The sequence below is a fragment of the Cucumis melo genome, chromosome 1 (genome assembly GCF_025177605.1).
Source record: "Cucumis melo cultivar AY chromosome 1, USDA_Cmelo_AY_1.0, whole genome shotgun sequence".
NCBI classification, from domain to species: Eukaryota; Viridiplantae; Streptophyta; class Magnoliopsida; order Cucurbitales; family Cucurbitaceae; genus Cucumis; species Cucumis melo.
The window spans coordinates 23,126,130-23,187,077 of record NC_066857.1 but is presented as its reverse complement, the minus strand read 5'-3'; the positions used below and the strand labels follow the sequence as shown (position 1 = coordinate 23,187,077).

The 60,948-nt window shown below is 41.4% G+C and overlaps 1 non-coding gene and 1 pseudogene across 1 annotated transcript; one reads left to right on the top strand and one right to left on the bottom strand.

The window, feature by feature from the left end:
- Positions 1-511: 511 nt before the first annotated feature.
- Positions 512-3,743, bottom strand: LOC127144313 (28S ribosomal RNA). The gene has a single exon (XR_007815965.1). It is a non-coding gene; the product is annotated as a 28S ribosomal RNA (ribosomal RNA).
- A 3,552-nt stretch (positions 3,744-7,295) lies between these two features.
- On the top strand, positions 7,296-44,644 carry LOC127148489 (uncharacterized; annotated as a pseudogene).
- The last annotated feature ends 16,304 nt before the right edge of the window (positions 44,645-60,948 follow it).

Genomic DNA, 60,948 nt, shown 5'->3' with positions numbered 1-60,948 from the left:
CTCGTGCTACATTGGTGCGCATGTTGCATGCTGGGTGAGTATGAGGGAATGCATGGTGGGGCACGGGAGAGGGCCAATAACCTCTATAGAGGTTTTTTCCATTCATGGTAGACATTGAGTGGTCATGGAATACGCATGGCCAAGCGAAAAGGCAAGCATGCGCATCCCTCGAACGCATGGCGCGTGAGCCCATGTCCATGCTGCATTGGTGTGCATGAGGGCGTGCATGGTGCATGCTAAGTGGGCATGGGGCATGCATGGCAGTGGGCACAAAAGAGTGTCAATAACCTCTAAAGTATTTTTACCATGCACCATAGGCATCTGTGTGCAAGCCTTGGGGATGGGCCTTCACTTGTACATGAGCACCCTAACATGTACTTGGGTATTCGAAGATGGTTTGGTTCAACTTGTTTTCTGGTCCAAAGCCAACCCTTCACTAACACTTATGTTTTTCGTTCTTTTACATGAGACAACCACCATAGCAATTGGAAGAAATAAATGAGTTTTGTGTTGGGAGGGTCGAAGGGTTGAATCTCAGTGAATCATGGCAGCAAGGCCACTTGCCACTTATAATACCATGTTGGGTATTTAAGTTGTCTTTCAAAGATTCTACCAATCGCTCGGTGGGAATTACGTTACAAGGCAGCCTCTGCGACTCATTCGTCATGAAGGCTTAACCAATGACACGTGCCTTTGGGGGTCGAAAGGTCTCTACACCTTGTTGACAATCGAGTGATAGGCGCATGCGTCACTTCTAGTCTGGATTCTGACTTAGAGGCGTTCAATCGTAATCAAGCACACGGTAGCTTTGCGCCACTAGCTTTTCAACCAAACGCAATGACCAATTGTGCGAATCAACGATTCCTCTCGTACTAGGTTGAATTACTATTGCGACACCATCATCAGTAGGATAAAACTAACTTGTCTCACAATGGCCTAAACCCAGCTCACGTTCCCTATTGGTGGGTGAACAATCTAACACTTGGTGAATTCTGCTTCACAATGATTGGAAGAGCCGACATTGAAGGATAAAAAAGCAACGTTGCTATGAACGCTTACCTGCCACAAGCCAGTTATCCTTGTGGTAACTTTTCTGATGCCTCTAGCTTCGAATTTCGAAGGTCAAAAGGATCAATACGTTATGCTTTCACAGTTCGTATTAGTATTGGAAATCAGAATCAAACGAGCTTTTACCCTTTTGGTCCACACGAGATTTATGTTCTCGTTGAGCTCATCTTAGGACACCTGCATTATATTTTAACAGATGTGTCGCCCCAGCCAAACTCCCCACCTGACAATTTCTTTCGCCCGGATCAGCCTGCCGAAGCAAGCCTTATGTCCAGAAAGAGGGGTAGTGCCTCGCTTTCGTTTCATGGAATAAGTAAAATAACGTTAAAAGTAGTGGTATTTCACTTTGGCTTTTCGACTCCCACTTATCCTACACCTCTCAAGTCATTTCACAAAGTTGAACTATAGTTAAGCTCAACAGGTCTTCTTTTCCCGCTGATTCTGCCAAGCTCGTTCCCTTGGCTATGGTTTCACTGGATTGTAGACAAGGACAATGGAAATCTTGTTAATCCATTCATGCACGTCACTAATTAGATGACAAGACATTGGTCTATCTTAAGAGAGTCATAGTTAGTCCCACCGTTTACACGTGTTTGGTTGAATTTCTTCACTTAGACATTCAGAGCACTGGGCAAAAATCACGTTGCATTAACATCCGTAGGGACCATCACAATGCTTTTTTTAATTAAACAGTCAGATTCCCCTTGTCCGCACCAGTCTTGAGTTGACTGTTCGACGCCCGGAGAAGGAGCCGTTCCCAGTCCGTCCTCTGATCGGCACATGGTGACCCGCTCTCGTTGTGAAAGTAGCTCGAGTAATCCATCAATAATCGATGTGTTCGGGACTAGGACCCCGTGCCCAACTCTCAAAGCCAATCCTCTTCCCGAGGTTACGGTTTCATTTTTCTAACTTCCCTTGCCTACATTGTTCCATTGACTAGGGGCTGTTCACCTTGAAGGCCTGATGCAGTTATAAGTACGATTGGGCGTGAGATGTACTCGTCTAAATTTTTGAGGGTCGTAGGGGGCGCACTGAACACCATACAACGTGCAGTGCACTTCTAGCCACTGAACCCTACCTCCGGCTGAGCCGTTTCCATGGTGGGCAGACTGTGAAACAAAAAAGATAACTCTTCTCAAAGCCCTCGCCGACGTCTTGGAATCCCTTACGCTGTCGTCAACCGTCACGTCCTAGTTTAGGAATTTTAACTTGATTCCCATTCAAAGTTCGTGTTGTCGCGCTATCAAATGGGTTTCCCCGTCTCTTAGGGTCGACTAAACCATATGCAAGTGTCGTTCACATAGAACCTTTCCCCTCTTCGGCCTTCAAAGTTCTCATTTAAATATTTGCTACTATTACAAAGATCTCTACCGATGGACGCTCTACTCGAGCTCACGCTCAAGGTTTTGTAGTGATCGTCTTACCCTCCTACTCATCGGGGCCTGGCTCTTGCCCTAATGATCGGGTATAGGTCGCGTGCTTTAATGCCATCCATTTTCGGGGGCTAGTTTATTCGGCAGATGAGTTGTTACAAACTCCTTAGTGGATTTCGACTTCCATGACCACCGTCCTGTTGTCTTAATCGACCAAGACCCTTTGTGCCCTTTATGGGATCTAGGTTAGCGTGCAGATAGGCACCATAACCCAGCTTTTTGTTCAACTTGCATCACTAGTTCTGCTGACTAAAAATGGCCTACTTGGAGCTCTCGATTTTGTGGTGTGGCTCTATAAAGCAGTCTTGTTGACCTACCTAGTTAAAGTTTGAGAATAGGTCAAGGGCATTGCACCCCTGATGCCTCTAATCATTGGCTTTACCCTATAGAACTTGCTCGCGGGCTCAAGCTATCTTGAGGAAAACTTCGAAAGAAACTAGCTACTATACGATTCAATTAGTCTTTCGCCCCTATACCCAAGTCAGATGTCTGATTTGCACTTTAGTATCGCTACGAGCATCCATCAGAGTTTCATCTGACTTTGCCTCACTAAGGTATAATTCACCATCTTTTGGGTCCCGATAGACATGCTCACAATCGAACCCTTCTCTGAAGACCATGGTTGGTCGGTGGTGCAACCCACTAAGGGATACACCAGCTAGGTTCCATGCGTCTTACGAGATTACTCACCTGTTAACTCACACACATGCCAGACTCCTTAGTCCGTGTTTCAAGACGGGTCGAATGGGGAGCCCACAGGCTGATGCCAAGAGTGCGCAGATGTCAAAGCCTGCCATAAGGCACACGCTGCCAGCCATGATCTGGACGACGACATCTCCACAGGCGTAACAAAGGTCTGAGCATAGGCTACCGTCTCAATTCGCATCGGTCCATGCTCTAAGTTGATTGGCGGACCGACTCGTCACCGTTCCACATCCGACTGGGGTACATCACCGGCTACCATCCACTTACCTCTTGACAATTTCAAGCACTATTTAATTATCTTTTAAAGTCATTTTCATCTTTCCCTTGCGGTACTTGTTTGCTATCGGTTTCTTGCCCATATTTAGCATTGGATAGAATTTACCACCCGATTGGGATTGCATTCCCAAACAACCCAACTTGTTGATAGTTTGTTTTTAAACGCGTTCGTATGATCCTTCCATAGGTGCACCTATGAAAACCTTGTTACAACTTCTCCTTCCTTTAAATGATAAGGTTTACCTACGGAAACAATTGCAATGATCTATCCCCATCACGATGAAATTTTAAAGATTACCTGGGCCTGTCGGTCAAGGCTATAGACTCATTGTATACATCAGTGTAGCGCACGTGCGGCCCATAACATCTAAGGGCATCACAGACATGTTATTGCCTCAAACTTCCTTAGCCTAAGCGGCCATAATCCCTCTAAGAAGCTAGCTGCGGAAGGGTACCTCTGCATAGCTAGTTAGCAAGTTGAGGTCTCGTTTGTTAATGGAATTAACCAGACAAATCGCTCCACCAACTAAGAACAGCCATGCATCACTACTCATAGAATTAAGAAAGAGCTCTAAACCTGTCAATCCTTACTACGTCTGGACCTGGTAAGTTTCCCTCTGTTGAGTCAAATTAAGTCGCAGGCTCCACGCCTGGTGGTGCCCTTCCGTCAATTCCTTTAAGTTTCAGCCTTGCGACCATACTCCCTCCGGAATCCAAAGACTTTGATATCTCATAAAGTGTTGGCAAAGTCCTTAAAGCAACATCCGGCAATCCCTGGTCGATATTGTTTACGGGTTGGACTAGGACTGTATCTGATCGTCTTTGTGCCCCCAACTTTCATTCTTGATTAATGAAAACATCCTTGGCAATTGTTTTCGTGGTTGTTCGTCTTTCATAAATCCAAGAATTTCACGTCTGACTATGAAATACGAATGCCTCCGTCTGTCGCTATTAATCTTTACTTCGATCCCAATGGTCAACAGAATAAGATCGAAATCCTATGATGTTTTCCCATGCGAATGTATACAGAGTGTAGTGTCACGTCGTTATTTTTGTCACCTAACCAATGTGCGGCACAAAGGTTAGAAAGCACCAATGTAAGCCTTAGAAGTTTTTGGGAGAATTGCTAGAAGTGGAAAAGGGCTTAAGAGAAGGGCAAAGTAGGCAAAGAGTAGAGAAAGCTTGAAAGAATTGAGAAAACAAGTGTATTATTGTGAATTCCTAAGGATTTCCAAGGATGCCTACAAATGGAACCCTTAAGGGGTATTTATACAAGTGGGTGACCGACTTTGGGCCCCTATACCGACTTAAAAGGTCAGTAAAATCATTCTAGATGGTTTTTGGGTTTTCGTGATGGACATTCATCGACATGGTACTGTTCCTGACCGAGATAGAAGCTTCTAGAGGTGACTGGGCATGGCCGGAGGGGCCTGGAGCGCGTGCACGGGTCTCCGTCACGGGTGTTAGGTGTCGCGTTCTGCTTGTTGCCATGTGGAACGTTCGTCATCAAAAGTTCTAGAAACTTCTAGAGGCGTCTCGAGTTTTCTAGGCTCACGCCATCGGAAGGGTGCGCGTCTGCCATGCGTGCTGTTTGTTGCGCGAGCGCGGATACCGCACGCATCTTTCTGTCCCCCGTTGATGCACACGCGGTGCCGCGTGTCAAGGGCATACTTGTCCAAGGTATTATTTACCTATGGCCGTATGTCCGAATACCCCTAAATCGCTTTATATAAGTTTTGAAAGTAGTTTAGGTTAATTCTTTCGTTTTTGTGTCGCTGAGTCACAGTGTGACATTTCGGCTTTTTCATATGCAAGCCTGCCAAGGCCAAAAATCTCAATATATACTGTAGGGGGTACCTGAGTAGTCCAACCCCCGCCCAAACCTTGTCGCACTCTTTGCAAGCTAAGCTATTTTCTTTGCAATTGATAGTCTTCAATGCTTTTTTTATGATGTTTTCAACTATTTACTTTCTCTCTCCCATTTTATAAAAAAAATTTCTCGAGAACGTGGAGGGAGGCTACATCATACCATGAGTTTGTCTGCGAATTTCGAATATTGAATGACTAACTTGTTGATCGAGCAGAACAAGTGTCGCACAATCGTGTTTGAAAGGTTACGATTGTAACAAGTGGTATCAGAGCCAAATCGGCTAATTGACGATAAGATCGAAACATGTCGTCTACGAATCCATCGGGCAAGGCCCAAAAAGACGAACTAGTAGAGCTAGAAAAGCATATGCTCTACCTAGTCGAAGTTCCTGACTTCATCCGCTACTTGGAGTCTCGTCTCGATGAAATTTCTGAGAAAACTGATACAATCGATGCTGTAGCTGGCCATGTCGAAGGATTACCGATACAGGAGTTGTTGGTAAGAGTCGACACTCTAGAAGTGAATGTTGGAAGAACTGATAATTACAAATATGGAGACAGTTTATCGGGCTTTGTTGCCCACATGGAGGGACGTGTCAACGAGCTAGATAGCTTTCAGAAGACACTCTTAGAGATGATAAACAACATGTCGGAGGATTTTCGAGCCACCTTCGATGTCGTCAGTAATGAAATCGCGGATGTGAACGCGAGGTTGAATCTCATGATGCGAGCAATGTCAAACCAAGCTTCAGCTGGAGGAGCAATTCCAGTTAGCAGAGTAAAGATCTCGGAACCAAAGCCCTTCTGTGGGGAAAGAGATGCAAAGGCCCTAGAGATGCATATTTTTGACCTTGAACAGTACTTCAAGGCTACAAACACCGTCACCGAGGAAGTCAAAGTGACATTGACAACGATGCATCTTTCTGAGGATGTCAACTTGTGGTGGAGGTCCCGATACGTGGACATACAGGAAGGGCGTTGCACAATAGATACTTGGGACGTCATGAAGAAAGAACTCCGCTCGTAATTCTTCCCCGAGAATGTGGAAATCCTTGCTTGGTGAAAATTGCACGATCTAAAACACACTGGCATGATTCGAGAGTACGTGAAACACTGGCATAAGTTTTCTGTTTTGTCGTAGGGCTGAAATTGTGGGCAAAGGCCAAGTTGTATAAATAAAGGGTTCAAGACCTCCTGTCAGTGTATGCAGCAGCCGAACGATTGTTCGATTTGACAAGTGACTCTCAAGATGTGAGACGTCACCAAAGTTCCTCACCTGGAAGGAACATGAATAGTCGTCCGAGTTCTCCCAAAGCTGTCGGGGGAGACGAATGTCCTGGTAAGAACCGCAGACCTCACCAATCAAACACAGAGAACACATGGCAAAGGTCACTAATCGAAGTCCACCCAAGCGTCCCCTCAGTTATTTCATATGTGGGAGGCCATATTTGGCAAGAGAATGTCCGAATAAAATCGACTTCCATGCTTTTCAGGCCTCATTAATCCTGGATTCAGATGATAAGTCGAATCAAACCGACGGTGGAGTGGACCAGATAGAAGGGGGAGAGAAGACTCGAATAGGGGCCATAAAATACTTGTCGTCTCTCCAGAAAAAGTCAGGGGAGAGAAACGTACCAGTGGAAAGGGGCTTATTGTATGTTGACACCTGGATCAACCAAAAGCAGACTAAGAGCACTATGATTGATTCCGATGCAACCCACAACTTCATAACAGAGGCAGAAGCCAGACGTCTAAGGCTCCGTTGGGAGAAGGATTCAGAAAGAATGAAGGCCGTGAATTTCGTTGCCCTACCTATTGTCGGACTAGTGAAACGAACGACGATAAAGTTGGGAGGATGGAAAGGCCCTGTAGACTTTGTGGTTGTAAAGATGGACGACTTCGATGTAGTACTGAAAATGGGTCCTTGAACATCAAGTCATACCAATGCCCTCAGCCAAATGTCTAGCGATTACTGGATCTTTCCCCACGGTAGTACAAGTAGATATTCGTCAGCCTAACGAGTTTAAAATGATATCGGCCATGCTACTAGACGATAGTCCTGCCCAAGAGGAACTACCATCCACGGCGATCCTGCTTGGGGCGTTGGGAAAACTGGGGGAGACAGTCCCCAAAGACACTCTTTGTGTCCTAGGGAACTGCCATGATGTGATGCCAAATAGTTGGCCCAAATCCTTGTCGATTCGAAGGACGATCGACCATGGAATAGAATTGCTGCCAGAGGTAAAAGCGTCTGCGAAGAATGCTTATCACATGGCATCGCTGGAGTTAACCAAACTTCGGAAACCATCGAAGATGTTATTGAATACAAGATTTAGTAGACCTGTACAAGCTCTGTATGGAGTCCTTGTCCTTTCCCTGCAGAAGAAGGACAGAAACCCACAACAGTGTATTGACCGTCGTATCTAGAGTAAGCTCACAGTTTGCCAAAAATATCCACTCCCTACACTCACCAGGTGGTCTGACCCTCCACATGGAGTGAAGTATTTCCCAAAGTCAGACATCCGATCGAGGTACCGTCGAGTAAGAGCAATGAAGGCAGAGGGACTCGAGACAACTTGTGTCACTGGACTTGGAGCATATGAGTTCCCCATGGTGCCATTTAATCTCACCGATGCCAAGGAAGGAAAGTGCTGTTCTGTGTAGAGCAAGATAAACGTGCTGAGTCATGTGGTGAAGCGCCACCAAATTGAATTGTTGAGAGAAGAAGACACTCATTGGAGTTGGAACCTAGAGTGTCAGGCCACCTTCAATGGTCTGAAGCAAGTCATGAGAGAGGGGCCAAGTCTTGGAGTCGTCGATGCAACCAAGTCTTCCAAAGTTGAAGTCGAGCAATTCAACTGTGTGCTTAGAGAATATCTGCATCGTTTTGTTGATGGCAGACAAAAGGATTGGGTTCAGCTGCCGAATGTAACCCAATTTGGTCGCAGTGCTCAGCAGATTCACTGATCAAGAGAAGTCCGTTTGAGATTAAAGATAATGGGCATTTTGTATTGCTGACGATCAATGATGATCGTTATGTAGGGAACAACCCTCAAGTTCACAGGGTTGAAGATGAATGGGAACAGATGGCTGACATCGCTCGAGTGTGCCTAGAAGAAGCTTCAAGGTCGATGAAGGAGAGGGTGGATCATAAGCGATGCCCCCTTAAGTTCAAGTGGATGACCAAGCTATCGATCCAAGGCGCAACAACGCCGTACGACTATCTATCAACCTGGAACAGAAAGAAGATAGAGAAGTCAAGGAAGTCCTTGCTGATAGAATAAGGACAGATAGAAGGCCCATGAGGGAGATACCTAAATTCCTAGTGGAGTGGAAGAACCCCATCGTGGAGGTAACAAACAGAGAACGTGTCGAAGATCTTAAAGCATGGAAGTAGAAGATCGAAGAGCTCCAGCTTCACTAGTTGACGAGGATGTCAATCGTTTAGGTGGGGGAGAATGTCAAGGGCATACTTATCCAAGGTATTATTTACCTATGGTCGTATGCCTGAATACCCCTAAATCGCTTTATCTTTATGTCTTGAAAGTAGTCTAGGTTAATTCTTTCATTTTCGTGTCGCCGAGTCATAGTGTGTTATTTTGGCTTTTTCATATGCAAGCCTGTGAAGGCCAAAAATCCCAATATGTACTATAGAGGGTATGTGAGTAGTCCAACCCCCGCCCAAGCCTTGTCGCACTCTTTGCAAGCTAAACTATTTTCTTTGCAATTGATAGTCTTCAATGCTTTCTTTTATGATATTTTTAACTATTTACTTTCTCTCTCCTATTTTATAAAAATATTTTTCCGAGAACTTAGAGGGAGGCTACATCATACCGCAAGTTTGTCTGCAGATTTCGAATATTGAACAGTTGACTTGTGGATCGAGCAAAACAAGTGTCGCACAATTGTGTTTGAAAGGTTACAATTGTGACATCGCGTGCACCCATGCCATGCTAGGGCCATGCGCGCTTGGTCGATGCTCATGCGTCCATGGGCTCTAATGGCCATGTCACAACCTTTGTGCGTCCTTGCCTGATTTCCTTAGGTCTTTGGACTGTGTGGGACTTGATTGGCTCCCCTTGGGCAATGCTAAGGAGCCTTTATTTCGAAAAAAATTTGTGGGTCTATTTTTGGGGCATGAAACCCTCCCCCACACGATTTTGCAACGTCCCCATTGTGTCTTCTTTGAATTTGTTAATTTCTTCTTTGAATTACCAAAGCATGTCTTCACGTTCTAGCTGGCTTCAGATTCTGGCAATCCCTCCCACACAATCAGATATTCTGTGTAGTTTGGAACTCCTCTTTTTCTTATCTTCCTCTTGGCTAAGATCTCCCTAATCTTTCTGTCAAACTCTATTACTACTCTCGTGGGTGCTCGAAAGGTTTCGCTTCTGCTTGGATCCTCCTGGTCTTCATGAAAGGGCTTTCGCATACTTATATAGAAGAAATTATGGTTCTTTAACTTTCGAGGTAGTTCCAATGTGTAGGCGGCTTTACCCACTCTTTCCATGATTGAGAATGGGCGTTCATATTGTCAGACTAGTCCTTTGTGAACTTTCCAAGGGGACTTAAATTTATTTGGTAGTAGTTTTATACTCTTTTCCCTTATACCTTATACCTTTTACCTTTTCCCCAGACTAGTCCAACCTCAGACTAGTCCCTTATACCTTTTCCCCAACTTCATACTCTTTCGACCTTCTTCTTTCATCAGCCCACTTCTTCATTTGTCGGGCCACATTTTCGAGACATGCCTTTGATATGTCTTGTTCCTCGTGCCATTGCTTTGCAAACTTAAGCGCGGAAGGGTTAGGTCCTTCGTATGGGACAATTAAGGTACTGGGTGTGGTGGGCTGTTGATTCATGATTATTTCAAAAGGGCTCTTGCCCGTCGATTCGCTTCGTTGAAGATTGTAAAAGATCTTGGCAATATCTAAGAGGGTTTCCCAATCCTTTTGATGTGCACCAACATAATGCCTTAGGTAGAGCTCCAATAAGGCATTTATCCTTTTCGTTTGGCCATCACTCTGGGGGTGGAAGCTTGTGGAGAAATTTAAGTCCGTCCCCACCAATTTGAATAACTCTTACCAAAAGTTTCTAGTAAAACATGGGTCTCGATCATTGGTGATGACTTTTGGTATTGCCCCCAGTTTTACCACGTTCTTGAAGAATAGTCTTCTGTTTCATCTACTTTTACATCTGGTGGACATGGTATAAAGGTTGTGTATTTGCTGAATCTATCCACAACCACCATGATGGCATCGAAGCCATGGGATTTGGGTAGTGCAACAATGAAGTCCATGGTAACACTATCCCATGGTTTCTCGGTAACTGGCAAGGGCTCAAGTAATCCAGCAGGGAGTTGTTGTTCCCCCTTATCTTGTTGACATAGCCTTTAATGTCATCTTGCATTTTTGGCCAGTAATATCTATCGTGTACTAGGGCATGCATATGATTCATACCTGGGTGTCCGACCCATAAGGAATAGTGACATTCTTTTAAGACATCCTTTCGTAGAGATCCCCATTTTGGCACGAATAGGCGATTGCCAACTGTAACAGGCGAGGTATGTCCTTCTTCAGTAGACATTTTACTAACAAGAACACAAAGGCACTTCGGTTTGAACCTTGGCTCTGATACCACCTGTCCGGTAGTTATTTTTGTCACCTAACCAACGTGCGGCACATAGGTGTTAGAAAGCACCAATGTAAGTCTTAGAAGTTTTTGGGAGACTTGCTAGACGTGGAAAATGGTTTAAGAGAAGGGCAAAGTAGGCAAAGAGTAGAGAAAGCTAAAGAGAATTGAGAAAACAAGTGTATTATTGTGAATTGCCAACGATTTCCAAGAATGCCTACAAATGGGACACCTAAGGGGTATTTATCATGTGGGTGATCGACTTTGGGCCCCCTAAGCCGACTTAAAAGGTCGATAAAATCGTTCTAGACAGTTCTCGGGTTTTCTTGACGGACATGCACCGACGTCGTACTGTTTCTGACCGACATAGAAGCTTTTAGAGGCGTTTGAGCGTGTCTGGAGGGGCCTAGAGTGCGCACGCGTTTCGCTCGTTGCCATGCTGAACGTCTATAATCGAAAGTTCTAGAAACTTCTAGAGGCATCTCGGGTTTTCTAAGCACGCACCGTGGGGAGCGAACGCGTCTGCCATGCGCGCTATCCGTTCGTGCGTGTGGATGTCGCGTGCATCTGCCATCCCTCGTGCACGCGCGCCTGCCTGTGTCACGCGCCGCCCATGCCAAGCCAGGGCCGCACGCGCTTGGCTGATGCTCATGCGTCCGTGGGCTCCAATGGCCGTGTCACAACCTTTGCGCGTCCTTGCCTGATTCCTTTGGGTCTTTGGACTGTGTGGGACTTGATTGGCTCCTCTTGGGAAATGCTAAGGAGCCTTTATTTTGAAAAATTTATGGGTCTATTTTTGGGGCGTGACAGTAGGCTTGCTTTGAGCACTCTAATTTCTTCAAAGTAACAGCGCTAGAGGTATTACCCGACTAGTTATAGCCAGGAGCGCATCACCAACAGAAGGGACGAGCTTTTTAATTGCAACAACTTAAATATACACTATTGGAGTTGGAATTATCGTGGCTGCTGGCACCAGACTTTCCCTTAAATTGATCCTTGTTAAGGGATTTAGATTGTACTCATTCCAATTACAAGACTCGAAGAGCCTAGTATTGTTATTTATTTTCACTACCTCCCCGTGTCTAGATTGGGTAATTTGCGCGCCTGTTGCCTTCCTTGGATGTGGTAGCCGTTTTTCAGGCTCCCTTTTTAAAATCAAATTCTAATTCTCCGTCATCTTTTATCACCATAGGAGGCCACTATCCTACCAACAAAAGTTGATAGGATAGAAATTTGAATGATGCATCGCTGACATGATGGCCGTGCGATCCGTCGAGTTATCATGAATCATCAGAGCAACAGGCAGAGCCCACGTCGACCTTTTATCTAATAAATGCATCACTTCAAGAAGTCAGGGTTTGTTGCACATATTAGCTCTAGAATTACTACGGTTATCCAAGTAGCATATACCATCAAACAAACTATAACTGATTTAATGAGCCTTTCGCAGTTTCACAGTCTGAATTAGTTCATAGTTACACATGCATGGCTTAATCTTTGAGACAAGCTCTGGCATGATCAACTAGGTAGCATTCCTACACGACTTTGCTACCTGCATGCAAGCCAACGCTGTACGGTGTTTGAGCAACGAGGGGAGCGAGTGTCATTCGTTCGAGCAATGAGCAAAGGTATCACGTTTTGAGGGACTTTTCGAGCATATCATGCCATAAATGCACTTCATTAGAGAGAGCAAACGTCGACGACACGACCTAACATCTATTGAAGATGTCGAGGTGGAACACGATGCTGGCTAAGGGGTTCGTCGTCTACCCGAAGACGGGTGCCGACAGAAAGGGTCAACGAGACGCGATGCTTCCATTGCATGAGGTATCGATGTAAGAACCAATCATTTTTGACTGCTCGAACTTAGAGTTTGTTCGGGAACGTCCATAAAGAGGAGTCGATGGCGATAATTCGATGCTCAAGGAATGAGTTTGCCAACCCAAATTACCGAATCACCACTCATGCGCTGTACGCATCGAGCCCGTGCAATGCTTGGCTGTCCGTACCCCTATGCTACATCAAAGCAAGCAAGGCCGTAGAGTCACCATGCGAGGTCAAGCACGGAATGTTGTGTGTGCTCAATCTGAGAATTGTGGAACCGACATGAACATTGCACCTGAAACACCTTCATTATTATGGGGCAAGCTCTTCTGCCAAACGAGGATCACTAGTAGCACATCCAGTCTTGACAAAGGCAAGCACGCGGGGAACACACCTGCAACAAGGTGCAAGCATTATCCAAGCAAGCCCATCCCCTACCTCGACCACACATCCCGTTTTCTATCCCCATCCGACATAGGGGCGTTAGGGGCACTGACTAAACTAGTCCACCAAGTAAGAAGCAATCGCAAGACATCTCGTATCGTCACTGACAAGTACGCCTAGACTACGCAAACAATGAGGTACAAGCATTATTCAAGCAAATCCATCCGAGTACATCAACTCGATATACCGCTCTCACTCCCTTCAACGTACAAGTCCTTCATTCTGGCCAAACCCCTCTATTGAGCACTAAGCAATCGCAAGTCGTATCGTCATGTCATGAACAAGCACACCTGGACTACATGAACAACTAGGTGCAAGCATTATCCAAGCAAGCCTATCCGAGTACATCAACTCGACATCTAGCTCTCACTCCCCGTCAAACAGCTGGAGGTGGCACTCCAACGAGGTGTCAACACCCCAAGCATATGTGCCCATGATGGATGTAATGTGCTTGAAGGGTTGACACCGCGACATAGGAGTAACCCCACCCCACCCCGCCCATGTAGGCAGATTGCCCTCTATATAGTACATTCTAACAATTTTGGGTCTAGCAGGCTTATATATGAAAAATTCGAAATGTCACACCATCAAGAAAAACTTGATGTTCTTATTATTATGACTGAGACATGATTGTGTTATCTTTTAGACATTCGAGTGAGTGTGCAAAACAAGTTTCATAATTTTTTAACCAACCAATAATGTTTTATGAATTTTTATTATTAAATTATTAAACAAATATAAAAAATAGTAAAATGTTTAAAAAAAATTCTAATTTTTGGACGACATCATTACTTTACATTGGTTAACTCCCAAATTTTTTTTCTATAATAATCCAAGAACTAGAAGATAAATTTGACATCTCATTTGTGTGTTGAGTGGCCATGGGGGCCATAGGTGAGCATGTGGCATGCACGGTGGCATTGGGTGGGCATGATGGGGGTGCATGGTGCGCATCCATTGGGTACAAGATAGTGCCAATAATCTCTATGGTAGGCACCTTGCGCGTGCCCCACAAACTCCTGCAGACACATGGCTCACGTGGTGTCACGGGCATACTTGTCCAAGGCATTGTTTGCCTATGGCCGTATGCCCGAATACCTTAAAATCGCTTTATCTTTATGTCTTGTAAGTAGTTTAGTCTACTGCTTTCATTTTCATGTCGTCGAGCTATAGTGTAAAATTTTGGTATTTTCATATGCAAGCCTGTCAAGGCCAAAAATGCATATACTATAGGGGAGGCATAGTAGTTGTGAATCCCCGACCAAGCCTTGTCGCACTCTTTGCAAGCTTAGCTTTTCTTTGCAATTTACAGTCTTCACTGCTTTCATTTATAACGTTTTCAATGATTTCCTTTATCTCTCATGTTATATAAAACAATTTTCTCAAGAAAGTGAAGGGAGGCTACATCATATCGCGAGTTTGTCCGCAACTTTTGGATTTTATACAGCTGACTTGTTAACGAAGAAGAACAAGTGTTGTACAATCCTGTTTGAAAGGCTATGATTGTGACAAGTGGTATCAGAGCCAAATTGGCTAATTGACAATTAAGATCAAAACATGTTGACGACGACCCAATCGGGCAAGGCCCAAAAAGATCGACTAGTAGAGATAGAAAAGCAGATGCTCTACCTAGTCGAAGTTCTCGACTCCATCCATTTCTTGGAGTTCTGTCTCGAAGAAATTTCCAAGAAAGCTGATACAATTGGTGCGGTGGCTGGTCGTGTCGAAGGATTACCGATATAAAAGTTGTTGGCAAGAGTCGACACTCTAGAAGTGAATGTTGGAAGAACTGGTAACTACAATCGTGGGGACAGTTTGCTGGGCTTTGTTGCCTACATAGAGGAGTGTGTAAATGAGCTAGATAGCTCTCAGAAGACACTCTTAGAGATGTTAAATGGCATGTCAGGGGATTTTCGAGCTACCCTCGATGTCGTTAGGAACGAAGTCGTAGATGTGAACACGAGATTGAATTTCACAATGCGAGCAATGGCAAACCAAGCTCCGATCGGAGGGGCAATTCCCTTTAGTAAGGTAAAGTTTCTGAAACCTAAGTTGTTCTATGGGGCAAGGGATTCAAAGGCCTTAGAGAACTTCATATTTGATCTCGAGTAGTACTTCAAGGCCACAAACATAGTCACTTAGGAAGCCAAAGTAACATTCGCTACGATGCATCCGTTTGAGGATGCCAAATTATGGTGAAGGTCCCGATACATTGACATACAGGAGGGGCATTGCATAATAGATACTTGGGACGCTTTGAAGAAAGAACTTTGCTTGTAGTTCTTCCCCGGGAATGTGGAAATCCTGGCTTGGTGAAAACTGCGTGAACTGACACACACTAACAACATTTAGGAGTACGTAAAGCAGTTTGTTGGGCTGATGTTAGACATACGTGATATGTCAGAGAAAGATAAAGTTTTCTATTTTATCGAAGGGCTAACACCGTGGGCAAGGGCCAAATTATACAAGTAAAGGGTCCAAGACCTCACGTCAGCATATGCAGCAGCCGAATGGTTGTTTGATCTGACTAGTGACTTCTAAGATGTGAGACGTCACCAAAGTTCCTCTCCTAGAAGGAACATGAATAGTCACCCGAGTTCTCTCATAGGGATTGGGGGAGACAAATGTCCTACTAGAGACCGCAAGCCTCACCAATCCAATACGGGGAACACATTGCGAAAGCCTAATAATCAGGACTCACCCAATTGTACCATCGGTTGTTTCATATGTAAGGGGCCACATGTGGCAAGAGAATGCCCAAATAAAATCGTCTTCTATGCTTTTCAAGCCTCTTTAACCACAAATTCAGAGGATAGATCGAGTCAAGCAGAAGGTGAAGTGGGTCAGATAAAAGAAGGTGAGAACACAAGATAAAGGCCTTGAAATTCCTATCATCTCTCTAGAAAAAGGTAGGGGAGACAAGTGTGCCAGTGGAAAAGGGTTTAATGTATGTGGACATCTGGATCAACCAAAAATCGACCAAGAGTACTATGGTTGATTTCGATTCAACCCATAATTTTATAACAGAAACAGAAGCCAGACGTCTATGACTCCGTTGAGAGAGGGATTCAGGAAGAACGAAGGCTGTGAATTCCATTGCTCTACCTATCGTCGGACAAGTGAAACAAACGATGATGAAGTTGGGAGGATGAAGAGGCCCCGTAGACTTTGTGGTTGTAAATATAGATGACTTTGATGTGGTACTGAGATTGGAATTCCTCCTTGAACATCAGGTCATATCAATGCCCTCAGCCAAATGTCTAGTGATTACTGGATCTTTCCCTACCGTCGTGCGAGCAGACATTCGTCAGCCTAACGTGTTCAAAAGGATATCAGCCATGCAACTAGATAAGAACCCCACCCCAGAGGAACCAACATCTGAAGTCATCCTACTTGAGGCGTTGGGAAAATCAGGGAAGAAAGTCCCTAAAGACACTCTGTGTGTCCCAGAGAAGTGCCTTGGTGTGATGCCAAATAGTTGGCCCAAATCTTTGCCACCGTGAAGGATAACCGACCATGAGATAGAATGCTGCAAGAGGCAAAAGCACAGACAAAGAATACTTATCGTATGGCATCGCTGAAGTTACTCGAACTTCGAGAACAGTCGAAGAAGTTATTGAATACAAGATTTAATAGACCAGTACAATGCCCTGGTCCTTTCCATGAAAAAGAAGGATAGAAGCTTACGGTGGTATGTTGGCCGCCGTACCCTGAACAAGCTCGTAGTTCGCTGTAAACATCCATTTCCCATAATCACTAACCTATATGACCGCTCACATGTGGCGAAGTATTTTATGAAGTCAGATACCCGATTGGGATACTGTCGAGTAAGAACGACAGAGGGAGAGGGACCTAAGACGACTTGTGTCACAGGACATTAAGCGTTTGAGTTCCCCATAGTATCATTTAGTCTTACCGATGCCATTGCAACCTTTTATGTACCGATGAACCAGGTCTTTCAAGACTACCCTGACAATTCTACTGTGGTCTACTTTGATGAAATAGTGACCCATAACTTCACGAGGAGAGAGCTCGCAGACCACCTTCAAAAGGTTTTCTAGAAACTGGAAGAAAACCAATCGGATGCCAAGAGAGGAAAGTGTTGCTTTGTGCAAGTACAGATAAACGTATTGGGTCATGTGGTGGAGTTTTACCAAATTGATGTGGGAAAAAGGAAGATTGTCGCAACGTGCGATTGAAGAATACTAAAATCAGTCATGGAGTTTTGCTCATGTCCTGGATTGGCTAATCACAGTAGGCAATTCGTGGAAGGATTTTTAATAAGAGCAAGCTCACTGATTGAGTTGTTGGAAGAAGACATTCATTGGGGTGGGAACCCCGAGCTTCAATGGTCTGAAGTAAGCCATGATGAGGAGCCAATTCTTGGGGTCGCTGATGCTAGAAAGCCTTTCAAAGTTGAGACCGAACGATTTAACTGTATGCTCGAAGAATATCTGCATCATTTTTTTGATGCAGACAAATAAATTGGGTTCAGCTGTCGGATGTAGCCCAGTTCGGTCACAATGCTTAGACAGACTCGCCGACCAAAAGAAGTCAGTTTAAGATTGATGGTAGTAAGCATTTTGTATTGTCGTCGCTTGTTGATCGCCTTTATGTAGGGAACAACCCTCAAGTTCACAGATTTGCAAAGTAATGGGAACAAATGGCTGACATCGTTCGAGCGTGACTAGAAAAACTTAGAGGCAGATGGAGAAGAGGGCAGATCAGAAGCAATGCCCCTTTGAGTTTCGAGCGAATGATCAATTCTCCAATCAATGGGGCAACAATGTCGTATGGTTATCTATCGACCGAAAACAAGAAGAAGATAGAGAAGTTAAAGAAATCCTTGCTGACAGAGTAAGGAAAGGTCTAAGACCCACCATAGAGATGCATAAATTCCTAGTGTAGTGGAAGAACCTCCCTGTAGAGGTAACAAACAGAGAACGTGTCAAAGATCCTGAAGCGTGGAAATAGAAGATTGAAGAGTTTCAGCTTCGTCAGTTGACAAGGACGTTAATCGTTTAGGTAGGGGAGAATGTCATGGGCATACTTGTCCAAGGCATTGTTTGTCTATGGCCGTATGCCTGAATACCTCGAAATTGCTTTATCTTTATGTCTTGTAAGTAGTTTAGTCTATTGCTTTCATTTTCATGTCGCCGAGCTATAGTATGAAATTTTGGCATTTTCCTACGCAAGCCTACCAAGGCCAAAAATGCTAAAATATACTATAGGGGAGGCATAATAGTTGTGAATCCCTGACCAAGCCTTGTCGCACTCTTTGCAAGCTTAACTTTTCTTTGCAATTGAAAGTCTTCAAAGCTTTCATTTATAATGTTTTCAATGATTTCCTTTCTCTCTCACATTTTATTAAACAATTTTCTCAAGAAAGTGAAGGGAGGCTACATCATATCACGAGTTCGTCCGTGACTTTTGGATTTTATACGGTTGACTTGTTGACGAACAAGAACAAGTGTCGCACAATCGTGTTTGAAAGACTACGATTGTGACACTCGGTACCCTACACGCACGCCCTACACATGTTCGCAGATGCATGGCATAAACGGCATCTTGAAACCACGCCCCATGCAGACACATGAGCATGCGACGCACGCCCCACACACGGCTGTAGATGCATGGCGCACGAAACCCTACGCGGGCGCCTCATGAAGACAGATGGGTGCAGTGTGTCACAATAGTAACCCTTCAAACACGATTGTGCAACACTTGTTCTGCTCGATCAACAAGTCAACCGTTCAAAATTCAGAATCCGTGGACAAACTCACTGTATGATGTAGTCTCCCTTCACGTTCTTGAGAAAATTGTTTTATAAAATGTGAGAGAGAAAATAAATTGTTGTAAACATCATAAAAGTGAGCATTGAAGACTGTCAGTTGCAAAGAAAGGGCTTAGTTTGCAAAGAGTGCAACAAGTCTCGGCGAGGGTTGGACTACTCAGGTACACCCTATTGTACATATTGAGATTTTTGGCCTTGACAGACTTGCATATGAAAAAGCCGAAATGTCATATTGTAACTCGGCGACATGAAAACGAAAGAATTAAACCAAACTACTTTCAAGACATAAAGATAAAGCGATTTAGGGGTATTCGGGCATACAACCATAGGTAAACAACACCTTGGACAAGTATGCCCTTGACATTCTCCTCCACTTAAACGATTGACGTCCCTATCAACTAACGAAGCTTGAATTCTTCTATCTTCTGCATCCAGGCTTCTAGATCTTTGACACGTTCCCAACTTGTTTCCTACACAGGAAGGTTTTTCCACTTTACCAGATACTCGTGGATCCTTCGTGTGGGTCTTCTGCCCTTTCTTACTCGCTCGGCCAGAATTTCTTCAACATCTTTGTTTTCTTTTTGACTAAGGTCGATAATTGGGTGAATTACAACATTCCGCTGCAGGTCTTCGGTGTCGTGATGGTAGGGTTTCAGGTTACTCACATGAATTACTGGGTAGATTTTCATCCATGTGGGTAACGCTACTCTGTAAGAAGTATTCCCTACCTTTTTCAGCACTTCTACTGGTCCTTCGTACTTCCTTATGAGACGCTGGTCTTTGCATCCTCGAAACCTGATTTTTTCTGGTCGTAGTTTGATGAGTAACTGGTCTCCCACCCAAAACTCAAGAGGTCGTCGCTTCTTATCTGCCCACTTCTTCATTTGCTTCGACGCCTTTTCTAAGTACGCTCGGGTAATGTCGTTTGTCTGTTTCCACTCCTTCGTGAAATTGAGGGCTTGGGGGTTCTTCCCTACATAGGGATGATCAACAAGGTGTGGCAATACCGGGTGCCTCCCAGAAACAATCTCAAACGGGCTTCTCCCAGTAGATGAAGTTGTCTGAGCGTTGAAATAGAATTGGGCTACGTCCAACAGCTAGACCCAATTCTTTTGCCTTGCATTTACAAAATGGCACAAGTAATCCTCGAGCATGCAGTTGAATCGCTCAATCTGGCCGTCAGTCTAGGGGTGGTAGCTTGAGGATATGTTCAGACTTGTCCCCAAGAAGGAAAATAACTCCGTCTAGAAGGAGCCAATGAATCTACCATCCCTGTCACTTACTATACTTGTTGGGACTTCCCACAACTTAACAACATGCTTAAAGAACAACTGAGCTATTATTTCGGCCGAACACTGCTTGGTGGTGGGGATGAAAGTGGCGTACTTTGAAAAACGGTCAATGATAACCAAGATGGCCTTAAAGTCGCCTACCTTGAGAAGATAAGTGATAAAGTCCATAGAAACACTCTTCCAAGTTCTTGTTGGAACTGGTAGAGGGTCAAGAAGTCCAGCAACCTGAACTTTCTCTACTTTATCTTGTTGGCATATGGGACACGTCTTTGTGTACTGCACGACATCATCTCTTATATTCGACCAAAAGTAGCCCTTCTTCAGCAAGGCGTACGTCCGCTACCATCCGAGATGGCCAGCCCATAGAGTGTCGTGACACTCATACAACAATTTCTTCCTTAAGTCCCCTACACTAGGAACATATAGCCGATTGCCCTTTGTCACTAACAAGTCTTCCTCGACACAAAGCTGTCATTTTTTGCCCGCCTTCACTAATTTCATGACATTCTAAGCGACATGATCTTTCTGTAGGAACACTCTTAAGGTGTCTCTAACTGACCCGCCAATCTCGTTCACTCGGAGGTGAGCTAAAAGGGGTATAGCTGCATGTTCTTGTTTTTGACTTAGAGCATCAGCAGCCTGGTTGCTCGACCCCTTCTTATGTTTGAATTCAAAGTCGAACTTGGCCCGAAATTCCTGCCATCTTGCTTGCTTCGAAGTCAACTTTGGTTGGGTGAAGAAGTGGCAAGTTGCATTGTTGTCCGTCTTCACTACAAATGACAAACCTAGTAGGTATTGTCTCCAGGCCCTCAAACAATGTACTACTGCAAGCATTTCTTTTTCGGACACGGTATATCTCCTTTCGACTGCATTCAGCTTTCGACTTTCGTATGTGATCGAGTGCCCATTCTGTAGGAGCACACCCCCCAACGCGTAATCAGACGCATCTATCTCAACCTGGAAAGGTTTGGTCACATCCGTAATCCCTAAAAGTGGTCCCTCCATCATGGCTTGTTTCAGGCCGTCAAAGGCGACTTGACACTCGGGGTCTCAACTCCAGTGAGCATCTTTTTTCAGTAGTTCGGTCAGTGGGCTTGCTCATTTAGAGAATCACTCGACAAATCGACGGTAGTAATTTTCTAACCCGAGGAAGGAGTGTAATTCTGAGACTGATTTCGGTACTGTCCAGTCGCGTATTGCAGCAATCTTCCCTTCTTCCATCCCAATTTGGCCACACTCTATCACATGGCCCAAGAAGTTTATCTGCTCTTGTGCAAAGGAACATTTTTCTCTTTTGACATACAGTTAGTTCTCTTTCAATTTTTGAAAAACCTTTTGCAGGTGGTCTCTATGTTCCTCTATGATCGTACTATAGACCAGTATATCATCCGGGTAAACCACTACGAATTTGTCGAGATATTCATGGAAGACCTGGTTCAATCAACGTACAAAAGGTTACAAGGGCATTGGTAAGACCAAATGGCATTACGAGGAACTAAAAACGCACCATATCGGGTGACACAGATTGTCTTCGGCTTATCTCCCTCTGCAATTCTCACTTGGTAGTATCCCGATCGCAAGTCCAACTTCGAAAAATACTTCGCCCCATGTAAGCGATCAAATAAGTCAGTAATTATGGGAAGTGGCTACTTGTTGCGAACAGTGAACTTATTCAAGGCACAATAATCGATGCACAATCGTAAACTCCCATCCTTTTTCTTTTGGAAAAGAACTAGGGCCCCATATGGAGCTTTTGCAGGCCTCATGAACCTTGCATTCAATAACTCATCTAACTGTTTCCGAAGTTCAACTAACTCCGGAGGTGCCATATGATAAGCATTCTTCGTAGGCGATTTTGCCCCTAGCACTAACTCGATCTCATGATCAATCATTCTTGGAGGTGGCAAAGACTTGGGCAAACTGTCAGGCATCAAATCACGATACTTCTCTAACACGTACATAATCTCCTTAGGGACTGTCTCCCCTGAATTCTCCAACAAATTGAGTGGGATGGCCATAAACGTTGGTTCATCTCGAGAGAGACCCTTCTTTAATTGCATAGCCGAAATCATTTTTAACCCATCTGGCTGGCGAAGGTCGGTCTGTACAACAGGGGGGTAGATCTAGTGATCACCACCAAGCATTTGGCCAAAGGTATTGGAATCACCTGATGTTCGAGTAGAAACTCCATTCGCAGCACCACATCAAAGTCATCCATTTTTACCACCACAAAATCTATGACGCCACTCCATCCTCCCAACTTTATCATCATTCGTTTTACTAGTTCGATGATAGGTAGGGCAACAAAATTCACGGCTTTCATTCTTTCTGCATCCTTCTTCCAATGGAGATTCAAATGCTTAGCTTATGCTTCCGTTATGACATTGAGGGTGGCACTGAAATCAACCATAGTGCTATTGGTTGGCTTCTGATTGATCCAGGTGTCAACGTACATTAGGCCCCTTTCCACTGGTGTGTTTGTCTCCCCCACCTTCTTCTGGAGAGAGGACAAAAATTTCAAGGCCCCCATTCGAGGGTTATCAACTTCTTCCGTCTGGTCTACTTCCCTCTCGATTTGACCTAGTCCGTCATTTGAATCTGAGGCTAAAGATGCCTGGAATGCATTGAAAGCAGTTTTGTTCGGGCATTCTCAGGCCAAGTGTGGTTCCTTACATATGAAATAACTGAGAGGATGATTGGACACATTCTGGTTACCCAGTCCTCACCAGCTGTTTCCAGTATTCGATTGGTAGGGTCTACGAGATCTCTATTAAAGCGTTTGTCCCCTCCCGCAGTTTTGGGAGAACTTGGGTGGTTGTTCTTATTTCCCTCAGACGAGGAACTTGGATGACGTCTCACATCTTGAGAATGTTAGCCAGCTCAAACAGCCGCACGGCCGCAGCGTACACTGATGTGAGGTCTTGAACTCTTTGTTCATATAACTTTGTCTTTGCTCACGGCTTCAACCCTTCGGCAAAACAGAAAACTTTGTGTTTCTTGGACATGTCGTGTATGTCTAACATCAACCCCGCAAATTGTTTCACATACTTTCGAATGCTACTGGTGTGTTTCAACTCGCGTAACTTTCATCGAGCCAAGATCTCAACATTTTCGGGGAAGAACTGTGAGCGGAGTTCTCCCTTCAAAAGTGTCCCAAGTACCTGTCGTACAACGTCCCTCTTGCATGTCAACATACCAGGACCTCCACCATAACTTGGCATCCTCAGATAGATGCATCGTCGCCAACGTAACTTTGGCTTCCTCTGTAACCGTGTTCGTGGCCCTGAAGTATTGCTTAAGGTCAAAAATATAAATTTCCAGGGCCTTTGCATCTCCTGCCCCACAGAAGAGCTTTGGTTCTGGAATCTTCACTCTACTAACTAGAATTGCTCCTCCAGCTGGAGCTTGGTTTGCCATTGCTTGCATTGTGAGGTTCAGTCTCGCATTCACATCTGCAATTTTGTTTCTGATGACGTCAAGGGTAGCTCGAAAATCCTTTGACATGCCATTTTATCATCTCCAAAAGTGTCTTTTGAGAGCTATCTAGCTCCTGGACACGCTTCTCAATGTGGACAACAGAGCCCATCGAACTGTCCCCACGTTTGTAGCTACCAGTTCTTCCAACGTTTCCTTCTAGAGTGTCGGCTCTTGCCAACAACTCTTGTATCAGTAATCCTTCGACACGGCCAGCTACCGCATCGATCATGTAAGTTTTCTCAACAATCTCTTCGAGACGGGACTTCAAGAAGCGAATAGAGTCGGGAACTTCAACTAACTAAAGCATCTGCTCTTCTAGCTCCACTAGTTGGTCCCTCTGGGCCTTGCCCGATGGATTCACCGACGACATACTTCGATCTTACTGTTAATTAGCTGATTTGGCTTTGATACCACATGTCACAATCGTAACCATTCAAACACGATTGTGCGGCACTTGTTCTGCTCGATCAACAAGTCAACCGTTCAAAATTCAGAATCCATGGACAAACTCGCGGTATGATGTAGCCTCCCTTCACGTTCTTGAGAAAATTGTTTTATAAAATGTGAGAGAGAAAATAAATTGTTGAAAACATCATAAAAGTGAGCATTGAAGACTATCAGTTGCAAAGAAAAGGCTTAGTTTGCAAAGAGTGCGACAAGGCTCGGCGGGGGTTGGACTACTTAGGTACCCTTAGAGTACATATTGAGATTTTTGGCCTTGGCAGCTTGCATATGAAAAAGACGAAATGTCACACTGTGGCTTGGCGACACGAAAACGAAAGAATTAAACTAAACTACTTTCAAAACATAAAGATAAAGCAATTTAGGGGTATTCGGGCATATGACCATAGATAAACAACACAGCGCGAACCTTACACACGCCTGCAGACGCGTGGCACGTGTGCCCATGGTCATGCTGCATTGGTGCACACAAAGGTGCGCATGGTGCATGCTGGGTGGGCATGGGGGCATGCATGGTAGGGGTATGAGAGAGGGCCAATAACCTAAATAAAGGTTTTTTCCATGCATGGTAGATGTATGGTGGTCATGGAATGCACATGGCCAAGCGGAGAAGCAAGCACGCATGCCCATCAGACGAATCTCCATGCTCGTACAAGCATGGCGTGTGCAACACCCTATACGCATGCCCCACGTAGATGAATGGGAATGCGGCACGTGCCCCATACACGGTTGTAGATGCTTGGTAAGCGCGTCCATGCCCATGCTACATTGGTGCGTATGGGGGTCTCGCATGGTGCATGTTAAATGGGCATGGGGCATGCATGGTGGTGGGAGCAAAAGAGTGAATGTAACCTCTAAAGTACTTTTTCCATGTACTATAGGCGTCTGTGTGCAAACCTCGTCCATGGGCCTTCACTTACACACGAGCACCCTATCATGTACTTGGGCATTCAAAGATGGTTTGCTTCAACTTGTTTTCTGGTCTGAGGCTAACCCTTTACTAACATTTATGTTTTTCGTCTTTACATATGGCATAACCTCCATGCAATTGGAAGAAATAAATGAGTTGTTTGTGGGAAGGGTCGAATCAGAGCGACGAAGGGCTGAACCCAGTGGAACGTGGTGAGCAAGGCCACTTACAATACCACTTACAAGCCAAGCACACATACTCCTCAGATGGATCGCCACGGTCGCTCAAGCATGGCGCGTGTGGTGTTACAATCGTAACCCTTCAAACACGATTGTCCAACACTTGTTCTTCTCATTCAACAAGTCAGCCATATAAAATTTGAAATCCACGGACAAACTTGCGATTTGATGTAGCCTTCCTTCACGTTCTTGAGAAAATTATTTTATAAAACGTGATAGAGAAAGAAAATCATTGAAAACATCATAAATGAAAGCATTGAAGACTGTCAATTGCAAAGAAAATCTTAGTTTGCAAAGAGTGGGACAAGGCTTGGTCGGGGACTCAACTACTCTGCCTCCCCTATAGTACATTTTAGCATTTTTGGCCTTGGCAGGCTTGCATATGAAATTGCCAAAATTTCACACTCCAGCTTGATGACACGAAAATGAAAGCAATAGACTAAACAATAAAGAAAACATAAAGACAAGATAAATTAGGGGTATTTGGACATGCGACCATAGGCAAACAATGCCCTAGACAAGCATGTTCATGACATTCTCCCCCACCTAAACAGTTGACGTTGTTGTTGACTGGCGAAGCATGAATTCTTCTATTTTCTATGTAAACCCAAGATTTCCCTAGGATCATTTTCTCTTTTCATCTATTGTTGGGATTACTAAGTTAAAAGAAAAAAATAAAAAAAATAAAAGAAAAAAAAAGAAAAAAGAAAGAAAGAAAAGAGATGAAAGGAAGTGGAATTGGACAGCAAAGCCCACCACCGCAAGTTTATTTTTTTCAGCCCCATTTCATTTCTTTCCTCCATCATTTTCCATCCAAACTTTCAGAGCACTTTGAGGAGGGAGTGAAGGAAGAAGAAGAAGAATTTCGTGGTTTGAGGCTGAAGAAGATAGGAAAAAGTTTATGCAAAGTCAGCCATTGCAGAATCTGGGTGCAACTGTCAACCTCTGGTTGTTTTGTTCGATTTGAGCTATCTAGAAGGAACTAAGAGGTGAGGTTTGATTTTCTTGAAAGTTAGTTCATTTTTCAACAAATTTCATGAAGGAAGCTTGTGCTGAATAGTATGAGAAGTTAATGATTTTTGAAATGGAAAACAGAGCACAGGATTTTCGAGCAAACTAGGAGGATTTCTGGTGTTCTCTGATACTTTGAGTATTCTGGAAGTGCACAAGTTGAATCAGAAGCTCTTTTTGGTATGGTTAGAAAGCTTATTCAATATCCTACAACTTTCATGCAGATTTTGTGAGCTAAAAATGACTTTAAGTGGGGTTAATTGCAGGAGATAGATAAGGAGTGGTAGAGAACCTCGAATTCATTTCTTCAGGTAAGTTGTAGAGTGTTCGAAAATGAAGATTTTTATGTGTATTTCATTAATTTTGGTTAAGTTTTGAGGAAGTTATGGGTGTTCGAAGTTAGATTACCGAATCTGGAAAATCTGGAAATGTGGGTTGTAATGTGATTCTTAATCTAATTGTTTAAAAATTCATAAGCATGGAAGGACAAAACCTATCTATGATTCTAATGCTCGGTTTTGGTTTTTGACAGGCCAAGAGGAAATAGGCCAAGTCTACAAACCGGGGAACTAGATAAGACTGTGAGTGACAAAACAATTTCTAAAATGTTATTAAACAGTTGTTCATAATTACATGTTTTACATGTTTTTCTATGAATGATACATGTTTTTGTGAACAGTTTCAAACATGAGTTTTGAGCTTATATTTTCTAATGAGGGTTATATTCGAACACGTGGCTAATGGCTTAATGAAAAGTAGTTGAAACGATATCTTTTAAAGTAAAGCATGTGTTAGCAAATATTGTATAATGATTTAAAGTTTTTCACGAGGAAATTGAATAAACTTGAGTTTTACAAAAGATAACGATAAATAGGCATGTTTAAATGTTTTCATGTGACTTCACGGAGCTTTCCATTGATTACATGACTGAGATATTGAGCCTGAGGCTATATGGTACCGTGTGCACACAGGTTATATTTTCGTTGTCGACGTTGAGTGTACTCCGTGACAACGATGCTGTCGTGAGTGCTGGTCGGGCCCCACTACGACAAAGACGATGGGAGTGCCGGGTGGGCCCCACTACGACAAAGACGATGGGAGTGCCGGGCGGGCCCCACTACATCGTAGGACTAGAAAACATTGGTTATATTGGGTGTGCCCTACACCACGTAGATCGGTCATGTTAGTTAAAACGTTTGATGTACTTGTTATGCTTTGTTAGATTTTTTTTAATGATGAACTTGGAAAATATTTTAGAAAGCCTTATTTATTACACGTTTATGTTAAATGCTTTGTTTGAACATATTTATACGTCTAAAGGTTTATCACATGTTTCGACGTCCGTATTTATAGTTTTAAATTTAGTCACTCACTAAGCCTCGTAGCTCATTCTTTTCAAAATGTTTCCCACTTTTCAGGTAGAGATTGAGCTCCCGGTGCCTGATACACTGCCAACGTCTGCTGAAAGTTCCGAATCAAACTCCAGTACGTTGTTGGAGTTGTATTTTGAGTCTGTTCATGTTGAAATGTTTTTAAGGTTTAAATAATATCGTCCTGGAGGTCGTAGTCATAAAACTCTAGTTGTATAGGTTTTGGTCGTGATGTTTATATCAGGTTATTTTACAAACCAAGTGATGTCAGGGCTGCATCTTATGTATGTTGGGAAGGTTTTCGTGGTTTCCTCTGTGTGGTGTTTATCGGGCTTAACGTTCAATAGGGTCAGTAAGGATTATTAGAGGAGACGATGTCTGTTGGCTTCACGCTGTCTTTCGGCCTAAGACAACAGGTGGTCCGGGAGGGGGTGTGACAACTTGGTATCAGAGCAGTTAGCTCCATGGGAAAAGAGACATGGTAGTTAGTGTTAAGAAAAAAAATTCAGAAAGTAAATAGTTAGACGTTGGGTCAGTTCAGGTAGAACTAGTGAATTAAGGTCCGAGCATTATTGAGAGGGAGTCCAGTCAGGACTAGAATGTGGTTACAAGTTTAGTATCAAATATCTGAGTTAAGTATCTATAGCATGTCTAATGTGTTGGTATATTATAGGAGTCATGCTACCATGTACCAGCAGACGACGCAGGCAGAATCAGGATGGGATGTAGGATCCTACCCAAGGTCAATCTGAAAGGGGATCTAGTACCCCGAGAGGTCAGAATGAGGCAGGGAGTGAGCGATTTGCTAGATCTGCACAGGAGATTGGTAGGCCAGAGAAAGCAGGGCCTAGTGATCCAGAAAAGATGTATGGGATTGAACGATTGAAGAAATTAGGAGCCACAGTGTTTGAGGGTTCCACGGATCTAGCTGACGCTGAGGTCTGGTTAAATATGCTGGAGAAATGCTTCGACGTAATGAGTTGTCCTCAGGAGCGAAAAGTCAGATTAGCCACATTTCTGTTATAGAAAGAGGCCGAGGGATGGTGGAAATCCATTATAGCCAGGCGCAATGATGCACGTACGTTAGATTGGCAGACGTTCAGAGGCATATTTGAGGAAAAGTATTATCCCACCACATATTGTGAGGTAAAGAGAGATGAGTTTCTGGAGCTGAAACAAGGGTCACTTTCAGTAGCCGAGTACGAGAGAAAGTATACCGAGCTTTCACGGTATGCTGAAATGATTGTGGCATCTGAGAGTGACAGGTGTCGCAGGTTTGAGAGAGGGCTACGTTTTGAGGTACGTACCCCAGTGACCGCTATTGCCAAGTTGACGAATTTTTCTCAGCTAGTAGAGACTGCTTTACGTGTGAAGCAGAGTATTGTAGAGGAAAAGTCGGCAATGGAGCTTAGTCAAGGAGTTTCAACAACTAGTGGTATTCGAGGTCGAGAGCAACGGAGGTTCACACCTGGAGTGAATGTTTCAGGTTGTCAAGACTTCAAGCATCGATTGGGTGGCAAACCATTGAGGCAAATGAGTTCAGGTAGTGCTTATTAGAGGCAGAGTTAGAGAGTTTCCAGTCAGTCTGCGAACTCAGTAGCAAGATCGCGGACGGGTCAGGAGTCTGTTGCTAGTGAATCCAGGAGAACCCCATGTGTAAGTTGTGGTAAGAGTCATCGGGGTCAGTGTCTTATTGGCGCCGGTGTGTGTTACCAGTGTGGACAAACAAGACATTTCTAAAGGGATTGTCCACAGCTGAGAGTAGCAGTTCGGAGGGACCAGGGAGTTGAGTCCCACACATTTGAGCTGCCAAGAATCTCAACAGCCGCAGGGGAGGGAACTAGTGGTGCAAGATAAAAGGGAGTTGTGGGGAGACCTAGGCAGCAGGGAAAAGTCTACGCCATGACTCAACAGGAAGCAGAGGACGCACCAGATGTGATCACTGGTATGATTTTGATTTGTGATGTACCTGCACATGTTTTATTAGATTCTGGCGCTACGCATTCCTTTGTTTCTAGTATGTTTTTAACCAAGCTGAATAGGATGCTAGAGCCTTTATATGAGGAGTTAGTCATATGCACACCAGTTGGTGACGTTTTATTAGTCAGTGAAGTGTTGTGTGATTGTGGGGTTGTAGTGGAAGGTCTAAGCATGTTGGTGGATCTTCTTCCCCTAGAGTTGCAGGCATTGGATGTAATTCTGGGAATGGACTTCTTATTCACTCACTATGCTTCGATGAATTGCCATAGGAAAGAGGTGACTTTTAGGAAACCAGATTCGACTGAAGTTGTTTTTAGGGGTGAGAGAAAGATTATCCCTACGAGTTTGATTTCAGCTCTGAAAGTTAAGAAGTTATTGAGGAAAGGTTGCATAGCGTTTCTTGCGCACGTGGTTGAGGTGCAAGAAGAAAAGTTGAAACCAGAAGATGTTCCTGTAGTGAATGAATATCTAGATGTTTTTCCAGCTGATTTATCGGGTTTGCCACCTGATAGAGAAGTGAAATTCACTATTGAATTGTTACCAGGAACAACACCTATTTCACAAGCACCATACGGAATGGCTCCGAGTGAGCTTAAGGAACCGAAGGTGCAGTTGCAAGAACTAGTTGACAAGGGATACATCAGGCCTAGTGTATCACCTTGGGGAGCTCCAGTGTTATTCGTGAAGAAGAAAGATGGTATCCTAAGATTATGCATTGACTACAGGCAGTTAAACAAGGTCACGATACGTAACAAGTACCCTCTACCACGCATCGATGACTTGTTTGACCAGTTAAGGGGAGCAGTAGTGTTCTCTAAGATTGATCTGAGATCAGGATACCATCAGTTGAGGGTTAGGGAATCAGATATTCCTAAGACTGCATTTAGAATGAGGTATGGGCACTATGAGTTTTTAGTAATGCCATTCGGTTTAACGAATGCACCAGCAGTTTTCATGGACCTCATGAACAAGATCTTCCATCAGTATTTACATCAGTTTGTGATAGTGTTCATCGATGACATACTAGTTTACTCAATGGACAAAAAAGCCCATGAGGAACATCTGAGGATCGTTTTACAAACACTACGTGATAAACAACTATACGCCAAGTTCAGCAAATGTGAGTTTTGGTTGAATCAAGTGGTGTTCTTAGGGCATGTGGTTTCAGCGGGCGGAGTTAGTGTTGATCTGCAGAAAGTGGAAGCTGTTGTCAATGGAGAGAGACCAGCTAGTGCAATAGAGGTACGTAGTTTCCTAGGCCGGATACTACAGACGTTTTGTTGAGGATTTCTCATGATTAGCATTACCCTTGACAACTCTAACAAGGAAGAATGCTAAGTTTGAGTGGTCGGATAAGTGTGAACAAAGTTTTCAGGAGATGAAGAAGAGATTGGTGACATCACCTATTCTGACACTTCCTGTAATAGGAAAGGAGTATGTGATCTATTGTGATGCTTCGAGACAAGGATTAGGTTGTGTGCTCATGAAGGAAGGGAAAGTAATAGCTTATACTTCAAGGCAGTTGAAGAAGCATGAGTGTAATTACCCTACCCTTGATCTTGAGCTAGCAGCAGTTGTTCTAGCACTGAAGATTTGGAGACATTATTTATTTGGCGAGAAGTGTCACATTTTCGCAGATCATAAAAGTCTGAAGTACATCTTTGATCAGAAAGAGCTAAATCTAAGACAGAGGCGATGGCTAGAACTAATCAAAGACTATGATTGTACCATAGAATATCATCCTGGTAAGGCTAACGTGGTAGCAGATGCATTAAGTAGGAAGTCGAGACTTCCGAAGAGTGCCTTGTGTGGTATTCGAGCAAGTTTGCTAAGTGAGTTAAGAGGCTTTAAAGCAGTTATGACTGCAGAAAGCTCAGGGAGTCTTTTAGCTCAATTTCAGGTTAGGTCTTCCTTAGTAGCGGAGATTGTAGGAAGACAACCAGAGGATAGTAATTTGCAGAAGATGCTTGCAAAGGCCAAGCAAGGCCCAGAGGCAGAATTTGAGTTGAGAACAGACGGAGCCATAGTTAAGCAGGGAAGACTATGCGTTCCGAATATTAGTGAGCTTAAGGGTGTTAGACTTGAAGAAGCTCACAATTCAGCTTATGCTATGCATCCAAGAAGCACCAAGATGTATAGAACTCTAAAGAAGACTTATTGGTGGCCTGGTATGAAGCGACAGATAGCTGAATATGTCGATAGATGTTTGATCTGTCAATAGGTTAAACCAATGAGGCAGAGGCCAGGAGGACTCCTTAATCCCCTACGAGTGCAAGAGTGGAAGTGGGAGCATATTACCATGGATTTTCTGTTTGGATTACCCCGTACATCTAGAGGATATGATGGTATATGGGTAATAGCAGATAGGCTCACCAAGACAGCGCAGTTTATACCGATTAAAGTGATGTCTACACTAGATCAGCTAGCTAAGTTATACATCGACAGGATTGTGAGTCAACATGGAGTGCCAGTGTCCATAGTTTCAGATAGGGACCCGAGGTTTACTTCTAAGTTTTGGCCTAGTGTGCAAAAAGCAATGGGAACAAAGTTGAAGTTGAGTACCGCGTTCCATCCTTAGACAGATGGTCAGTCAGAGAGGACCATCCAGACCTTAGAAGACATGTTGAGAGCATGTGTCCTTCAATTTAAGGGAAATTGGGATACCCACTTATCACTTATGGAGTTCGCTTATAATAACAACTACTAGTCTAGTATCGGCATGGCACCATTTGAGGCTTTGTATGGTAGACCATGTAAGACTCCTGTGTGCTGGAACGAAGTGGGAGAACGAAAGCTAGTTGGTCCTGAGTTAGTACAAGTTACGTCAGACAATATTAAGCTGATTAAGGAAAATCTAAAAATAGCTTAGGATCGACAGAAGAGCTATGCAGATAAGCGACGAAGAGACTTAGAGTTCTAGATTGGAGAACAAGTTTTCTTAAAGTTATCTCCGTGGAGGGGTGTTCTTCGTTTTGGGAGGAAAGGTAAGTTGAGTCCTAGATATATTGGTCCGTACCAGATAATAGAACGAGTTGAACCAGCAGCCTATAGACTTGAATTGCCAACGAAACACGCTCGAATACATGATGTTTTTCATATGTCCATGTTAAGGAAATATATTTCAGATCCACCACATGTGTTGCATGTACAACCAATTGAACTGAAAGAAGACTTGAGTTATAGAGAGTAAGCAATTCAGATCCTTGACAGGAAGGAGCAAGTTTTGAGGAACAAAACGATCCGGCTCGTGAAAGTTCTTTAGAGACATCATGGAATAGAGGAGGTAACCTGGGAGACAGAAGATCAAATGAGGAGGAGTTACCCGACACTCTTCACCTAAGGACTTCTAAATTTCGAGGTCAAAATTTCATAAGGGGGAGGTAAGTTGTAAACCCGAGATTTCCCTAGGATCATTTTCTCTTGTCATCTATTGTTGGGATTACTAAGTTAAAAGAACAAAAAAAGAAAAAAAAATGAAAAAAAGAAAGAAAAGAGAAGAAAGGAAGTGGAATTGGACAACAAAGCCCACCACCGCAAGTTCATTTTATTTCAGCCCCATTTTATTTCTTTCCTCCATCATTTTCCATCCAAACTTTCAGAGCACTTTGAGGGGAGAGTGAAGGAAGAAGAAGAAGAAGAATTTCGTGGTTTGAGGTTGAAGAAGATAGGAAAAAGTTCATGCAAAGCTAGCCATTGCAGAATCTGGGTGCAACTGTCAACCTCTGGTTGTTTTGTTCGATTTGAGCTATCTAGAAGGATATAAGAGGTGAGGTTTGCTTTTCTTGCAAGTTAGTTCATTTTACAACAAATTTCATGAAGGAAGCTTAAGCTGAATAGTATGAGAAGTTAATGATTTTTGAAATGGAAAACAGAGCATAGGATTTCGAGCAAACCAGGAGGATTTCTGGTGTTCTATGATACTTTGAGTATTCTGGAAGTGCACAAGTCGAATCAGAAGCTCTATTTGGTATGATTAGAAATATTAGTCACTATCCTACAACTTTCATGAAGATTTTGTCAGCCAAAAATGACTTTAAGTGGGGTTAATTGCAGGAGATAGATAAGGAGTGGTAGAGAATCTTGAATTCTGTATTGTCTATGTTCGGGGCAATTCTGGACGAATCGGTTGAGAATCTCGTTTTTATTTCTTCAGGTAAGTTGTAGAGTGTTCGAAAATGAAGATTGTTATGTGTATTTCATTAATTTTGGTTAAGTTTTGAGGAAGTTATGGGTGTTCGAAGTTAGATTATCAAATCTTGAAAATCTAGAAATGTGGGTTGTAATGTGATTCTTAATCTAATTGTTTAGAAATTCATGAGCATGGAAAGATAAAACCTATCTATGATTCTAATGCTCGGGTTTGGTTGTTGATAGGCCAAGAGGAAATAGGCCGAGTCTACAAACTGGGGAAACTAGATAAGACTGTGAGTGACAAAACAATTTCTAAAATGTTATTAAACAGTTGTTCATAATTACATGTTTTACATGTTTTTCTATGAATGATACATGTTTTTGTGAACGGTTTCAAACATGAGTTTTGAGCTTATATTTTCTAATGAGGGTTATATTCGAGCACGTGGCTAATAGCTTAATGAAAAGTAGTTGAAACGATATCTTTTAAAGTAAAGCATGTGTTAGCAAATATTGTATAATGATTTAAAGTTTTTCACGAGGAAACTGAATAAACTTGAGTTTTACAAAAGATAACGATAAATAGGCATGTTTAAATGTTTTCATGTGACTTCACGGAGCTTTCCATTGATTACATGACTGAGATATTGAGCCTGAGGCTATATGGTACCGTGTGCACACAGGTTATATTTTCGTTGTCGACGTTGAGTGTACTCCATGACAACGATGCTGTCGTGAGTGCTGGGCGGATCCTACTACGACAAAGACGATGGGAGTGCCAGGCGGGCCCCACTACATCGTAGGACTAGTAAACATTGGTTGTATTGGGCGTACTTTACACCATGTAGATCGGTCATGTTAGTTAAAACGTTTGATGTACTTCTTATGCTTTGTTAGATTTTTTTTATGATGAACTTGGAAAATATTTTAGAAAGCCTTATTTATTACACGTTTATGTTAAACGCTTTGTTTGAACATATTTATACGTCTAAAGGTTTATCACATGTTTCGATGTCCGTATTTAGTGTTTTAAATTTAGTCACTCACTGGGCCTCGTAGCTCATTCTTTTCAAAATGTTTCCCACTTTTCAGGTAGAGATTGAGCTCTCGGTGCCTGATACACTACCAACGTCTGCTGAAAGTTTGGAATCAAACTCCAGTACGTGGTTGGAGTTGTATTTTGAGTCTGTTCATGTTGAAATGTTTTGTAAGGTTTAAATAATATCGTTCTGGAGGTCGTGGTCATAAAACTCTAGTTGTATAGGTTTTGGTCGTGATGTTTATATCAGGTTATTTTACAAACCAAGTGATGTCAGGGCTGCATCTTATGTATGTTGGGAAGGTTTTCGTGGTTTCCTCTGTGTGGTTTTCCATGTTGAACATTCTATATCTAAGATTGGTATGTTTATCAGGCTTAACGTTTAGTAGGGTCAGTAGGGATCGTTAGAGGAGACGATGTCTGTTGGCTTCACGCCGTCTTTCGGGCTAAGACAGCAGGTGGTCCGGGAGGGGGTGTGACATTCTACGTCCAAGCTTCGAGATCTTCGACACGTTCCCAACTTGTTTCTTCCACAGAAAGGTTCTTCGTATAGGTCTTCTGCCCTTTCTTACTTGTTTAGCCAGAATTTCTTCAACATGTTTGTCTTCTTTCTGACTAAGGTAGTTGATTGGGCGACTTACGACATTCAGCTGCAGGTCGTCTGTATCTTGGTGGTAGGGCTTCAGGTTACGTACTCACATGAATTACTGGATGGATTTCATCTATGTGGGTAACGCTACTCTATAAGATGTATTCCCTACCCTTTTCAGCAGTTCTACTGATCCTTCGTACGCTTTGACGAGGCACTGGTCTTTACGTCCCCAAAATCTGATCTGTTCTGGTTGAGTTTAATGAGTACCTGGCCCTCTGCCCGAAACTCAAGGGGGCATCTCTTCTTATCCGCCTCGAGGCCTTCTCTCAGTCCACTCGGGTGATGTTTGTCATTTGTTTCCACTCCTTCGTAAAATTGTGGGCTTAGAGGTTCTTCCCTACATAGCGATGATCGACAAGGTGTGGCAATACAGATTGCCTACCAAAAACAATCTCAAACGGGCTTCTCCTAGTAGATGAACTGGTTTAAGTGTTGACACAGAATTGGGCTACATCCAACAGCTTGACCCAATTCTTTTGCCTTGCATTTACAAAATGACGCAAATATTTCTCGAGCATGCAGTTGAATCGCTCGACCTGACCGTCAGTCTGGGTGTGGTAGCTTGAGGATATGTTCAAACTCGTCTCCAAGAAGGTAAATAATTTCGTTCAGAAGAAGGCAACAAATCTACCATCCTTGCCGCTCACTATACTTGTCGGAACTCCCCATAACTTAACAACATGCTTGAAGAACAACTGAGTCATAAGTTCAACTTAACACTTCTTGGTAGTGGGGATGAAGGTGGCGTATTTTGAAAATCGATCAATGATGACCAAAATTGCCTCAAAGTCACTACCTTCTGAAGATGAGTGATGAAGTCCATAGAAACACTCTCCCAAGGTCTTATTGGAACTGGCAGAGTGTCGAGAAGTCCGGAAAGCTTCGCTCTCTCTACTTTATCCTATTGACAAATGAGACAGGTCTTTGTGTACTATATGACATCATCTCTAATGTTTGGCCAAAAGTAGTCCTTCTTCAATAAAGCGTACGTTCGCTTCTATTCGGGATGGCCCACCCATAAAGTATCGTGACACTCATGCAACAATTTCTTCCTCAAGTCCCCTACTCTAGGATCGTTTAGTCGATTACCCTTTGTGACCAACAAGTCCTCATCGACCCAAAACTGTCTTATTTTACCCGCCTTAGCTAAATTCATGACATTCTGAGCGGCATGATCTTTATGCAAGAACTCTCTCAAGACATCTCAACTGACCTGTCAATCTTACTCGTTTGGAGGTGAGCTAACATGCACATGGCTGCATGTTCATTTTTCTAATTAGGGCATCAGCAGCCCAGTTGATCGACCTATTTTTATGTGCAAATTTTAAATCAAACTTGGCCAGAAATTATTGCCAACTTGCTTGCTTCGAAGTTAACTTTGGCTGGGTAAAGAAGTGGCAGGTTGCACTGTTGTCCGTCTTCACCACAAACAATGAACCAGTAGGTATTGTCTTTAGGCCCTCAAGCAACGTACTACTGCAAGCATCTATTTTTTAGACATGGTATACCTCTTTTTAGCTGCATTAGCTTCGACTTTCATATGCGATTCGGTATCCATTTTGTAGGAGAACACCACATAATCGGACGCATCCATCTCAACCTCAAAAGGTTTGGTCATATCAGTAATTCCCAAAACTGGCCCTTCCATCATGGCTTGCTTCAGGCCCTCAAAGGCAGCTTGACACTCGTTTGGAGAATCCCTCAATAAATCGCCGATAATAATTTGTAAACTTAAGAAAGGAGCGTAATTCTAAGACTGGTTTTGATATTGCCAAGTCAGTATCGCAGGAATCTTTCCTTCTTCCATCCATATTTGGCCAAACTCTATCACATGACCCAACAAGTTTATCTGCTCTTACACAAAGGAACATTTTTTTCTTTTGGCATATAGTTTGTTTTCCTTCAATTTCGGAAAAACCTTTTGAAGGTGGTCCTGTGTTCCTCCAGGGTCAAGCTATAGACCACTACATCATCTAGGTAGACCACAACAAACTTGTCAAGATATTCATGGAAGACCTGGCTCTTCAATGTACAAAAGGTTGCAGGGGCATTGGTAAGAGCAAATGACATTACGAGGAACTCAAACGCTCCATATTTGGTGACACAGGTTGTCTTAGGCTCGTCTGCCTCTACAATTCTTACTTGGTAATGTCCCGATTGCATATCTAACTTCGAAAAATACTTTACCCCATGTAAGCGGTCAAACAAGCTAATAATTATGGGAAGTGAATATTTGTTGTGAATCGTGAGCTTGTTAAGGCACAATAGTCGATTACACAATTGTAAACTCTCATCCTTCTTCTGGAAAAGAACTAGAGCCCCATAGGGAGCTTTTCCAGGCCTAATAAACCTTGCATTTAACAACTCATGCAATTGTTTTCAAAGTTTAGCTAACTCCAGAGGTGTCATACGATAAGCATTCTTCGTAGGCGGTTTTACCCCTGACAGTAACTCGATCTCATGATCAATATAATCATCCTTTGAGGTGGCAAACACTTGGGCAAACTGTCAGGCATCACATCACGATACTTCTCAAGGACACACATAATGTCCTTAGGACTGTCTCTCCTGGGTTCTCCAACGAATCAAGTGGAATGGCCATAAACGTTTGTTCGTCTCTAGTGAGATCCTTTTTTAATTGCATGGTCGAAATCATTTTCAACCCGTTAGGCTGGCGAATGTCAGTCTGTACAACAGTGGTGGCATATCCAGTGATCACTGAACATTTGGCTAAAGGCATTGAGATCAATTGATGCTCGAGTAGAAACTACATTCCTAGTACCACATCAAAGTCATCCATTTTTACCACCACAAAATCTACAAGGTCGTTCCATCCCCTCAACCTTATCATCGTTCATTTCACTAGTTCGACGATAGGTAGGGCCGTAGAATTCACGACTTTCATTCTCCATATATCCTTTTCCCAAAGAAGATTTAATCGCCTAGCTTCTGCCTCCGTTAATAAATTGTGGATTGCACCGGAATCAACCATAGTGCTCTTGGTTGGTTTCTAGTTGATCTAGGTGTCAACATACATTAAGCCCCTTTCCACTAGTGTATTTGTGTCCCCTACCTTCTTTTAAAGAGACGACAAGAATTTGAAGGCCCCCATTCGAGGGTTATCATCCTGTATGGTCCACTTCCCTCTTGGTTTGACCCAATTTATCATCTGAATCTGAAGCTAAAGAGCCTGGAAGGCATTTAAGGAAATTTTGTTAGGATATTTTCTAGCCAAGTATGGTCCCTTACATATGAAATATTTGAGAGGACGATTGGACACAGTCTAGTTATTTAGTCCTCACCAAGTGTTTCCTATATTCGGTTGGTAGGGCCTGCGATCTCCATTAGGACATTTGTCTCCTTCAACAGTTTTGGAAGAACTTGGGCGATTGTTTTTATTTCCACTAGACGAGGAACTTGGATGACGTCTCACATCCTAAGAGTCATTAGACAGGTCAAACAATCGCTTTGCCAAAGTGTATACTGATGTGAGGTCTTGAACCCTTTTTTTATATAACTTTGTCTTTGCCCACGGTTTTAGCCCGTCGACAAAACAGAAAACTGCATTTCTTGGTCATATCACGTATGTCCAAAATCAGCCCCACAAACTGTATTACATACTCACGAATATTGTCGGTGTGCTTCAGTTCACGTAACTTCAACCGAGCCAAGATTTCAATATTCTCAGCGAAGAATTACGAGCAGAGTTCTTTCTTCAAGCATCCCAGGTGTCTATTGTGCAACGTCCATCTTGAATGTCAACATACCGGGACCTCCACCATAACTTGGCTTCCTGAGAGAGATGCATCATCGCCAATGTGACTTTGGCTTCCTCTGTAAATGTGTTCATGGCCTTGAATTACTGCTCGAGATCAAAAATGTAGTTCTCTAAGGCCTTTGCATCCCTTGCCACACAGAAGGGCTAGGGTTTCAGAATCTTTACTCTACTAATCGGAATTGCTCTCCCAGTCGAAGATTGGTTCACCATGGTCGTGAGATTAAGTTTTGTGTTCACATCTACGATTTCATTCCCAAGGACATTGAAGGTAGCTCAAAAATCCTCCGACATGCCGTTTATCATCTCTAAAAGTGTCTTTTGAGAGCTATCTAGCTCCTTGATATGGGCAACGGAGCCCGTCGAACTATCCCCACGTCCGTGGTTACCAGTTCTTCCCACTTTTCCTTATAGAGTATCAACTTTTGCCAATAACTCTTGTATTGATAATCCTTCGACATGGTCAGCCACCGTATCGATCATATCAACTTTCTTAGAAATTTGTTCGAGACAAGACTCCATGAAGCAAATGGAGTCAGGAACTTCCACTAAGTAGAGCATTTGCTCTTCTAGCTATACTAGTCGATCTTTTTGGGTCTTACCCGATTGAATCGTCGTTGACATATTTTGGTCTTAACTGTCGATAAGCCAATTTGGCTTTAATACCACTTGTCACAATCGTAACCCTTCAAACATGATTGTTCGACACTTGTTCTTTTTGGTTAACAAGTTAGCCATTTAAATTTCAAAATCTGCGAACAAACTCGCGATATGATTTAGCCTCCCTTCATGTTCTTGAGAACATTATTTTATCAAACGTGAAAGAGAAAGGAAATCATTGTAAACATCATAAAAGAAAGAATTGAAGACTGTCAATTGCAAAGAAAAGCTAAGTTTGCAAAGAGTCCGACAATGCTTGGTTGGGGATTCAACTAACACTTCTGTTTTTCGTCGTTTTACATAAGACATAACCACCTTGGCAATTGGAAAAAATAAATTAGTTGTGTGTGGGGAAGGTCGAATCAGAGCAAAAAATGGCTAAATCTCAATGGATCATGGCAGCAAGGCCACTTACAAAACCACTTACAAGGCAAGTGTGCGCCTCCCTCAGATAGATCCTTACGCTTGTATAGTCCACTAACAGCCGACAAATTTATTTTCCCTAAGTTAGGGATTCATTTTGTCGACTTCCCTTGCCTACATTGTTCCATTGACCAGAGACTGTTCACCTTAGTGACCTGATGCGGTTATGAGTACGATTAGGCGGGAGAGGCACTCGATCCTCTGAATTTCAAAGGTCGCGGAGGCACACCGAACACCATGCGACGTGCGATGCTCTTCCAGCCACTGGACCTTACCTCCAGTTAAGCCGTTTCTAGGGTGGGAAAACTGTTAAATAGAAAAGATAACTCTTCCCAAGGCCTCTGTCGACATCTTCAGAATCCCTTACGTTGTCATCAGTCGCCATGTCCCAGTTCATAAGTTTTAACCCGATTCCCTTTCAAAATTTGCACTGTCGCGCTATCAGACGAGTTTTCCCCGTCTCTTCGAATCGACTAACCCATCTGCAAGTGCCGTTCACATGGAACATTTACCCTCTTCGACCTTCAAAGTTCTCATTTGAATATTTTCTACTACCACCGAGATCTGCACCGATTGCTGCTCCACTGGGCTCACGTCCAAGATTTTGCAGTGACTGTCATGCCCTCAAACTTATTAGGGACTAGCTCTTACCCCGTTGGCCGGGTATAGGTTATGTGCTTCACCGCCATCCATTTTCGAGGCTAGTTGATTCAGCAGGTGAGTTGTTACCACTCCTTAGAAAATTTTGACTTCCATGACCAACATCCTGCTATCTTAATTGACCAACACCCTTTGTTGGATCTAGGTTAGCGAGCAGTTAGGCACCATAACCCGACTTTCAGTTCATCCCGCATCACCAGTTCTACTTATAAAAAATGGCCCACTTGGAGCTGTGGATTCCATTGCGCGACTCAACAAAGTAGCCGCGTCCTCCTACTTATTTAAAGTTTAAGAGTAGGTTGAGGGCATTACGCCTCTGATGCTCTAATCATTGGCTTTACCCAATAGAACTCGTCCACAGGCTCTAACTATCCTAAGGGAAACTTCAGAGGGAACCAACTACTAAACGGTTCAATTAGTCTTTCACCCCTATACCCAAGTACGATTAGCACGTTAATATCGCTACGAGCCTCCACTAGAGTTTCCTCTGGCTTCGCTTTGCTCAGGCATAGTTCACCATCTTTTTGGTCTCGACAGGCATTCTCACACTTGAACCTTTCTCAGAAGGTCAAGGTCGGTCAGTCGTGCAACCCACTAGGGATCTCACCAGTCAGCTTCCTTGTGCCTTATGGGTTTACTCGTCTGTTAACTCGCACACATGTCAGACTCCTTGGTTTATGTTTCAAGATGGGTTGAAGCTTGCTAGAAGGCGTGCGCTGCCAACCATAATCGAGACGACGACATCTCTACAAGTGTAACAAATGCCTAGGCGTAGGCTACCGTCTTAATTTGCATCAATCCATGCCCCAAGTTGATTGGCAGACCAGCTTGTCACCATTCCACATCCGGCTGAGTCACATCACTGGCCTCCATTCGCTTTCCTCCCGACAATTTCAAGCACTATTTGACTCTCTTCTCAATCTTCTTTTCATCTTTCCCTTGTGGTACTTGTTTGCTATCGGCCTCTCACCCATATTTCGCTTAAAACAGAACTTACCACCCGATTGGGTCTGCATTCCTAAACAATTGGACTCGTTGATAGTGCCTCGTGGTGCAGCAGGGTCCAAGCGTAATGGGGCTCTCACCCTCTCTAGGGCCCCCTTCTAAGGGACTTGTGCCTGGTTCGCCACGAAGGACGCTTCTCCAGACTACAATTCGAATGTCGACGATGCCCGATTCTCAAGCTGGGCTCTTCTCAGTTAGCTCGCCATTACTAAGGGAAACCTTGTAAGGTTTTTTCCTCCCCTTATTGATATGCTTAAACTTAGCATGTAATCTCGCCTGACAAGGGGTTGCGTCGAGAGTGTCGTCCTTTTGGGGGTGGCATTCAGAGGGTCGTGAAGGAGTTAATAAAGGTGACGTTGAGGTTGAGACTCGTAACCGAGGTTGGATCAACCATCGTAGTGTTGCAACGACGAGTGTCAAGGACTTGAATTTAAGCCATCCGTATGATGGTGCGTACGGGAGGCCAGTGTATGCCCCCTGCCTCCACAACGATCCAACATTGGAAGAGTTATGTGGTTGGGGTAGCGATGCGTGATGCCCAGGCAGACGTGCCCTCGATTTAAAGGCTTCAGGCATAACTTGCATTCAAAGACTCGGTGGTTCACGTGATTCTACAATTCACACTACGTTCTTCATCGATGCGAGAGCCGAGATATCCATTGTCGAGAGTCGTTGTGAGTAATAGGACTAGAATGCTCTACCCTCCGTACGTCGAGGTTGAGGTAAGGGGCAGGCGAATTCATTTCATGTTCCTTGGTGCCACTTGCATTGGGGTTTTGTTTAGACGCGTCGGAAGGGGAGGAGGTAGGAAAAGAGCATGCTTCCCCCCGCCCTTGACACGGATAGTTTGCTTTTAAACGCGTTTGCGGGTCGTTTGATGTTTAGGCATCGACAATGATCCTTTTACAGGTTCACCTACGGAAACCTTGTTACGACTTCTCCTTCCTTTAAACGATAAGGTTCAGTAGACTTGTATGGGCAGTGTGAAGGGCAAGGACATAGTCAACGCGAGCTGATGACTTGCGCTTACTAGGAATTCCTTGTTGAATACCAACAATTGCAACGATCTATCCCCATCATGATTAAATTTTAAAGATTACCCGGGCCTATAGGCCAAGTTTATTGACTCGTTGAATACATAAGTGTACCGCCTGTGCGGCCCAGACCATCTAAAGGCATCACAGACCTGTTATTGCCTCAAACTTCCTTGGCCTAAGTGGCTATAGTCCCTCTAAGAAGCTGGCCATGGAGGTCTCATCCATTAATGGAATTAACCAGATAAATCGCTCCACCAATTAAAAACAACCATGCACCACCACCCATAGAATCAAGAAAGAGCTCTCAGTCTGTCAATCCTTACTATATCTAGACCTGTAAGTTTCCCCGTGTTGAGTCAAATGCCTTTGTAGTTGTTTGTCTTTCATAAATCCAAGAATTTTACCTCTGACTATGGAATACGAATGCCCCCGACTGTCCTTGTTAACCATTGCTTCGATCTCGAAGGCCAACAGAATAGGATCGAAATCCTATGATGTTATCCCATGCTAATGTATACAGAGCGTAGACTTGCTTTGAGCACTCTAATTTCTTCAAAGTAACAGAGGCAGAGGCACGACCTGGCCAGTTAAGGCCAGGAGCACATCGCCGACAGAAGGGACGAGCCAACCGGTGCTCACAATAGGCAGACTGATCAACCCAACCCAAGGTCCAACTACGAGCTTTTTAACTGCAACAACTTAAATATACTCTATTGGAGCTGAAATTACCATGGCTGCTGGCACTAGACTTGCCCTCCAATGGATCCTTGTTAAGGGATTTAGATTGTACTCATTCCAATTACAAGACTTAAAGAGCCTAGTATTGTTAGTATTGTTATTTATTGTCACTACCTCCCCGTGTCTGGATTCGGTAATTTGCACGTCTGCTGCCTTCCTTGGATGTGGTAGCCATTTCTCAGGCTCCCTCTCCGAAATCAAACCCTAATTCTCCATCACTTGTCACCACCATAGTAGGCCATTATCCTACCATCGAAAGTTGATAGGGCTGAAATTTGAATGATGCGTCCTCGGCACGATGGTCGTGTGATCCGTTGAGTTATCATTAATCATTAGAGCAATGCACATATCACACATCGACCTTTTATCTAATAAATGAATCCCTTCCAAAAGTTGGGGTTTGTTGCACGTATTAGCTATATAATTACTATGGCATCTAATAAATGCATCCCTTAACAGCTTTTACAAGGAAGAATGTTAATTTTAATGGTTGGATAAATGCGAATGGAGTTTCCAGGAGCTTAAGAATAGATTAGTCATAACACCTATCCTGACACTTCTTGTAACAGGGAAGGAGTATGTGATTTATTGTGATGCCTTGAGGCAAGGATTATGTTGTGTGCTTATTCAGGAAGGTAAAGTAATAGCTTCTGGTTCAAGGAAATTCAAGAAGCATGAGTCTAATTACTCTACTCATGATTTTGAAATTGAAGCAGTAGTTTTAGCATTGAAAATCTGAAGACCTTATCTGTTCAGTGAGAAGTGCCACATTTTTACAGATCATAAGAGTTTGAAGTATATCTTTGATCAGAAAGAGTTGAATCTAAGACAGAGGCGGTGGCTAGAACTGATTAAAGACTATGATTGTACCATATAGTCCATTTAGGTAAGATAATGTAGTAGCAGATGCATTAAGTAGGAAGTCAAAACTTCTAAAGAGTGCCTTATGTGGTATTTGAGCAAGCTTGCTATGTGAGTTAAGAGGCTTCAAGGCAGTTGTGACTATAGAGAGATCAGGGAGTCTTTTAGCTAAATTTGAAGTTCGATCTTCTCTGGTAGCAGAGATTGTGAGACGACAGCAAGAGGATAGTAACTTGTAGAAGATGCTTGAAAAGTCAAAGAAAGGTCTAGATGCTGAATTTGAGTTGAGAACAGATGGAGCCATAGTTAAGCAGGGAAGACTATGTGTTCCAAGTATTAGTGAGCTTAAGGATGCTGTACGAGAGGAAGCTCACAGTTTGGCTTACGCTATGCATCCTGGAAGCACCAAGATGTACAAAACTCTAAAGAAGACTTACTGATGGCCTTGTTTGAAGTGAGAGATATTCGTACATGTTGATATATGTTTGATTTTCCAATAGGTTAAACTAGTGAGATAAAGGTCAAAAGGACTCCTTATCTCTTTGTCAGTGCCAGAGTGGAAGTGGGAGCATATTCTATGGATTTTCTATTTGGGTTACCTCGTACTTCTAATGGACATAATGGTATATAGGTAATAGTGGACAGACTCACTAAGACAGCATGGTTTATACTGATTAAAGCGATGTCTACACTAGATCAGCTAGCTAAGCTATACGTTGACAGGATTGTGAGTTAGTATGGTGTCCATAGTTTCAGACAGGGATCCCAGGTTTAGTTCTAAATTTTGGCCTAGTTTTCTGAAAGTACTGGAAATAAAGTTGAAGTTTAGTACAACCTTTCATCCTCAAATAGATGGTCAGTCAGAGAGGACCATACAAATCTTAGAGGATATGTTGAGGGCATGTGTCTTTCAATTTAAAGGAAGTTGGGATTCCCACTTATCACTTATGAAGTTCGCTTATAATAACAACTATCAGTCTATTATCGGCATGGCACCATTTGAGGCTTTGTACGGTAGACCATGCAGAACTCTTGTGTGTTGGAATGAAGTAGAAGGGCGAAAGTTAGTTGGTCCTGAGTTAGTACAGATCACGACAGACAACATTAAAATGATTAGAGAAAACCTGAAAATAGCTCAAGATCGACAGAAGAGCTCTGCAAATAAGCGACAAAGAGACTTGGAATTCTAGGTTGGAGATCAAGTTTTCCTGAAGTTATCTTCGTGGAAAGGTGTTCTTCGTTTTGGAAGGAAAGGAAAGTTGAGTCCTAGATATATTGATCCATACAAAATAACATAATGAGTTAGGCCAACAACCTATAAACTTGGGTTGCTAGAAATATTTTCTCGAATACATGATGTGTTTCATGTATCCAAGTTGGGGAAATATATCCTAGATTTCTCAAATGTGTTATAAGCGCAATCGATGGAGCTCAAATAAGACTTGAGTTATGAGAAGGAAGCTATTCAGATCCTTGACAGAAAAGAGCAAGTTTTGAGAATCAAGATGAGCACACTCGTGGAAGTTCTTTGGAGACATCACGGAATAGAGGAGGCAACCTAGGAGTCAGAAGACAAGATAAAGAGGAGTTACCCGACACTCTTCACCTATGCACTTCCAAATTTCGAGGTCAAAATTTTCCAAGGGGGAGGTAAGTTGTAAACCCGATATTCTCTTTGGATTCTTTGCTATTTCCATACAATATAAGAAGTTGAATTTGAGTTGTTGAATAAGAGAATGGCAAAGCTTTTGATTCAAGTTATGTTAATCAATTTGGAATAAAAAGAAAGAAAAGGAAAACAAAAACAAAGGTGGAATTATATATATATACATTTGTTTTTAAGAAGAGAATAAATAAAAGAAAGAAGGAAAGTGGTAAAATATAATTTGGTAATTTTTTTTCTCATTCATCTTCTCCACAACCAAGCTCTCTTCCCCCATTTCTCCTCACTTTTAATTCTCCAACTTCAGCTCTATGTTGATATAAGATTTGTAAAGATTGGAAGCAAGTATTCTACAATTTGAAGGTTGAAGAGGATGGGGAACACCAAGCTCAATTCAATTTCTAGACAGATTGAATTCATAGAGACATCTTCTAGTTTTTGCATCAATTTGAATTCCTAAAAAAGAATTAGAAGGTTAGGTTTATTATTTATTTTTTCTGGAAAGTTCATTTAATTTCTAACATGTTTTGTGAAGGAAGCATAAGCCAATTCTGATATTGAATTGGTATTTTTTGAAGAGGTATTCAGGTCATAAATTTTGGGTGTGAATTTCTGAATGCTCTGGTTTTTCAAGTTTACTAGATCGTACAGAGAGAGTTAGAAGCTCTATTGGGTATGGTTGAAAATATTATGGAAATTCTTACAATATTCATGAAGAAATCGTGAGCTAAATATTATTGGAAGTAAGCTTACTTTCAAGAGCAAGGCAGAGAATAGCATAAGACTTGATTTTTGAACTCTCTCTGTTTCGAGCCATTTTTTGTAGCAATCTATTGATAATCCTTTCCTTGAAGTAAGTTGTAGAGGAGTTAAAAACGATGAGTTTTATATAAAGTACATTAATTTTGGTTAAGTATTGAGAAAGTTATGAATGTTTGAAGTTAAGTTGTTAAATTTGAAAAATTTTAGGGAAATAGGATAAATACACTTTTATGTCTAAGTTTGGAATTGTTGAATGTTATGTTTTGTGTGTCATCATAAGTTAGTATAAAGATACAAAACTATATAAGGTTTTAACGTTGGTTTGTTTGACAGGTCAAGAGGAAATCAACCGAGTGTAACGCCTCAAATTAAGGTAATTTATTCTTAGTTATCTTAACTTTAATTTCGAACAATTGTGGAATTTAATTTGGGTATTAGTAGGATTTATTGAAATCTTTGATTTGTAGAAATTAGAATTTATTTAGATATTTTGATTAGATCCTTTGGAAAAATATCTAATTAATTGAATTTGTTTGTTTTTAATTGATTTGTGTTGGGGGAATTGTATTTGAAAGAATTTTGGATAATTATATATAGAAGTATAAAATCAATTGAAGTTAAAGTTAAAATAATTATATTATTTAGATAATGTAATTATTTAAGGATATATACTATTTTTTGAAAGATAAAGGTGAGGTGATTGGAGAGAGAGGGAGATTTGAGTTAAAAAAAACAAAAGATTTGATAGGTTTAAATGAAGAGAGAGAAGAAGTTGTTTTATTTTGAAAAAGAATAAAGAAAGAGAAAAGAAAAGGATAATAATTTTATATTATTATTAATTTTCCTTAAAAAGGGCCAAAGAATGCACGTGTAGCTATTCATCTTCTTCTTCCTTATCACAAGAACACCCTAGTGGAACCCTAGCCATCACACTTGCTCCGCCGTCTGTCGTTCAGACCGCCGCATCCCCTTCGTCGACTGTCGTTGAAAGTAGCCCACAAACTGAGTCGCTCCTCCGTTGCAAACGTCGTTGAGCGATTTATCCAGTCGTTGCTTCGTTGCTTGAGAACCAAAACGAGCATTGTCGCACGTCGTTTACACGGTCGGTAGTTCTAATTGATCTCCACTCCGTTCCACTGTGGAGATCGCTGCTGATGAGCTGTCGTCAACTGTCGATCGGTGCGTCTTATCCAATCCGAGTCGTTCTTCGCGCTGAACCACACGCCAGCCGTACGTAAACCGCCCGCGAGTTAACCTGTCCTTCAGTCGAGCCTATCCGTGAGTGTAGTCGCCCAGCTGCGCGCACGAACTCCAATCCGTGCAAACCGTATCCGAGCCGTTTCAGCCTCAACCTGAGTTGTGCTCGAGCCACCCTGTCTTTCAAGCCGAGCTGCCAATCTTAATTTTGGTTCTTTTTTTCCACCTATTTTGGTAAGTTTTGGTATGTTAATTGGGTTTTTGACTTACCCAACAAATATTATTTTTGAACCATAAATAATTTAATTTTGGATGAAATTGGTTAGATTTTAACTGGAAGTTAGGCTGTGGAATTTTTCCCAACCAAGGATAATTTGGATTCAACCTCAACTTTGGGTAAGTTAAATTAATTGGATTTTTAGGTCTTTGAGCAACCATTAAATTTATTACCTTAGTATTTTATCCTTACTGTTTAGGATTTTTCTTAGCAAGCGTGATCTTTCTATCAGGGATGTATTTTTGGATTAATCTAATCTCCCAGTAAGAGATTCTCCTACTAAAACTTTGAATTGAAGTAAGAGCTTACATGTAACTTTTCTATTATGCATTAATATAGCTAATATGCATAATGTGTTTGTGTTTATGCTAATTGGTAATCATGACTAGTCTATGCTTATGATGACTGTTAGTTCTGATTGAGTTATGTTGTTGATGTTGATGTTAATGCATGAAGTATTAATCTCATGATTTAGAATGCTATAATTCATGCTCATGCCATGTTTATGACGATGTTATGTTGTACTACATGCTATGAATAGGGTGTGTTGTTCGCTTTATCTATTAGAGTTGTACCCACATGGGTGTCCCTTGGGATCACCACCTTTTTATGACTTGACTACATAGTCCGATGGGACCATCAGTCCAGTATGAGATGATATGTTTACGGGTGACTCGACGGGGTCACTCACAGCTTGATTGTCTTAGTGTTTCTTCATAGATCACTAAAGACCAATTTTGTCCTGGGTGTCCATTTGGGTTCACCGAAGACCAAAGATGTTCTTACGGGATTACAGATAGCATGTGTTTGAGAATGTGCCAGTTTAGGGGTACCACTTTATAGGACTCTAATAGGAAATTAACAGATACCTAGCGGGGCTAGTAGTAGGTTCCTTACTGAGTATATTTTATACTCACTCTTATATGTTTAATTTTTCAGGCAGAGGTAGAGGTAAGGGCAGAGGAAAGCTAACGAATGACAAGAAGTGACTGTGACGTGCCATAGGGAAACATTCTTGCTTCCGCCTTTATGTATTTAGTTTGATTTCAGTATTTACGCATTTTCATTATAACATTTTTGAAACTAGATAGGGTCCGACTAGGATTTTATTTTTTAGATTTATTGCTACTTACTTTAGTTTCTTTATGATTTTAATGAGTAGTTGAGATTTTTAATAATGAAAATTTGTTATTTTCCGTTGGATTTAAGAAAGTTTTATTATCCTTTAAGTAGTAATGACCTCAACTTAGTATAAAGAGTTGGATCGTTACACCGAGTCTACACTCCAGGGAAATAGCTAAGGCTGTAATTGAGAAAATAGATTTCTAAACTGTTGTTAATAATTATATTTCTATGAATAGTACATGATTTCTATGAACCGTTTCGAGCATAGTTCAATCGAAAAGTTTTATGATGAAATTTATATATGAGAACGTTATTATTGACTTTCTGAAAAGTAGCTGAAACCAAATCATTTTAAGCAAGAATATTTTAGATTTTCAGTTTTCCACGAACAATCTCAGTAAGCTTGAGCTTTACAAAAGATAAAAATAGCAACCATGTTTTAATGATTTTGTATGATTTTTTTTATGTTTCTATTAACTAACATGACTGAGATGTTGAGCTCGAGGCTATATGGTATCGTGTGCACATAGGTTAGATTCCATTGTCGATGTTGAGTGTACTCCATAACAACGATGCTGTCGTGAGTTCTAGACGGGTCTCGCTACGACAAAGACGATGGGAGTGCTAGGTGACCACTACATCGTAGATCTTATGAATATTGGTTATACTGGGTGTGCCCTACACAATGTAGATTTGTCATGTTAGTTAAAATGTTTTGATATACTTGATATGTCTTTCTTGATTTCAATGACGTACATGCTGAGTATTTGAGAAAGCTATTCTTATTACTATACGTTTATATTTATGGCTTGATTAAATAGATTTATATGTGTAAAGTTTTCACGTGCTCTTATCTTTTAATTTATAGTTTTAAACTGAGTCACTCACTGAGCTTTATAGTTTATCCTTCCAAATTGTTTTTCCCACTTTCCAGGTAGAGATCGAGCTCCCGATGCCTGATAGACTGCCTTAGTCTGCTGAATCTCCAATATTGATTGCCAATACGTGGTTGGAGTGTTACATAGAGTCTGTTTTGTTATGTTGTGTATGTGTTTGTAAGATATAGATACTTTACAGTTTGTGTATGCTCTAGGTGTTGCAGTTGTATAAACCTTTGTTGGTTATGTTTTTGGTTAAGGTGTCTCCATCAGGTTTACTTGCTAAATTAGTTATTTCAGGGCTACACTTCACGTATGTCTATGATTGGTCTAGGTTTCACTGTGTTATGTTGCATGTAAAATAGTTTATAAACAAGATTAGTATGTTTATCAGGTTCAACAGTTCAGCAGGGTCGACAAATATCGTTAGAGGAAAGCGGTGTTGATCGACTTCACACCATCTTTATGGGCTTAACTAGTAGGTAGTTAGAGAAGGGGTGTGACATATTCCATATGAGCTGCAGTGAAACCTAATGGATGTATATATCATGGGCTTCAATGATCCAAGATTAACTAACTAAACTCTTTTAGGCTGAGCTAATCAACATTTGTTAAGTAACAGGTCATTCGACTAAAGTCTCGTAGTTTCACTCCCCTAACTATAAATATATTTATGTCCATTTGATATAACCATGATTAGTAAGTTAATCCTTCACAGGTTGTTCGTAACCTCAGCTGGGTCAAAATATCATTTTACCCCTGCGACTACATCTTTCTCCTTAAGCCCCACTGATTCACTATTGAACAATTGGTTTAAGGTCCAATCTATAAACCGAATCCCTCTTGAGCCAATAAGAGGGTGGGGCCCCTTTTTTAAGACTTAGATTCAGTCCTTAAGGGAAAAACCTATCTACTAACCCTAAAATAGGTAGGAGTAATTCCATCTTGCACCTTATGTCCCCAGCTATCCACCTGATCTTACCTCTAAAATGAGAAGCTTATTGGGCAACGCTAATGAGCTGTCCTCACCTATGCAGATCTAAAGATAATCTCGTGTGAACAGAAGTTCATTTTTAGCTCAGGATTAATATTAAGTTACTTAGGTCATCAATAATCGAGATAGTCAGTTTTAAACAGTAAACAACGTTATAGCATAAAAGTGACTATTTCATGTGTTCAGTCTTACATAAACACTTTACCTAGGATGCCCCCACTTTCATGTCTGAACATGAACAATTCAGGATCACCTTGTTTGTACTAGCTACAAAGTGAGCCACATTCGTAGTTTCTCTGAATAAGGCGCCCAACCTTTATTCAAATACTATAAACTATTTAGGCTATATACTCGAACTTTATCCACATTTATGTCTCTACATAAAATTCAAGTTTACTCAAAAAATAGCCTCGAGATCTTAGTTTATTGGATTTAAGATCATAATATTCATTTTCTCAACAACGACGTTAATGAATAGAATATGATTACAAACTATGAGTTTTAGGACATAAAGGCAACCAAACTTTTCAAACATCTATCCATGTGCCAAGGAAATGATTGAATCAATGCATGTCCCAACCTCTACCCAGGTGAGGGTCAAGGCAACCAAATTTTTCAAACCAATAACTCTCTCACCCTTTTGCCTATTCACTAGGTGGAAAACAAGAAACTGCCACTTATTTTTGCAACACGATCGTGGAAATTCTTGGAAGAATTGTCATCCCTAGATTCATCTACAAACCTACTTGGTAGAATGTTAGGCATTGAAGCACAAACTTCTCCACCGAATGATTTTGTTGCCTTCAACAAATCAAATTTAGCATGGTTAGGAGACAACATCAACCTGATCCGTACATGCAAATGATATTTGACAACTGTTAATCTTTTAGAAGTCATGACAAATTAGAGTATTCCTTGAGGGAATGTTTGGAAATGCTTTCAAGGAGTTGTATATAATTTTGTATAAAACTCGTAGATTTATCTAACATGAGAAAGGCAAAGGTTGATTCTTTTGAAATATATAATGTACCATCATGCAGCGAAATTAATTGGATAAAAGATCATTATAATTACATCAACTTGAAGGATTAAACATGCTTTAACAAGGTGTAAAAAAACTAAGTTTTCTACGAATACCATATATATAGCTCGAATTCACCTTAAATCAGTTGTTGTAATTGATCATGAATTCACCTGGTACCACTTTAAGGATTTTTTCTACTAACTTGAATCAAAAGGGTTAAAGATCTCTCGAATCACAACCAATAAAAGATAACTTGTAACCCAAATTTTATCATTCGATATGCTAACAAAAGATAGTGAAGTTTGGATGTTGGACTTACGCACTTGGTAGGTTATCAGTTACGAACTTACACTTAAGCATAGTTAGGTCATTTGATAGTTCAAGTGATACTTAGACACGTTTAGGTTAGTTTGAAACTAAGTTGGTTGGACTTATGCACTTGGCTGTCATTTTGGGTCTTAAAGTGCTTCTTTCACAAATTTTAAACTTTTTGGTACATTATGAGTTACAAACTTCCACTTAAGCATTGTTCGATTATTTTGGAAGTCACATTTTCAAAACTTTTAGGTTGGTTTGAAACTAAGTTTGTTACACTTACATACTTGGTTGCCATATTGGGTCTTGAAGTGTTTTTTTAACTTTTATTGAAACATTTTGTAGGTTATGAGTTACAAATTTACACTTAAGCATCATTAAGTCGTTTTGAAAGTTCAAATGATACTTACACATGTTTTGAACACTTTGTAGGTTAGTTTAAGACTAAGTTTGTTGCACTTTGAGACGTGGTTGCCATTTAGGTCTTGAAGTGCTTTTTTCAGACCTTTTTAACTTTTTGGTAGGTTATAAGTTTCAAACTTACACTTGATCATTGTTAGGTCGTTTTGAAAGTTCAAGTAATACATAGACACACTTTAAACACTTTTTAGGTTGTTTCAAGCTAAGTTTGTTGCACTAGCACCATTGGTTGCCATGAAGTGTTTTTTCGCTTGGTTATGATTTTGGGCCATGAAGTGTTTTTTTTTTTGCAGTTTTTGAACTTTTTGGTAGGTTATGAGTTACGAACTTACACTTAAGCATTGTTAGGTCGTTTTGAAAGTTCAAGTAATACATAGACACACTTTAAACACTTTTTAGGTTGTTTCAAGCTAAGTTTGTTGCACTAGCACGCTTGGTTGCCATTTTGGGTCTTGAAGTGATTATTTTTACACTTTTTGAAGTTTTTGGTAGGTTATGAGTTATGAACTTACACTTAAGATTTGTTATGTCGTTTTGAAACATCAAGTGATACTTAGATATGCTTTGAAAACTTGGTTGGTTTGACACTAAGTTTGTTGCACTTACTCATTTGGTTTCCATTTTAGGCCTTGAAGTGCTCTTTTCAAATGTTTTTAACTTTTTGGTAGGTGATGAGTTACAAATTTACACTGAGGTTTTATTAGGACCTTTTGAAAATTCTTCTTATAAACGTTTTGAACACTTTGTAGGTTGGTTTAAGACTAAGTTTGTTGCATTTGCACACTTGGTTGCCTATTAGGTCTTGAAGTGTGTTTTTCAGACTTTTTTTTTTTTTTTAACTTTTTGGGAGTTTATGAGTTACAAACTAACACTTGAGCATTCTTAGGTCATGTGAAATTTCAAGTGATACTTACACACGTTTTGAAGACTTACTAAGTTCATCAAACTAAGTATGTTGCACTTACACACTTGGTTGCCATTTTTTGTGTTGTTCTTTTTTCACACTTTTTGAACTTTTTGGTAGGTTTTGAATTACAAACTTACACTTAAGCATTGATAGGTTGTTTTAAACACTTTTTAGGTTGGTTTGAAACTAATTTTGTGAAGGAATGAAATTTCCAAAGCAAGAAACGTATGAACACCGTGCAAATGGAATTCAATTTGTAAAACCAACAAATTCAAAGAAAAACAAAACTAAAGCCTAAGCATGTTTCTGAGAAGGGAAATAAGGAAAGAAACTAACTGTAGAACCTCCAAGAACTTATTGAATTCTCCAAACACCATGAAGTCTTCCTCGTTATCCTTGTTATTCTCAAGGTGAGAATCAACAGAGAGTTGTGGGCTTCTGTAATTTGGTGAGGGAAAAGTTTTGAGTGAATTCTTTTTCTTTTTGGAACAGAGAGATCAGAGAGCAAAGAGTTCAAAGAGATTATGTATATCTTAACCATCTTAAGAGAGATGAAGGAAAGTTATCAAAATAACTCCCTCACCCTCTCTGCACGTGGGAGTTACTTTACTAATTAAATATATATTAATAAAATAAAATTAATATAAATTTAATTCATATTATATCATATATAATATAAGCAATGGTTTAGATCTCTCATATGATCTATAGTACTACTATGAATCAAATCCATATTAATTTACCATATAGCTTATTTATTAATCTTATTCATATTATTATTATTATTTGAATCATATTCAAATATTAACTTCTCTAAACAAACTTTATATTATAATATATCAAATACATTATATTAATTGTATCATCTACAATTTATTCCATTTAATTAATTTGAACAATTCAAATTAAACCAAAATAAATTTGATTCTCATTTATCTTTATTAAGCTAACAAGGGGACCTTATGGACCTAGAAGTTCAATCATATGAGATTAATTAATTAAACTCTTTAATTAAATTAATCTCCATTAATTAATTATCAGTCATTCCACTAAAGACTAATAGTTGCACTCTTCTTACTGTAGATATATTTTTGTGTCCATTAGATATAACCAATCAATAGTGCAATGACCCTTCACAAATTGCTCGTAAGTACAGCTAGGTCAAAAATTACCGTTTTGCCCTTGTAGTTACATCTAACTCCTTAAGTACCACTAATTTCTTATATGAACAATAATTATAGTCTCACTAAACTAAATTGATCCTCTCGGGCCAAGAGAGGTTGTGGCGCCACATTGTTCAGGTTCTGGAATCAGTCTTTAAGAGAGCAATTTCTTTACTTACTCTATATATAGAGAATGAGTGAATTCTTTCTTATGTAGTTGTGTTTCCAGCTCCCCAATCAGACGAATTGTAACGACCCAACTCCTTATACTAAGTCGAAGCCATTACTAATTTTTTAAAAACAAATAAAGTTTATAAAGTCTGGATAAAATGAAACAAAACCTAAAAAACTTAAATTATTTAAAAGCCTAATCAAAAGTAATTTCCGATATGTATAAAAATAAAATCCTAACTCGGGCCCTATCTAATTTTAAAGAAATAAAATAAACAATAAGGAATAACTAAAATGCAAACATTTAAGGTCTGAACTCGGATATAAAGCGGAAGCAAGAGATCCCTATGGCTCGCCACGGTCACTTCTGGTCGCTCGCCAGGTTGCCCTTGACCTTACCTCTGCCCCTGCCTGAAACATGAAATGGAAAGAGTGAATATAAAATACTCAGTAAGGGACCCATTACTAGTCCCGCTAGGTGCCTGTTAACTTCCTATTAGAGTCCTGAAAATGGTACCCAAGAACTGGCACGTTCCCGAACACGTGCAACATGTGATCCCGTAGGAACAAAATCTGGTCTTCGGTGACCCAAAGGAACACCTAGGACAAACTGGTCTGTAGTGTACCCGGAGGAAACACTAAGACAATCGGGCTACGAGGATCTCGTCGAATCACTCAAATTATGTCTATATCAATGCCAGACTGGAGGTCCCGTCGGACTACGCAGGCCTAAATAGGTGGTGATCCTGAAGGACACCCATACAGGTACGTCTCTAATAGGATAAGCTAACATGCACCCTAACCATAACGTACGTAACATAGCATCATCACGTCATCATATCACATTATATCATCATGTCAAATCATATCATCATATCAAATCACATCATCATGTCATATCATATCCTCATTAGTTGACATGCCGTTATGCAGTCTAGTCATCAATGTGCATAACTAAGAATGTGTGCGATCTCTTAATTCTACTCGTAGTGCTAGTAGTAGAATCTCTTACCTGGAGATTTGCTCAACGAGTCCTAACCGCAAGGTCAGCTTTCCCAGCAGCGAAGTCCTACTAGTTAGAACACAAATTTTTCATAAGTTAATCACCAATCGACCAAAGACTCCAGACATTACATTGAAGTAACTTACCTTAGGTTGAGGTTGCAACGCTTTAACCCTTAATTGGAGAAGTCCCACGCTCCAAGATCAATTGGTCCTAGATGTTCCTTAAGAGAAATAATTTAATTTTTAACCCCAAAATTAAATTATTTGAGATCCAACAAATTTTTAAATGTTTGGTTGGGTATTCCAAAACCCAATCAACTTACCAAACTAAGTGAAAAGGACCGAAGCAGGCTGGCGGCTCAAGGACAGGCGAAGCGGCTAGGCGGCTCGGCTAGAAAGTAGAAAACAGCTCGGACAGGCGGCTCCTGCATGCAGGATGGCTCGGCAGGCAGCTCGTGATCGGCTCAAGGAGAAGGGTGCGGGTCGGATCGGCTTCACGGGATGAAGAAAACACGGGTGCGCGGGTCGAGTTTTGGGTCGAAGGCGAGGGCGCGGCTGAAGGGGGAGGTTTGAATTAAAAATGTAATATGTGTTAATATTTGTTTTGGCTATCCTGCAGTTATGGTAGCCTTTTTGTGTTGAGTAACTTTATTGTTGATTTGGGATGGCTATCCTGCATTTATGGTAACCCTTTTTGTTTTTAATTTGTTTCTATTTGGGATGACTATCCTGCAGTTATGGTAGCCTTTTTTGTTTTGAATTTGTTTCTTTTTGGGATGGTTTCAAGGGGTGGTAGTAGGATAGCTTGTTAAAGTAGCGTTATTGGAAGAAGTGGGTAGAATGTGAAGATACAATATTTTTTTTATTAATAATTACGTTGTGTTGGCTATCCTGCAGTTATGGTAGCCTCTGCAGTTTGAAGTTAGTTTTAGTGAAAAATTTGAGAGATTGTATATTACTGAAAAATAGTGAAAATTCAGAGGAGTAAATTATGGATGTGAGAGAGGGAGAGAGATATGTTTCTAATCAAACCTATTTATGTTTTAGGGACTTAAACAATGGACAAGGGTTCGATGAAAACTAGAAATAAGTTCTCCCTTGAGTATAGACAGAGAGTGACCCAATTTTTAGAATTTTCCAAGTTTCATGTTGTTGCTTACGAATGATTAAGGTGTCCATGCAAGAGATGTTTAAATTTAAATTGGAGCTCATTAGAGGGTGTGGAACGACATCTATTGATTATTGGAATATCCCCTTACTACACAGAATGAGTGTATCATGGAGAGTCATTAAGCTTCAGAGGTACAGAAAACTTTGAGGAAGGAACTAGTAATAATAATCCTTTTGATGAAGGAACTAGTAGTAGGAAATTTAATGAAGAAGATGATATGTTTAGTATGCCAAATGATTTACAAGCCCCGATTGAACATGAAGAGGAGATAAAGGAACGCATTTGGAAGATGAAATACTGATGAATGTTGGGGTAGATATAGATAAAGATAGAACAAACATATTTCAGGACTTATTGAATGAAGCACGTAATGAGTTGTACCACAGTTGTTTTGAATTTTCGTCGTTGAATTTTTTGGTTAAGTTGATGCATGTGAAGATTCTAAATGATTGGAGTAACAAGTCGTTCGACATGAAATATTAGGCTACACGATGGAAATGTAGAGTGTATGGCTCCTCTAGTGGTGATGAATGGGTATGAAATATTAGAACAACTAGATCAGTTGGAGTTTCCAGTTATGAGTAAACATCATTCAATACAGGATAAGAAACGAAAGAGAGCTCTTAATTGGACGATTAGAAGTATTTTTTTCGAACTTCCTTACTGGTCGAGACTACTGTTACGTCATAAACTTGACGTAATGCACATTGAGAAGAATTTTTGTGACAATTTGGTTGGTACGTTGTTGAACATCGAAGGAAAAACCAAAGATACCATGAATGCTCGGTTGGACCCACAAGATCTGAAGATAAGAATAGATTTACACGTTGTAGAAGTCGGTAATTGATTGGTGAAGCCACACACGAGCTACACGTTCACTAATAGTGAATGAGTTGAGTTAAGCAAGTTCCTGAAATCAGTTAAGTTTCCCGATGGATTTGTTTCCACTATATCGAGATGTGTGCATGAAAGAGAGGGGAAAATATCAGGACTCAAAACGCACGATTGTCATGTTTTATTACATCAACTGCTACCCATTGGTATTCGAGCATTCTTACCAAAAAACGTGTACACTACTATTACCGAATTATGTAGTTTTTTTGTGACTTGTGCGCTAAAACAATAAGAGTAAGTGGTTTGGACAGATTGGAAGCAGATATCATAATCATACTTTGCAAGTTGGAAATAATATTTCCACCTGCCTTCTTTAGCGTTATAGTACACTTAGCCGTTCACTTACCATATGAAACGAAGCTTATTGGTCTGGTTTGTTACAGTTGGATGTATTTGATTGAAACAAGTCCGCACGTTAAAACAATATGTTAGAAACAAAGCACGTCCTGAGGGGTAAATTGCAGAAGCGTATGTCATGAATGAATCAAGCATCTTTTGTTCACATTATTTAAGTGGTATAGAAATTCGATTCACAAGAGATGCACGAAATGATGATACCATTGTAGAGGACGAGCTAATTGGTGACTTTGAAATTTCCAAGCATAAAGTAGGACTCTTAGATGTGTCAAGTGTTTGTGCTATATCACAGGAATAGAAACGAATCTTTCATTGGTACATACTGAACAATGTAAACGAAATATCGGAGTATCGCAAGTAAGCATTCCTCATCTTTGTAAATATTAAATATTTTTTATACATTGTTCTTACAAAAATTTAACGCATCCTCATCCCCGTTAGGAAACATTTGAGGCTAATACGTCGATATGCTCAAAATGCTATGGATTTGTATAAAAGACATGAACGGGCATTCCCTGAATGGTTTCAAGCACAGGTATATAGCAAGTTTTAGTGTGACATATAAGCACTAACGTATTTAACCATGTGAGATGTCTATAATCGTTGTGACATTCATTTTAGGTGTTAGAATTGCTTGAGTCTGCAAATCTATCTGACGATTTATTCTCACTTGCGATGAGACCATTATTTGACATTCGTTGTTACAATGGATGCATTGTGGGTGGTCTGAGATTTCACACGTCTGAGCTTGATTCCGACGTACTACTCAAAACAATCGAGTAATGATCATTGGTGAAAGCGATGCAAGTGGAAGTGACGACAATAATTTCTACGGTGTTCTGGACGAAGTGTTACACGTACAATATCCTTTAGGAAGAAATATATGGCTATTTAAGTGTCGGTGGTATGACACCAACCTAAATAAAAGTCAAAGAACACACGTTGAACTAGGGTACAAATCTGTCAACACATTTCGATTTTGGTATGCAGAGGAACCTGTAATTTTTGCGACTTAAGCACATCAAGTTTTTTACGTAGATGACCCAAAAATTGGTAGCAATTGGAAAGTTGTACAAATCATCCAAAATAAGCGTATATGGGACGTGCCAGAAGTAGAGGATGTTGAGAACGACCACATTAATGCACTAGAAATCGTTATAAGCCATCGAGTGGATGACCACATCGAGGATGACACTCTGTGCAGAACTAATGTTGATCCCACAATCGTTGAAAGACTGATTGTGCGTCATGTCACTGACGAGTTCATCGAGGATGTGGATGAACACTTGTCACATGCAAGTGACAACGGCAAATTATAGTGACAACCCACGTACCCACATATTTATGTATTTTATATATTTGATTGTAGCTATGTGTTCGTATTTGCTTATTGAATGTTTATTTTCTATGTCCACAAGCATTATGTCATACGGACGTAATAATTTTCTGGAGACGGATGCTATATTCCTCGAGTTTGAGGATAATTTAAATAACCTTGTGGAAGGGTCGTCATCCGTGGGCGACAATGCGGGCGAGTCTAAGAATTTCCTTCATTTTAACTTAAAATTATTTCATATTTTTTTCTCTAACATTATATGTTATTATAATTTATTGAGCAGGGTTGTCTTCTCAACCACCTGCAACTCCGACTCCTAGGAGACGTGTGCAGTCTCGACTCTTCGAGTTCGAGTGCCACGTTGCTATCAATGGGCATATTCCAATAATGATCACCCTGAAGTGAAGAAGCCCATTTCCCCATACGTCGTTCGCTTCAGCCAGGCAATAGGCGTGTGCATGTGAAAGACATTTCCTGTCTGCTGCCTTAAGTGGGCGGACATTGGCAGAGAATATATTGAGGT